Source organism: Triticum aestivum, chromosome 3A, assembly GCF_018294505.1.
Source record: "Triticum aestivum cultivar Chinese Spring chromosome 3A, IWGSC CS RefSeq v2.1, whole genome shotgun sequence".
Taxonomy (NCBI): Eukaryota; Viridiplantae; Streptophyta; class Magnoliopsida; order Poales; family Poaceae; genus Triticum; species Triticum aestivum.
The window spans coordinates 530,990,024-531,062,112 of record NC_057800.1 but is presented as its reverse complement, the minus strand read 5'-3'; positions in this window follow the sequence as shown (position 1 = coordinate 531,062,112).

The following is a 72,089-nucleotide window of genomic DNA, read 5'->3' as shown; positions in this document are numbered from 1 at the left end:
CTTGTCAAAGCAGAAATCATGTCCCCTTATTACGAGATTCTCATCAATACGGGCGTGGGTAACCCAACCGCACCATCAATTGCGGCGCTTGGGGGATAAGTGAGTTTCACCAGGCTAGTGGGGGCGCATAGTTACGTCCGCCCTTATAAAGGGATAACGTTTTACCTTTTTCTACCCACGCCTTCTTCCTCCTTTCTCACCCATTCTCGCGCACTCGAGATCCAACGCCCAAGTCCACATCCTTCTCCTCAACCTTCCCCAAACATGTCCGGAGCAGGAGGCAAGTGGATGGCTTCCTCCGTCACGGAGGGACACATCAAAAAGCTGCGCGAAGCCGGATACTTATCCGCGAATATCGCGCATCGGCTGCTCGCTGCGGGGCAGATCGTCCCTACCCGGAACCTCATGAGAGGGTAGTCTTCCTCCACCACTTCCTCCACGGACTGGGGTTTCCCCTCCATCCATTCGTCCGTGGTCTTATGTTCTACTACGGGCTGGACTTTCATGATCTGGCCCCGAACTTCATCCTCAACATTTCGGCGTTCATCGTCATGTGTGAGGCTTTCCTCCGCATCCGGCCCCACTTCGGCCTGTGGCTGAAAACCTTCAATATCAAGCCAAAGGTGGTGGGAGGCCAACAAGCGGAATGCAGCGGAGCCAGGGTGGGCAAGATGCCCAATGTTATATGGCTCGAAGGCTCCTTCGTGGAGACCATAAAGGGATGGCAATCGGCGTGGTTCTACATCACCGAGCCGCGCGACACCAACTGGGTGGTGGCCCCCCCGAGTTTCGATCCGGAATCCCCACGCGGCTCACCTCCTGGAAAGAGAAGGGCCTGTCCTAGGTTCATCGGTGGAGCTGGACGGACTCCAGAAATGTATCCGGAATATGGCAAGCAAGAGGCTCAAGCTTGTCAACATAGTCCAGGTCATGCTCATCCGCCGGATCCTCCCGTGTCAACAACGGGATTTTAATTTATGGGAGTTCGACCCGGCCCGGCACCAGACTCTAAGCGAGCTCTTCGACATGACGCACAAGGATGTCTGGAGGGTGCTGTTCAAGGGCGCCGAGGTCCCTGAGGGAGTCCTGGATTAGGGGGTGTCCGGGTAGCTGGACTATATCTTCGGCCGGACTCCTGGACTATGAAGATACAAGATTGAAGACTTCGTCCCATGTCCGGAAGGGACTTTCCTTGGCGTAGAAGGCAAGCTTGGCGATACGGATATGTAGATCTCCTACCATTGTAACCGACTCTGTGTAACCCTAGCTCTCTCCGGTGTCTATATAAACCGGAGGGTTTTAGTCCATAGGACGAACAACAATCATACCATAGGCTAGATTCTAGGGTTTAGCCTCTCTGATCTCGTGGTAGATCTGCTCTTGTACTACCCATATCCTCAATATTAATCAAGCAGGACGTAGGGTTTTACCTCCATCGAGAGGGCCCGAACCTGGGTAAAACATCGTGTCCCCTGCCTCCTATTACCATCCGGCCTAGACGCACAGTTCGGGACCCCCTACCCGAGATCCGCCGGTTTTGACACCGACATTGGTGCTTTCATTGAGAGTTCCTCTGTGCCGTCACCATCAGGAAGGATGCCTCATCCCGTCTTTAAAGACGGCACCGTTGCTAAGGGTGCTTTGGCTGTCGGCCAGACTCTCAGGCTAGGTGGTTTCCTTATGACCACCCGTTCGGCTGCTGCGCCAACGATGACCTCTCGGGTCATCGAAAGCAATCTTCACGTCAGCTCGCAATTCGCCGAGAAGCTAGATCCAATGGAGCTATCTTCCCTAAACGAGCTCTTGGATCGCTTCGCCGCCCTAGGAGTCACTACAGATTACGACCAGATTGGGTCTAAACCCGATCTGAGAGATTAACTCCCCCCAGGTCACCCATCACGTTGCCATGGTAGAGGGACAGTGCGGCGACCCTTCATCTATCTTAAGGACTAGATATGTCCGGATTCCCGATCCCTCCAAGTCGGATACCCACGGAGGGGAGGACATCACTCAAGACCTGAACTTAAAGTCAGGTAACGGGCTAGATTCATTGGACAACATCCAAGAATCCAAACTTCCGAGTTCGGAAACTCCTTGGCCCCTGGGTCTCAGATTGGGTGAGGTTTCGGATTTGATTCCACCCACCCACCCGTACATAAGCGATCTATCCCAAATTAGGCAAGAGCTCGAAGAAATAGTACATCATTACTGGGCCAGATTCCTCCTGGTTATGAACAGGATAAAGGACTGCCGCGAGGAAGACGCAATTTTATTCTTCTGCAATAATTGCACGGACAAGGGAATCCTCAACGCCATAAGTCGCCGTGATATTACATGCTTCGCTGACTTGGCGTCCATAGTACGAAAGTACTCTGTGATGGAAAGCGCCTGGAAAACCGAAACAAAATTTTGGGACAATCCGGCCTTGAATACAAACCCGGTCTGAAATAAAAGGGTGCATCATCGTCAGGCCCCCGGGTTCAATACCAAAAAGCAAAAGCCCTCTACAGGGCACGGAACCGTACTGGAAGGATGGCTTGACGGACCCTGTAAAATTCACAGTGTAGAGGGCGCCACACCAACTCACAGCCTTAGAGCATGTTGGATACTCCGGCAGGTGGCAAGAATTGGCGAATATCTTCTAATTCCAGAAGCCACAGAAAGCCACCCCAGAGAAACCAGTACAGTATTAACAGTCTTCGAGACTTTCGCATCAAATAGTATGTGAAAAGAAACACTCCGCGGCCTTGCCGAAGTCTACCAAGTAGCAACAATAAACCCATGGAGTGACACAGCTATTACTTTTAATGCCAGTGATGCACCTAAATTCCGAACAGCCCGAGCACCAGCCGCATTGGTCCTCAGTCCAATAGTGGACAGCTTTCGTCTTACCAAGGTACTCATGGATGGCGATAGCGGATTGAACCTCATTTATGAGGAAACCCTTCAAAAAATGGAAATAGACTGGAACCGCATTGAGCGAAGCAGCACAACTTTTAGAGGAATAATCCCCAGTCGGGAAGCGCGCTGTACAAGAAAAATCACACTAGATGTGGTGTTCGGCACGCCGGATAATTACAGGTCCGAAGAGGTCACATTCCAGGTGGCCCCGTTCAGTAGTGGATATCACGCTCTGCTAGGGCGGGAAGCGTTTACAGTCTTCCAAGCAATACCCCATTACGGGTACATGAAGCTCAAGATGCCCGGGCCTAATGGAATCATCACTCTCGTTAGTGACCCGGACATAGCACTCCGCGCCGAAAACAAGACAGCCGCACTGGCCCTCAAGGCGCTATCCGAAGCCCTACCGGCTGAGGAACTAACTGCGCTGCGCTCCATGGTGAATAGGGACGATGTGATACTCGATAAAAGATCCAAGTCCACCTCCTTTAAACCGGCGGACGAAATAGTCAAATTCCAGGTCCATCCAACGGACCCCAATAAAACAGCTTCCATCGGGGCACAGTTAAACCCTGATGTAGACGCCGCACTGCGAGAGTTCCTACGAGAGAACTGGGACATTTTCGCCTGGCACCCTTCAGACATGCCAGGAATCCCACGCAGGCTGGCCGAACACAGCTTAAATATCCTAAAAGGATTCAAGCCAGTCAAACAGGCTCTTCGGCGTTTTTCCGAACCTAAGAGACATGCCATGGGAGAGGAACTAGCCAAGCTATTGGAGGCCGGATTCATCAAAGATATAAAACATCCGGACTGGCTAGCAAACCTGGTGATGGTACCAAAGAAGGACAAATCCTGGCGCCTGTGCGTTGATTTCAAAGACCTTAACAAGGCTTGCCCAAAGGATCCCTTCCCTCTCCCCCGCATCGATCAAATTATCGACGCTACCGCAGGACACGATTCGTTGTGTTTCCTCGACGCATACTCCGGCTACCATCAAATAAAGATGGCAGAGTCAGACCAAGCCGCAACGACATTCATCACACCATACGGCCCATTCTGCTTCAACACAATGCCCTTCGGGCTCAAAAACGCCGGCGCAACATATCAGCGCATGATTCAGACATGTCTGGCCAAACCAGATCGGCAAAACAGTGGAGGCATACGTAGATGATGTGGTCGTTAAAACAAGACATGTCGAATCTCTAGTAGACGACTTGAGGCTAACATTCGATAACCTCCGAACATACGACATCAAGCTCAACCCGGAAAAATGCGTTTTCGGTGTTCCAGCCGGAAAGCTCTTGGGCTTCATTGTATCCGGTAGAGGAATTGAAGCAAATCCAGCCAAGATCCGAGCTCTGTCACAATTGGATATCCCGAAGGACCTCAAACAAATACAAAAATTAACCGGATGCGTGGCGGCTCTAAGCCGCTTTATCTCCCGCTTAGGAGAAAAGGCCCTACCCCTTTACCGCCTCCTTCGGCGCACCGAACACTTCGAGTGGACGGATGCAGCCACGGCCGGACTCGACGAAATAAAAGCCATCTTGGCAACAAACCCAGTCCTGGCCGCGCCAAACATTGGCGAACCAATGCTATTATACATTGCAGCAACCCATCAGGTCGTAAGCGCAGTGCTCGTCGTCGAACGAGAAACGGACGGACACAAATTCCCCCTTCAAAAGCCGGTCTATTATGTGTCCACTGTCCTTACTCCGTGCAAGTCACGGTACCCGCATTATCAAAAGATTGCGTACGCGGTATTTATGGCATCCCGGAAGCTGCGACACTACTTTCAAGAGTGTTCAATAACAGTAGCCTCGGAAGTGCCACTTAACGATATTATAAACAACCGCGACGCGACGGGCCGGATTGCAAAATGGGCCATTGAGCTCCTCCCGTTCGACATAACTTACAAGCCACGGCGAGCTATCAAGTCGCAAGTTTTGGCCGACTTCGTCGCAGAATGGACGGAGGCCGAACTCCCTAAAGAGTACGCACATATTCAAACTGGGTCATGCACTTCGACGGCTCCAAAATGTTGGCCGGTCTAGGGGCTGGCGTCATTTTGACGTCCCCCACAGGAGACACAGTTCAATATGTACTCCAGATAATGTACACAGACTCCAACAACGCAGCCGAATATGAGGCCCTTTTACATGGTCTCCGGATGGCAGTATCCATGGGCATTCAACGCCTAGAGGTGCGCGGGGACTCGAACCTCGCAATATCCCAAATAAATGGAGACTTTGATGCCAAGGATCCAAAAATGGCAGCTTATCGCAACGCCGTCCTAAAAATGTCAGCTCGGTTCGAAGGGCCTCGAATTTCACCATATAGCCCGGGAAAATAATCAGGCGGCAGATGTCCTGGCACGCATCGGCGCAAAACGCGATGTAGTCCCCCCCAACATCTTCTTGGAAAGGCTGTTCAAGCCGTCCGTAGTATGGGAAGGGGAACCTGGCAATAACAGCCCGGACCCAACCGCACTGCCCGACACCGAACACTCTGACATAATTGGAGGCTCTGCCAATGAAATAACACCTTCAGCCCACGTAATAATGGCCGTCATCACCCCGTGGACAAAAACATTCCTCGCCTACCTTACCAGGCAGGAACTCCCTGAGGACCAAAATGAGGCACGCTACATAGTGTGGCGATCTAAAGCCTATAAAGTCCATGAGGGAGAGCTTTATAAGAAAAGCACTACCGGAGTCCTTCAAAGGTGCATCTCCGAAGAGGAAGGGCGGAACCTCCTGGCTGAAATTCATGCCGGACTCGGTGGACATCACGCTGCAGCTCGGTCCCTTGTAAGCAAGGCCTTCCGTACAGGCTTTTATTGGCCGACGGCCCGGGCAGACGCCCAGGACTTAGTCCAACGATGCGTTGGTTGCCAGCTTTTTGCAAACCAAAGCCATATGCCACCCACCGCCCTCCAAACTATCCCCATCACCTGGCCCTTCGCGGTCTGGGGGCTTGACATGGTTGGACCCCTTAAAGGCGGAACCCACAAGAAAAAATACTTACTGGTCATGGTGGATAAGTTCACCAAATGGATAGAAGCCAAGCCTGTTAAGACGGCCGAATCCGGACCGGTGATAGACTTTATATCCGGGGTTGTACACCGTTACGGCGTCCCCCACAGCATCATCACTGATAACGGCACGAACTTTACGGCCGATGAGGTAAAACTCTGGTGCAAAAACATGGGCATCAAGCTCGATTATGCTTCCGTCTATCACCCACAAACCAACGGCCAGGTCGAACGTGCAAATGGTCTTATCATGAGCGGCATCAAACCCAGATTAGTGCGGTCCCTCAAGGAATCTAATACGCACTGGGTAGAGGAGCTCGACTCCGTACTCTGGGGGCTGCGGACCACGCCGAATCGCACCACCGGATACACACCATTCTTCATGGTGTACGGCGCAGAGGCAGTTTTGCCCTGCGACATAATTCATGACTCACCTCGAGTGCGCATGTACGAAGAAAGAGAAGCCGAGCTCGATCGGCAGGACAGTTTGGACGCCTTGGAGGAAGAGCGAGACGTGGCAAAAGCCCGTTCCGCATTCTATCAACAGCAGGCTCGAAGATACCAAAGCAGAGAAGTACGGGCCAAAAATTACAACGTTGGCGAATTAGTTCTACGCCTGCCGGACAAGAAAAAGGACAAACTCAAGCCCAAGTGGGAAGGTCCCTTCATAATTGACCAAGTCCTGACTGGTGGAGCGTACCGCCTGCGAGATGCATCGGATAACCGACTCGAGCCGAACCCATGGAACGCAGCCCGTCTCCGAAGATTCTATGCCTAGCGCCGGACTCTGTGTTCGTCTCCTTCCTCTGTCCATTTTTTACATACTTTCTGTCTTACATTTCTCTCCTTCTCCTCTCTCTCTTATAGCCTTTAAAGGCTCATAAAATGACGCGCTATCCGCGCTCATTAAACCTGGGGGCTTCTTTAAACAGAAGCTTATTTATACGGGCTTCATGCCCAACACATGTGTCACACTTCCGCATGTACCTTTTATTCGCCATGATATGCATCGATATGACTTAAGTTTTGGCCAAGCTGGGTTGCTTGGCTCCTGTGCTTACCCCTACGTTCCCGATTGTTCGGCTAGGTGGTAAAGGGAGCACCTCTGCGATTGTTACTGCCGGGTCAGCCGGATGTGTACCTCAGACTGGGTGAAGCCGAAAGCTAGCGTTCTTAAGGGAATATTCGGTCGGTGAACTAAAGATGATCTTTTTTTTTTATCTATACGCCCCCAGATGTTTTTCCTGCGCCTCTTTTCGCAGAATGGACATGCACTTTAGGGCATGCCTCCCAGGGAAAGGAACCCCTAACGGAACTATTCTCCCTGGAAGATGTTTCTTACTAACCATGTAATATAACATAACTAGTTGGGCACTTGTCTGTTCAAGCACTAATGACCCCTACGCCTGGTCTCCATGCATACCCCGGTTCTTATATAACCGCGAGGGTATTCGGACACACTCCGGGCCGTCAGGTCCCGAGGTTGAAGCGAAAAGGTCAGCCATGACAAACGATCTACAATCCTGCTAGAAGGCATTACACATGTCAATTAAAATTACATAATCAATCTGACTGATTGTATTCCTCTTCAATACCATCTAATAGGCTGTCTACTTTACAGTCCTATTGGGAATACTTTGCGGCCAACTCTACTTGGCCATATACTAAGCTCACAGGGATCTCCTTCCCATCGGGCCCTATGGGTCCGACCTCGGCCATGTGGTTTGGGTCAGCCTTCGTGTACCGCGTCTTCACCATGGCCCAGGCCTCCCTGGCGCCTTGACGGCAGGCCGACAACTTCCACAATCGGAAGCGCCGCCGCGCTCCCTTCAGCTTCTCTACAAGCTCTCCAAGGCCTTCGGGCATGGAGACGGATGGCCACAAAGCCTGGGCGATGCCTTGCATCACCAGCCGAACTAGCTCGTGCAGTTGTGAGAGCTCGGGAAGAAGGTCACCCGTAGAACGGGGCATTTCCTCTGCAGGACGACTTGTTAGCATACCTACAGACATTACTCTGTTAGTCGACTTCCTCGCTAAACTCTTTTTTCAAAGTTCGTTTAAGCACTTACTATATATGCCACGTCGAAGCCGCTGATTCTCCTTAACAGAGTCCAATAGCTGGGCACGAACATCCTTCAGTTCCACGCCCAGCTTGGTGTTGGCATCTTGGAGATCGTTCTTCTCCCGCCTCACCTTTGTCAGCACATTCTCACCAGCCTTCAGCTGGCGTAGGAGATGTTGCTTGTCCGAATTAAATCCGGCGTCATCTGCAATTCCATTTGTCAGATTTGCACCCATGCCGCACTTCGCAAAATACTTATTTTTCGAAGTGTATATTACCAGAGGGGGTCTCCTTAGGCTCCCCTGCTGCGGCCAATGCGGCCTCAAGTTGGGCTTTGCACTCTTCCAGCTCCTGGGACAGTAGGGTATTCTTTTCTGTAAGAACCTGCATAATAAATGATCCTTAAATCAGTTATTCTAACTGTTTCAAGTCTCGGGGGCTACTGGTATATATATAATTACCAAAATTTTCTTACCCGTATGTCTTTTACATATTGCTCCGTGGCTCTGGCTAGACCATTTTGAGCGGCACAGAGGTACGCATCTCCCGAATCGAAGGCATCCAATGCCTCTTGGGAGAAACAAGCGTCGCGAAGAATAGTCTGGCGACGCCTGTGGTTCATGGCACTCTCCACCTCGGAATTGGTGGCAGACAGCCTGTCCGCATCCTCTGTCGGAGGAGCGTCTGGTGCACACCTTGTGTTCGCCTCCGCTTCCGGACCAGGCTTTGGAGCCTGGCTGGTGGAGGCGCGATTGGAAACCTCTCCGGATATAGTCCGGTGAGGTCTCTTCGTCCTGAAGAAAGCACGAGCGTTAATATACCTTGAAGGAATAACACCAGGGAATAGGATGGCGCACTATACCTTTGCGCCGGCATCTCAGTCCGGACCGCACTTCTTTTCAGCCTGCGGGGCCTTGCCGCCCCTCGTTGGCTAGTCGCCGCAGGCTCGGCCTCCCGTCTCAAGGACCTCCCCTGCAAAACACGGTTGTCATACGGCAATCGAAAACACGCGAGGATAGATCCCTTTTCAAAGTGCTGGGACTTCGGTCTCAGTTACCTGTGAGGCTGGGAGTAGCCCTGGGTAATCGGCCGTAATGGCCACCAAGGCGTTGTCCTTGCTCAATTGATGAAACACCCCATCAATCAGCTCCACAGATAAGTCCGGATCCTCTTGAGAGGCCGGGTCGAGGGACCGTCCCGGATCCTCGGGTTGTGGAGGAGGGCTGTTTATTTCTTTAACAGCCTGGCGCAGTTCCTGCGTTGAAGTCGTTAGACTGAATATTTAACGATGGGAATATAAAACGGATGGGCAAGTAAAAGTGTCCACTTACCCAACTTGGGGGATTGTACATAGAAAATCCACCCTGTGGGTTGACGCGGAGAAATTCCTCCTCTTCTCCCTTGTACAAAGCGGACAAGATCTTTATTAGAGCGGCAGCCGAATCCGGCCCCTTACGGCCGTAGCGGGTGGCGTCGTCCTCCCCGTTGAAGTCCCACATGGGGTGGCCTCTATACTGAAGCGGCTGCACCCCTCGCATGATGCATGCGGCCATGACCCCGATCATGGTCAGTCCGGAATGAGCTAACAATCTTATCTGGCCCATCAGGTAAAGAATGTCCTTGTCGCTTTCCCTCTAAGGGCTCCATGGACGCCAGCTTAGGCGCTTTTTTAGGGGAGCACTGTCAAACTCAGGGAGGCCGATCCGGACAGGATCCGGCAGCTGGACGTCCTCTATATAAAACCATTCCGAAGGCCAGTCCTCGGACGCCTTCTTTGGGGTTCCGGATAGATATCCGGTCCCGGCGATGCGCCACACTTCGGCTCCGCCCACTTGATATATTGACCCCTTCTGAGAACGGGGCACAAGGCAGAATAGCCTTTTCCACAGCGCGAAATGAGCCTCACAGCCCAAAAACAGCTCGCAAAGGGCTACGAAGCCCGCGATATGCAATATGGAGGCAGGCGTGAGGTTGTGCAGCTGGAGGCCATAGAACTCCAGGAGCCCCCGGAGAAACGGATGAATTGGAAATCCGAGCCCTCTTATTAAGTAAGGGACAAGGCATACCCGCTCTCCTTTGGAGGGATTGGGGGCGCTCTCCGCTTGCTCTCCGCCATTATAGGTGGCAAGTCCGGCTCGAACCGGGACCATATAGGCCGGGGGGAGAAATCCCTTGGTCTGGAGCGTCACTAGATCGCTGTGCGGGATGGAGCATCTCTTCCAATCTCCAGGCTGAGGGCTGGAAGGGCGAGAGGAGGAGCTGCGGCGGCCGGCCATGATAGAATGGACCTCTGTCGGATACGCTCTGATGAATACTCGCGGAAGGGAGAAGGTGTGGTTTGGATCTAAATCCTCGTCCCCTTAAATAGGCGGCTCATTCACGCGGCTAGGGGTGTAAATATAAAAACACCCTGACTTTTCGTATTCGTTTGACACGTGGAAGACGGCCATTATTGGGCGTAGAAGCCAAGGAGCGCTACATTTACAAGAAACCGGACATTATTCAACAGGTACACGGAATTTGGAGGAGAACCCGCCTTGCAATGCCGAAGACAATTTGCGCGCCGGACTCGTCGTCATTGAAGCCTGGTTCGGGGGCTACTGAGGGAGTCCTGGATTAGGGGGTGTCCGGATAGCCGGACTATACCTTCGGCCGGACTCCTGGACTATGAAGATACAAGATTGAAGACTTCGTCCCATGTCCGGAAGGGACTTTCCTTGGCGTGGAAGGCAAGCTTGGCGATACGGATATGTAGATCTCCTACCATTGTAACCGACTCTGTGTAACCCTAGCCCTCTCCCTTGTCTATATAAACCGGAGGGTTTTAGTCCGTAGGACGAACAACAATCATACCATAGGCTAGCTTCTAGGTTTAGCCTCTCTGATCTCCGTGGTAGATCTACTCTTGTACTACCCATATCATCAATATAATCAAGCAGGACGTAGGGTTTTACCTCCATCAAGAGGGCCCGAACCTGGGTAAAACATCGTGTCCCCTGGCCTCCTGTTACCATCCGGCCTAGACGCAAGTTCGGGGACCCCCTACCCGAGATCCGCCGTTTTGACACCGACAGTTCATCCGGCCAGCACAAACTTGCAGGCTCTTGATATGACCAGAGGACGCCTGGAGGGTGTTGTTCAAGAGCGCAAGGTCCCTCCCCCCTATGAGGATGACGATTCAGCGCAGGCCATCCGTGGGTATGTTATTTCATGATATTTGCTTAACATGGCTGGATCTAAAGCTCCATGCCTTTAACAGGACTGGAGAGATAGGGCGGACTCGACTATCCGGCCCCTCTACCCGAAGACCTGCAGACGCTCTGACGAAGATGCTGACTCCGGCTCCTTACAAGGTGCCGGAGAAGACCAAGAAGGCAAGGGACCGAAAGAGTTCCCGGCCAGGTGGTATCGGACTCATCGTCGATGACTCCGCGACGCACTCCTCCCCCGAAGACGAGGAGAAAGATGAAGATGCTCCCCCTCCAGTCGGGGGAGACAAGAAAGGAAGGCCGCCCCCTGGGGGGCCGAAGGGTCCAAGAAGGGAAGGACTCTCCTTCCGGACTACTCCCCACCACCGCGCCGAAGGCGAAGACGAGTGCTGCTCAGGGCCAAGCCCTAGCGAAGTCGTAAGTTTTCGGATACCAGAGTAACTCATAGCATACCTTTGTCGCACTGCTTCTCCTAACACCGAATTATGATTATGTAGACCGCCCCGAGCCCGCATCGACGTATCCTCATCGGACGACTCCCTGGACTCGTCGGATATGGATAGCGATCCACTTCCGATCGCTACCTCCCCTTGCCCTACAGACAACGCCAAGGTGTTGTCTCAAGAGGCACCGGGTCGAGGGGAGACAGTCTCGGAGGCACCTCAAGGCGACCTTGCAGACTCCGGGAGCAGAGGGAGCAGGATCCCGAGGGCTCCGAGTTCGGCCCTCAGCCGAACACCGCGCCGGAACCTCCAGTGGTTCCGGACTCGGGCAGGCAGCCTCCTTCCAAAAGGGGCAAGACGCCTGTGCCGGTGACCTCTATCCATCCAGAGGCACCGGACAATCTGCTAGGAGCGCTTCGCAGCGCTTCCATCGACGAAGAACACCACACTATTATGAGTGCGGTGATCCAGAAGGTTCAGTCCGCCAAGAGCGGACTGACTGAAGCCTGTGCCATCCTTCTAACAGGCTTTGAGGTAAGTATTTGAAATATAGGAAAAATATTACCGCATAGACAGTAGCCCCTGATGCTCTGTTTGGTGTTCAAAAAGAAAAGCCGAATAAAGGATCAACTAATATCTGCAGGAGTCTAATATAAGTATGTCTATATGCATATGCAGGCTTCACTGCTGACCTCTGCCGCACTGACTGCGGAGGTCGCCGTTCTGAAGCAGGACTTTGAAGGGTCCAAGAGAGAGCTCAGCCTTGCCAAGAGGCAGCTCGAGGAGAACAGAGGTAAGTAATACCTAGTCTATAAATGTGTATATATACAAAAAGGATGCGATTGCAAAATGATAGGATCATCTTTAATTTGCCAGGGGCCACGACCGAAGTGGCAACCCTGAAGCAAGCGCTATCCGAGGCCGTAAACAAAGCGGCCCAGGAGTGCACCAAGCGGGAAAAACAAGAGGCACGGGTGGGCGAGGTGCAGCAAGAGCTCCACGCTCTCGTGACGAAGCATGAGGCGTTGGAGCTTGACTTGAAGACGCGAGAGTCCGAGCTTGTCGCGGCCCTTGAGAGTGCAAAGAGTGCCAAGGCCAAAGCCCAAAAGGCCCTCCAGGAGATTGATGCGATGAAGAAGATAGAGGCGGGTAAGGCATTCTATATGCAAAGCAAGCATGTGAGAGTAAATTACTTGTTACTTACCCGAATCCGGAGCTCTCCAGGAGCATTCGCAGATTTGCCCCGCGGCGTGTCGGATGCCGCACAGTTTTACCAGGCCAAGGAGGGAAGCTCAACGGAGAAGCTGTTCTGGTCTCAGTATACTGGGACCGAACACCCGATGCCTCTGAGCGACCAGCTGAAGCAACTGGTCGAGCTGCACAAGGCGGCCGAACATGCCATGAAGGGCTTTATAGTCCGGATGTGGCCTGGCGATGCCCTTCCCAATAGCTACTTCGTCCTGGTGAGGCGGCTTGTGAATGCCTGCCCCCGGCTGGAAGTCATTAAGCGGTCCGTCTGTATCGAAGGTGCACATCGGGCTTTCGCCCGTGTCAAGGTGCAATGGGCCAAGACGGACGCCGTGAAGCTGGTGAAGGAAGGGCCGCCGGCGGGCAAGGAGCATCGCCACCCCGAGATGTACTATGAGGGTATCCTGAAGGGTGCCCGTTTCGTAGCGGACGAGTGTACGAAAGATGTAATATCTGAGTAAACTTGCTCGTGCAATCCTGTATTATGAAAACTTGTTCATATGCGCTATGCAACGCTTGTTTGAATTTAAAATATTACCTTCTGTTCGACTGTTTATCAAATCTGAGAGATGGCTAGTCGTTGGCTTCTGCCCCCATGCCACGAGTGCTGGGGTGTTCGGGATAAACCTGAACACTCTTGTTCCCATTTTTGGGTCCTTCGAGGGAGGTGCTCAGCACAACGAACCAGGCAATCGGACTATAATGCGTTATCACTCTCACTTAGCCATAGAATTCTATAATTTTAAATTTCGGCGAAGCCCCTAGTATTCGGAAGGCCGAATTCGGGGCGCTATACACGCCTTAAACCGGACAGGGCCGACTCCTCGCTCTAAGCGGCATAAGTCTTTACGGACTTGAAACCTCTCGAACAGCGACCAGTCTCTCGCCTTATCATGACAGTCAGTTTTAGCTTTCTCTACTGAGGTGCTTAGCCCAGCAGAACCGGGGCACAATCGCAGTTGTTCTCCCAGTGCTACCTTAGCCGATATAGCGGAATGTAAGGTACCAAAACATGGGAGCCGGGCAAACCCAACTATTGACCCAAGACATGATTCGGAGATGATGCATATAATGCTATAAGTTCGGGGTGCTGCACTGTTGAAAGTGTTCGGACTTCTCATGCCGTATTATGGGGTATGCTTAAGCCCCTAGCGTATTGGCCGTACCAGAGTGTACAAGTGCTGGATGCCATGAATGAACATATATATATATATATAATTATAAAAGAATAATGCAACAATAGTCTTAATGCTATGCATTGTTTATTCAAAAAGGTGCGTTAAAGCAGAATGATACAGGTAGTGCGATAAGCAAAAAGTAGGACTATGTCCCCTCCAAGGGCAAGCTGAGGAATAGTATTAAAGCAAGTATTTCACTCATTATCGTAATCCACCAGAGAGTTCCGTGGTGTGACGTAGCTTTCTGCCTCCTTGGTTACTGCATCATGTGTTCGGCAATCATGTCGCCGGACAGGCTTTCCAGAGATTAACATCCTGAAAGAGAAAAATAACAAAGTGGGAAGCCCCTAGTGCGGTTGAGCCGCGTCTTGGAGCGTGTCATAGTCGTGCCCCCTCCCTACTTGTGCCCATGGTATTTTAATGCGTAATTATGTACGCGTGGCATGGATTTCACCGTTTGACTTGGGCCGGGGTGGGGGCCGCATTGCTATGCGAGCTCGAAATGTGCCAAGTGGTCCTGTTGCCGATTACTCCGGGCGCGCTTGAAGGTGTTCGGGTCCTTAATCACCGAACTAGTGGATTGCCTTAAGAGGCTGCTTTGCGCTTCTGCTGCGAGGGCCGCAGTGTGCTCCTCCATTCGGAGAGAGCGCTCTGTGTTCCCATTAACTGTAATGACCCCCCGAGGTCCTGGCATCTTGAGACTGAGTTATGCGTAATGCGGTACCGCATTGAATCTCACAAATGTGGTTCGCCCGAGCAGTGCATGATAGCCACTGCGGAACGGGACTATATCGAAGATTAACTCTTCGCTTTGGAAGTTATATGGGGATCCGAAGACCACTTCCAGTGTGACTGAGCCTGTGCAATGGGCCTCTACACATGGTATGACGCCTTTAAAGGTCGTTTTTGTGGGTTTGATCCTTGAGGGGTCTATACCCATTTTGCGCACTATGTCCTGATAAAGCAGGTTCAGGCTGCTGCCGCCATCCATGAGGACTCGAGTGAGGTGAAATCTGTCAATGATTGGGTCTAGGACCAGTGCGGCGAATCCGCCATGACGAATACTAGTTGGGTGGTCCCTGCGATCGAAGGTGATCGGACAGGAGGCCCATGGGTTGAACTTTGGGGCGACTAGCTCCAACGCATATACGTCCCTGAGCGCACGCTTCCGCTCCCTCTTGGGGATGTGGGTTGCGTATATCATGTTCACCGTCCGCACTTGTGGGGGGAACCTCTTCTGTCCTCCGGTGTTCGGCTACCGGGGCTCCTCCTCGTCATCGCTATGTGTCCCCTTATCTTTGTTTTCGGCATTTAACTTGCCGGCCTGCTTGAACACCCAACAATCCCTGTTGGTGTGGTTGGCTGGCTTGTCGGGGGTGCCGTGTATTTGACATGAGCGATCGAGTATACGGTCCAAACTGGACGGGCCCGGAGTGCTTCTTTTGAATGGCTTTTTCCGCTGACCGGGCTTAGAGCCTTTGAATCTGACATTAACTGCCGTATCCTCGGTATTGTCGCTGTTAATGCGGCGCTTATGTTTGTTGTGACGTGACCTGCCGTTGCCGTCCTTGGTATCCGAAGTACCATGTTTCTTTGATATGTTATTGCTGCGAGCCAACCAGCTGTCCTCTCCCGCACAAAAGCGGGTCATGAGTGTTGTGAGGGCTGCCATAGATTTCGGCTTTTCCTGGCCAAGGTGCCGGGCGAGCCATTTGTCATGGTTGTTGTGCTTAAAAGCTGCTAGGGCCTCTGCATCCGGACAGTCGATGATTTTATTTTCCTTTGTTAGGAACCGTGTCCAGAATTGCCTGGACGATTCCTCTGGCTGCTGAATTATATGGCTCAAGTCATCGGCATCTGGTGGTCGCACATAAGTGCCCTGAAAGTTGTCGAGGAATGCAGCTTCCAGATCTTCCCAACAGCTAATGGACTCTGCTGGCAAGCTGTTGAGCAATGCCGAGCAAGTCCTTTGAGTTTGAGTGGGAGGTATTTGATTGCGTCTAGGTCATCACCGCGGGCCATGTGGATGTGCAGGAGGAAGTCCTCGATCCATACCGCAGGATCTGTTGTGCCGTCGTATGATTCTATATTTACGGGTTTGAAACCCTCTGGGATTTGATGATCCATTACTTCATCTGTGAAGCATAAGGGGTGTGCGGCGCCTCTGTATTGGGCTTATGTCGCGACGCAACTCGAATGGGTCTTGCCCGCTGTGTTCGGCCCGGCCGGATTTACTTTACTGTATCCGGCGTGACAATTATCGTCTCGCATAATGGCGCACCCTCGTGACCCGTAGATCGATCTTGCATGTTTTGCTTTATCCTCCAATACGTCTCGTAGGTCTGGCGTATTTCCCCATGCCTTTTTATTTGAATGGCGTCGGGGTGCGGGCTGAGCTTTTGGCTGGAATGCTTCTCTGTCGCGGCCACGAGGTGGCCGGTCAGCCGCGTCACACGCCGGAGATGTAGGTTTTGGTGCTTCCTCCTCCAGTCGGGGTAATAACCTGCACTTTGGGTAACTCTTGGAGGGGCGTTCGAGTTTATATTCCTCGGCCGCGAGGACTTTACTCCATCTATCAGCTAGCAAATCTTGATCAGCTTGAAACTGCTGTTGCTTTTTCTTAAGGCTATTTGCCGTGGCTAAGCCGACGCTTAAAGCGCTCTTGTTCGACGAGATCCTCACGCACGAAGAATTCGTCATCGTCGAGGCTTGCCTCGTCTTCGGAGGGAGGCATGTAATTATCATCCTCCGTCTCTCCGTCTGTCGCTCTCTCTGGAGGGCTGGCTTCTCCATCCTCCTGCCCTAAATCGTGCTAGAGGGGATTGTTGCTGTCTTCGGCACTGTCCGGAGTGCTATTATCTCCTGTGCCGGTATCACCACTTTTGCCTTGGCGGGACTTAGAGTGGCACCGCTGACATCGGCGCTTGGGTTGCTTCTTGGAGGGGTCATCCTCCGTTGTCTCGTCGCCATTGCCTTCTTTGGGTGTGTCCACCATGTATATATCGTATGATGAGGTGGCTGTCCAGTGCCCTATGGGCAGTGGTTCCACTTCGTCTCCCGCATCGTTGTCCATACCATCGATGTCTTCGGAGTCGAAGTCGAGCATGTCGGTTAAGTCGTCGACAGTGGCTACTAAGTGGGTGGTGGGTGGGCGGCGAATTTCTTCGTCATCCGCATCCCAATCCTACCGGACATAGTTCAACCAGGATCCTCCTGACAAGGAGAGAGACCTTAATGAGTTCAGTATGTCGCCGAAGGGCGAGTGCTGTAAAATATCCGCGGAGGTAAACTCCATGATCGGCGCCCAATCGGATTCGATGGGAACAGGCGCAGGCAGTTCGGAGCGCGTGGCCGGAGAAGGATCCGGCAGTTTGACAACACGGCTCTCATGAAGGGTAAGGTCGATATTCGGCTCGATCGCCGCTGAGGATACGGCCTCCATGACGGGGTCTATCCACCCGTCCATGGATGGCGCAACTGGCTCCGAATTGAGGCTCGGAGCGGCTGCCAGGGCGATCTCCTGAATACGTTCCGATGGTAGAGCTAAATCGTACTCATCGTGACCGCGTGGCGCACAAGGCAGGGTCTCGAATCTGTCGAAGATCAAGTCCCCGCGAATATCGGCCATGTAGTTTAAGCTTCCAAACCTGGCCTGGTGGCCAGGGGCATAACTTTCGATCTGCTCCAGATGGCCAATCGAGTTGGCCCGCAGTGCGAAGCCGCCGAACACAAAGATCTGTCCGGGGAGAAAAGTATCACCCTGGACTGCATCGCTATCGATGATAGTAGGAGCCATCAAGCCTAACGGCGACGACACAGAGGAACTCTCAATGAAAGCACCAATGTCGGTGTCAAAACCGGCGGATCTCGGGTAGGGGGTCCCGAACTGTGCGTCTAAGGCGGATGGTAACAGGAGGTAGGGGACACTATGTTTTACCCAGGTTCAGGCCCTCTTGATGGAGGTAAAACCCTAGGTCCTGCTTTATTTATTCTTGATTATATGGGTATTACAAGAGTTGATCTACCACGATATCGGAGAGGCTAAACCCTATAAGCTAGCCTATGGTATGATTGTATGTTGTCCTATGGACTAAAACCCTCCGGTTTATATAGACACGGGAGGGGGTTAGGGTTACACAAGGTCAGTTACAAAGGAGGAGATATCCATATCCGTACTGCCTAGCTTGCCTTCCACGCCAAGTAGAGTCCCATCCGGACATGAGACGAAGTCTTCAATCTTGTATCTTCATAGTCCAACAGTCCGGCCAAAGGATATAGTCTGGCTGTCCGGAGACCCCCTAATCCAGGACTCCCTCACTCTCTCTATGAATGAAGAGTGGGTTGAGGGGTATTTATAGCCTCCACACAAAATCTAACCTTTACACATAATTTACCAAACTCGGTGGGACCGAATCATGAAACTCGGTCAGACCGATTCAGTTCAAAATGTGAACATTAGGATTTTCGGTGGGATTGACATGTCAACTCGGTGGGACCGATTTCATTAGGGTTAGGGCATAACGTAATCTCGGTGAGACTGATCACATAAACTCGGTAAGACCAATTTCTGTAATAGGCAAACAAAGAGTTGGTCAGGCAAACTCGGTGGGACCAAAAATCGCTCATTTTGGTGAGACCGAAACGTTAGAAAGGGAAACAGAGAGTTTGCATTACGAACTCGGTGGGACCGATCGCTCATCTCGGTTTGACTGAAACATTACAAAGGGAAACATAGAGTTTGCAATCCCATATCGGTGAGACCGAGACCCCTATCGGTGAGACGGAACTGATTAGGGTTTCTGGCAGTGGCTATGTCAAATGAACTCGGTGGCGCCGGATAAATCAAATCGGTGGGGCCAAGTTTGACTTTTGGTTTGGGACATATGTGGAAATGAGAAAGTGGTTGAGGGCTTTTGGATCATATCACTAAGCATTTTGAGCAAGCAAGCCATTAAGCAACACCTCATCCCCTTTTAATAGTATTGGCTTTTCCTATGGACTCAATGTGATCTTGGATCACTAAAATGAAAATGTAGAGTCTTGAGCTTGAGCCAATGTGTCTCCTTAGCATATTGAGGGGTCCACATTCCTAGTCCATGCCATGCCAATCATTGAACTTTCTGAAATGATCATCGTGAAAGAGGATTAGTTCAATGAGCTATATGTTGTTAGGAATTACCTTACAAACCATCAAGCAAATGTAAACATCCTAAAGGCAAACCTTGGCACATTATTTTTATAATACAATGGAATTGTACAAGGGGATAATTATTTTTGTTGAAAGGTTTCTGTAATTAAGATTCACAAAGTTCCCATGGGCATGAACAAAGTTCAAGGACGTTCCCCACTTTCACAATGTTCGTCTCTCTCACTTTCACTTTTCTTTTTGAAAAAGTTTTGGGTTCCCCTCTTTATTTTTGTTTATTTTAAACTATATGAAAGCACTCAACAGAAATAAATGACTCTCTAAAACTTCCAGGTTGTCTCCCTGGCAGCGCTTTCTTTAAAGCCATTAAGCTTGGCGTATAGTGCTCAAGTAATGAATCCACCCGGATCCCAAGGTATATCAAAGCCAATTTTAATTAACAATGATTTATAATTTAGTGGTGAGCACCAGGTAACATATATAAAGCAATGACGAAGTCTAACTCTCTTCCTATGCATCGGCATGTCATAAAAGAACAATTCATGCACACAAAGTAAAGGCCAATGCATAGTATAAACAGTTTCTTGCAATTTTATCATATTGGAAACATAGAGAGGTGGAGATATAGTTCCTCTCTCATAATAATTGCAAGTAGGAGCAGCAAGCACATGCATATTATATTCATCAAGATCATCATGTGCAACGGTAAAAGGCAACCCATCAATATAATCCTTAATAAGTGCAAACTTCTCCGATATAGTGTAATCGGGAGAATTCAAAAAGATAATAGGACTATCATGCGTGGGTGCAATAGAAACAATTTCATGTTTAACATAAGGAACTATAGCAAGTTCATCTCCATAAGCATAATTCATATTGGCATCTTGGCCACAAGCATAGCAAGCATCATCAAAAAGGGATATTTCAAAAGAATCGACGGGATCATAGCAATTATCATAGCATTCATCCTTCGGTAAGCACGAAGGGAAATTTAACAATGTATGAGTTGAAGAGTTACTCTCATTAGAAGGTGGGCACGGGTGATCAATCCGCTCTTCCTCCTTTTGTTCTTTGCTCTTCTCCTCATCTTTCTCATCCAATGAGCTCACAGTTTCATCAATTTCTTCTTCCATAGACTCCTGCAAAATATTAATCTCTTCTTGGACAGCGGAGACTTTCTTAATAAGCGCATTAATTTCGTAATTGTATTCATAATTCTCATAACAATATTTCAGGATAGCTAAATTTTCAGGTCTATAAACAGCATCGTCAAAATCTTCAAACTCTTTAAACATAGATTCAATTTCATAAGCACCCATAAAAGCAACAAATTCTTATATTTGTTCCACATCATAGTAATCATATATACCATTAGCATAAGAAGCTAAGGTTTCATTATCATTAAATTCACATGAAAAGGGAAGGTGTGGAGCCTTCACCTTAGAGCAACAAGTATAATCATATCTCAAGCATAGTTGCCTAGCATACCAATTCAATATATGAATTTGATCCCATAATAGTTTCCCTTTTTGTGTCAAGCGGTAATCCCTAAAGTATTCACGTTGATCCAATGTTACTCCCATTACATAATTGAATGGGGTTTTCTCAGGATTATTAAAGTAGTACATAATATTTTTCACATAACCAACATCGAGGGTTTTAGGAGGTTCCCCATCTCCATGAGCGGAAAGTACACCTAATTTTTTGGTATTTCGTGTTCCATATCCATAAATAAAGATAAAGAACAACTAAGAACAGCAAATAAAAATTACTTAGTGATAAAGCAAACAAGCACACACGAGAATATTCACCCCACGCTATTGCTACCTAGCAACGGCGCCAGAAAAAAGTCTTGATAACCCACAAGTATAGGGGATCAATTGTAGCCTCTTTCGATAAGTAAGAGTGTCGAACCCAACGAGGAGCTAAAGGTAGAACAAATATTCCCTCAAGTTCTATCGACCACCGATACAACGCTTGACGTTCGCTTTATCGGAAACAAGTATGAAACTAGAAGTACTTTGTAAGTGTTTTTGGGTAAGCTTGCAAGAAAGTAAAGAACACAAAAATAAAAGCTAGGGGCTGTTTAGATAAAGACACAACTAAATTAGTTTTAGTAGAGAGCTTTTGTCAACAAGAAAGTTATTTGTCCCTAGGCAATCGATAACTAGACCGGTAATCATTATTACAATTTTATTTGAGGGAGAGGCATAAGCTAACATACTTTCTCTACTTGGATCATATGCACTTATGATTGGAACTCTAGCAAGCATCCGCAAGTACTAAAGATTCATTAAGGTAAAACCCAACCATAGCATTAAAGCATCAAGTCCCCTTTATCCCATACGCAAACAACCTACTTACTCGGGTCTGTGCTTCTGTCACTCACGCCACCCACCATAAGCAAATCATAAGCATATTGCAAACCCTACAGTGGGAATCCCTCATGCTTGCGCAACACGGAGAGCACCATAGGATAGCACCAATAAGAAAACATACAACTCAAACCAATCACGATCATCAAATAGCCATTAGGACAAAACAGATCTACTCAAACATCATAGGATAGCCATACATCATTGGGAAATAATATATAGCGTTGAGCACCATGTTTAAGTAGAGATTACAGCGGGTAAGAGAGAGGTTACACCACTGCATAGAGGGGGGAAGAGTTGGTGGTGAAGGCGGTGAAGTTGTTGGTGAAGATGGCGGTGATGATGATGGCCCCCGGCGGCACTCTGGCGCCACCGGAAGCAAGGGGGAGAGGGCCCCCCCTTCTTCTTCTTCTTCTTCCATGACCTCCTCCCTAGATGGGAGAAGGGTTTCCCCTCTGGTCCTTGGCTCCCATGGCGTGGGAGGGGCGAGAGCCCCTCCGAGATTGGATCTATCTCTCTTTGTTTTGGCGTTCTCTCCTGGCTCTGTTTCACCGTTTCATGTATATATGGAGATCCGTAACTCCAATTGGCCTGAAACCTTCGCCGTGATTTTTTTCCTGAATATTAGCTTTCTTGCGGCAAAAGAAGAGCGTCAACCGCCTTACGGTGGGCTCACGAGGGTAGGGGCACGCCCAGGGGGGGGGGCGCCCCCCTGCCTCGTGACCACCTCGGGCACTGGTTCGAGTTGATGTTCCTTCCAAATTTTCCATATTTTCCAAAAATAAGCTCCGTCCGTTTTTATCCTGTTTGGACTCCGTTTGATATGGATATTCTGCGAAACCAAAAACATGCAACAGACAGGAACTAGCACTGGGCACTGCATCAATATGTTAGTCCCAAAAATAGTATAAAAAGTTGCCAAAAAGTATATGGAAGTTGAATAATATTGGCATGGAACAATCAAAAATTATAGATACGACGGAGATGTATCAGTCTCGACTGTTAGGCACTTCCTTGCCTGCGAAGATGTAGCTGGTGGGTCCCAGCAGTCAGGGGGCGAATCATTTTTTTGCCCGGACGCACTTCCTTGCGTGCGAAGATGTAGCTGGTGGGTCCCAGCAGTCAGGGGAAAGGTTTTTTTTGCGAAATACGGTGGCCCGTCCAGTGGGTCCCGCTGTCAGGTGGAGGAATAATTATTTTGCACGTAATAAGGAGGCACTTCCTTGCTGTGGCCGTGGACCCAACTGTCAGCCTCTCCACGTACAGTCCACGTTCGATGGAAGCCGTTCCTTGACCACGTTGACCATGCCGCGCCGAGAGCACCAGGGCGGTGGATGACGGCGAGGCCTAGGAAGGGGATGGCGCGGAGCCGGGGAAGACGCGACAGTGGATGCCCACGCGTAGAGGAGTACGAGGGTTCACTGGGTCGCTGCGGTGTGAGGCTGCCATCGCCGCAGCATAACAGGGGGTGTGGATGAGTAGAGGGATGGCCTGGCCAGCGGTGGGAATAGTAGGGGGCGGTGAGGCCTCCGCCGCATCGCAGCCGGCCACGGGAGGCAGGAGCACAAGGCACGACCGGCGCTGGTTTGGGCGGCTGGAGCAAGAAGACCAGAGGTTGAAGAAGCACTACGGCCGTTGGATGGACATCATACGGTCACTGGAGCTAGAATCGTGCATATTGACTAAGTTGACAAAGCCCTCAGTCCCCATCAACTTAGTAGGCCAACAAGTCAGCCTACCACTATACTGGGTCCCAGCTAACAGGGGGAGCATTCATTTTTTTTGTGCGTAATAAGGAGGCACTTCCTTGCGTGCGAAGATATAGCTGGTGGGTCCGAGCTGTCAGCGGCGGTAACGTTTTTTCGTGAAATACAAAGGCCCTTTCGGTGGGTCCCTGATGCTAGGTGGAGGAATCATTATTTTGCGCGTAATAAGGAGGAATTTCCTTGCGTGCGGCCGTGGACCTAGATGTCGGCCTCTCCACGTAAAGTCCACTTCAGATGCATGTCGGTCGTTGACCACATTGACCAAGCCGCGCCGAGAGCACCAGGGCGGTGGACGACGGTGAGGCCTAGGAAGGGAACGACATGGAGGCATGGAAGACTCGGCAGTTGTTTCCCACGCGGAGGGGAGTATGACTGTACGGGGGTTTACTGGTTCGTCTGCCATCGCCGAAGAATAACAGCAGGTGTGCATGAGTAGAGGGATGGCTAGGCCAGCGATGGGAGTATGGTGGGGCGGTGAGGCCTGCGCGGCAGCAGAGCCGGCCGCGGGAAGGAGGGAGCATGCAGTCCCACCAACGCCTGTTTGAACGGCTGGAGCAGGAAGAGCAGACATTAAAGAAGCACGACGGCCGTTGGATGGCCATCCAACAGTCACTGCTTGTGCGTCAACCTTTTTTTTAGGAAAGCCTCAAATCTTTGGAAAACAGCATACAACCCATTTGCTAATTCTTAAGGTTTTTTTGGAGCCCATATTCTTTTTTGTTAGCATTACAGCCCATATTGTGGCCACGGTTAAAAAATTATACAAAATTTTGCATATTTCGGTGCGGTCCGAACTGTTTTTAATCCCGAAATTTTGACTCACATTCAAACTGATTTTAAAAATAAATGTATATCAATATAAAATCCAACAAATTCTCCACACACAAAAATTAATGTAATTTAAAATCTCGAAATAAAAAAAGATATTTGAAACTAATTGCCGGTTTGATGTGTTTTAAAAATGTATAGCCCATTTCTCCTTACTGATGGGCCATTTTCTCGGCCAGCCGAATGAAAGCTCTCCTCGTCTTGAAAGATTTGCAGCCCAACAGGCCTGACAAAGCAACTTACTTGGCAAATCACAAAAAAACTGGGCTGTGGCCGTGGACCCAGCTGCCAGTCCATTTGTTTTTTAGTCCATTTGGTGGGTTGGGTGAAACAATGATGTAGCACCTATGCAGCCCATTTAAATCCCATTTGCATTTTTCTCGAAAGCCGCGGACTTGCTGGGCTGGGTGAAAATATCATGTTGGGCTAGACGGAGAAATGTTATAAAAACATAAACACATGATTGCACGTCAGTAAAATCTTTGCAAGCTTATGTACGCAATCACTAGCAGTTAACTTGCCAAGTTATATATAAACAATTATTATTATTATTATTTTGTAAGAACTTTCAACTTACGAAATAAAATATCATTTTAATTTGATGAGTTAATAGTACGTGGGGTATTATTATTTTTTAGGCTAGACGTGGGACAGTTGAGTTGGTTCTAGGGGAAAGTACTGGGAGAAAACTCAGTTTACATCGAAAAAGAAAGTGGGAGAAAATTCAGAGACCTGCTGGGTCCACCTGAGGAGGGGAATATGTTGGGAGGAAGGAGATTCAAAGCACGACAGCCGAGTGAACTAGTTTTTTTACAGACAAGTGAACTAGTTTACATACATAAGCAAATTGCCACTAAAAAAAGCAATCAGGTTAATGGGTTCTTAAAAGAAATATTTCGGACAAATCAAATAATTAATTACGACACATAGGCTAATGCATGAAACACTCACATGATAAAGGTGCTTATAAACAGATAAAGTACGACATCTAGACCTTCCTGGCACGCTTGATCATGATGCTGCGGCTGTGCGTGTACTCGTCGGTTACGGGAAGCAGACATGCCCTCATGTCCAAGATCTGCATGTACATGTCGTAGGATGCGTATGCGCCCTTGGCCGCGTAGGTTATGTAGGCTAGATTCAGAGGTACCTCCCACGTGTTCAGGTCGTCTTCTTTCATGTTGGTGTATCAGGGGTCGATGATGGTCTCAGCGAGGTTAACCACGGAGTCCTTCTCTTGCCCCTTGCTGATCTTCTTGTATTGCTTCTGGATGTCGACAAGCTTGTTGCACCAGATGGCCGAATCATCGCGTTCTTCCTTCTCTCCACCGCAGCGAAGGTGCAGTCGGCGCTGCCGATGAAATGGGCGAATGCTCCAGAACCTGGTGCACCATAGGACTGAGGCGAGGCAGAGCTTCACCGAGTCCGTATCGTTGGTGTACATCACATTCAACTTGGTGCAGCCATAGGACTGAATGACGAACTCAAAGGGGAACTCCTTGCTGAAGTCCATATCCAGCAGGCTCACCCCTCGGATCGCCATTGGAGTCTCTTCGAGTGAACGAGTGTGTAGGCGGCGGCAGCAGTTCATTTTTCATCTCTTGGGGAACTGGATCCAACAGTAAGCTAAGTGTGTATAGGCGACAACAGTTACTACCCCTCCCTCGTCCGCTGCACGCCCGGCAGAAGATGCACCCTCGGCCACACATCGGTTCATGAGCGGGTCTGTATTGGTACTGTAATAACAGGAGTTAGTGGTCACTTTACTTAAATTTAATTAGCTTTAATAGAAATTTGTACTTAAAACAAGCAATGCATTCGCTCGTTCTATCAGTGCCACGGGATCAACATGCACAACAATTAGAATTATTATTCTCAGGACGCACACGATCATCACATTTGTCGCACTTTCACAAAAGATAATACTACCAAGTTTGAACTGTTTGTTATGGTTGTTGTCCTCTGCATCATCATGCCGTGTTTCCCAGCTTGCAAGATTCAGAACCAACAAATAAGATCTAAATAATAAGTACAACAAAGATGCCTACACATCTCATTGATTCCCAGCTTGCAAGAGTCAGAACCAACAAATAAGATCCAAATAATAAGTACAACAAAGATGCCTACACATCTCACTGATTCCCAGCTTGCAAGATTCAGAACCAACCCATTAGAGCCTTTTGATAAAGTGAATATCGGGATTAAATCCATCTTGGCTAGCCATGTCATACAATCGAAGAACTTGGCGAATGCTCTTGACCGTCACAACATCTGTAGTTGAGTATTCCTGTTTGCACAACATGTTTGCACAGCACAAACAAGGAGACAGGAGAGCATGATTTCGCTTTAATAGCGGCCTCCTTGAACTCAACCTCCAGCTCTACTTGGATGAGGTCTGCCTGGAGTTCCATGATTCAATTCATGCGCCTTTTTCTGCAGTTCACCTGAAATGAAGCAAAGATTGCATCATTCAGCTAGCAAGAAGTACTTGCTCTTGTGAGCTGGCAGGTTCTTCTTTAGTAGTTGCACTAAAATTGAGGAACATTAAGGTTGGCTGTCCGGCTCATGTAAGGTGCAACTATAATTTTCTTATCCTTTTGTGTAGTTCCACTAAAATAAAGTGCCATTGTGGTGACAGTGATGGCTCCATCTTGCAAAGGCTAATAAAATGTTGCACGAGATTACCAGCAGAACTTGACGGAGATTTTGGAAACTCCAATCACCATTTTGTGCAGTTCCACCAAAATTGAGAGATGTTGCCCACGTGACATTTTAGTTGAACTGCACAAGACACTCATTCCAAAAAAAGTGTTTTCTGCAGTTCACCAAAAGGTCACAATAGCAACAAGGTGAAATGGATATCCCTATCTGCACAAAAAGATAGAAAGTAAACAGTTGCTGGTCAATAAGAATATACGAAACATATACAAAATGAAAAGAAGCATCTTAATTATGTTCATGGCAATCACGCAAGGACAATAGAAATTTTAAAACGTCAGCGATGCTTCATGTTACCAGAAGCATTACGATCAACAATGAGATTCCTCAAATATGGGATTACTTTAATGGTGGCATTGCTTGTTTACCAGACGCAGTAAATCAACAACAGCTAAAGAGTTGGTTTAAGGGCATGGGACCGTGGGGACACCAGGACACTCAGCAGCGTAAAGGAGCAACTTACTTATCATACTGGGGAAAACAGCAGGAGTGCCATTGTACTATGTGAGGGCAACAAATCTAATCCTGGAGACCTTTTACTATGTGAGGGCAGCAAATCTAATCCTGGAGACCTTTTACTATGTGAGGGCAGCAAATCTAATCCTGAGACCTTTTACTATGTGAGGGCAGCAAATCTAATCCTGGAGACCTTTTACTATGTGATGGCAGAAAATCTAATCATGGACATACTCTATTGACTTGTCCACCAGCCGCCACTTTCTATCTTTTTTTCAACCAATAATAGATCTGTTCCTTATCCAGTTTGTACTGCGTTTTCCCATTATTTCCCTTTTCAACCAAGAGACCGGTTGGGTATCCGGTCTCTACTACTTTCACCATATTATTTCCTCTTTGAATCAAGTCCTAGATTCATGCTACAACTTTCCCCCCTTTCTTTGTTGTTTGAACAAAGCCCTAGATTCGAATGCATGAAGTAGCTTTACCTCTAATAATACTAAAAATTTAGGTGGCTTTGGAAGAGCTGATGGGAATAGAAAAAGATGCACATGCAGACACGTGGGGAGCTGGGGCAGTAGAGCAAGGCTGCTTTCGAAGAACTTATACCTGAGGGTCGCCGGGATGTCGGCGGCGGCAGGTCGGATCTGCGGACAATACGGCAGGGAGGAAGAAGGGTCGGAGGACCTCCCGAGCCAGCCATGTGTCAGAGAGAACGGCACGGGCAGAGGATCGAGCCCCTCCGGCAGCTGTGGGTTTCCTCCCTCGGCGGCGATGAATGCATGAACGATGCACCTTTTAGTCCTCTACACACACACCGGCCGAAGGGATCCGACCGGATCTGTGACCAGCGGTGAGCAGAGAGAAAATGTCGCTACTGCTGTCTTGTTTATATCTGGAGAGGATGAGAGAATGAAGAGAGCAACCCTAGTAAAGCAAGCGCTCAGGCCCCTGCGTCCATATATAGTGGAGTGATTATCTTTTTTCTCTCCATAACAAGCGTTTCAATTTGTGTACGTGGCATTAAAGAAAAGAAACTCTCTATTTAAGGTGACTAATGTACGACTCCTACTTACTACTAGTAGTACTACAGTATTGTTCACTTATGCTCCCCGCCCCTCCATTCATTGAACAACCCCACGGGTGAATAGACATACAGTAAGTATTGTATTTATATAGAACTAACAAGCTTGAACTGTTTTCGCGTAGTTAAAAGTTGAGGGCGGGGCTTTTCCCGGGCAGTACGCGCGGCAGTTTTCGGGTAGGGCCAGAAGACTATTTTAATTTTTTTTAAAAACTTCGAGACGACCACATAGCATGGAGCCGACCCCAACGATTTTAGGCTTACATGCACGGTACACGCTATCCTAGACTACTATACACATGAAACTGCCACACGAGCGTCCGGGTTGCGCTTGGCTCTTCGCCTCTTCATGAAGTCAAACAATGATGGAATACTATTGCACTGGACGAGTACTACAGTATTCTTCTGGCCATCTGACACTGATTGAACTGCTGCATGTCCACTGCGTGCGGGAGGGAGAGCGTGTAGAGAAAGCTTCTCCTAGTCTTGCCAGCCACCACGCTCATGGGCGAGGGAGGGACGCTCCTGCCTTTGCGTGTATGATAGGTGGGCCCTACAGGTGTGTGGCCAACCTGTCATACAGCTAAAGGCATGTGCAGTTAAGTCTGCGAGGGAGAGGATAATCAAACTTCTCATTGATGTACGAGTTGACGTGACACATCAAAGCACTGCACTTGATATATTTCAATAATTTGCGTGTGTGACTCCCAGATGCAGAGGCCGGGGGTCATCATCCTCCTTTTCGAGAAAAAATAGACGCATGTGTGAGAGGACGAGTGCATGCGTGCACCTCTTCTCTTCCTGTATAACGTACTACTAAACTCAGAATACAAGTTTTTGTGGGTGGCACGATGGTGCGTGCGAGAAGTCCCGAGAGATAGGTTTAATGCATTAATTGCAATGCATGCATGCATAAAGTACATGCATTGGTCAATTTTCTCTTAATACTTGCATGCAATGATTTAATGCACCTTGGAATCTGAACATGTGTTGGGGACAACCAAATTGAGCCTTATAAAATGGAAAAACTAAAATTTTGAGATAAGCCCTATAAAACCGGAAAGGAGGGAGTAGAAAAAGAAGTACTCCATCTGGGAATAGTGCCGCACTTCGAAACTAGAACCGTCAATAAATTTTGAGCTTGCGTCTCGTCACATTCCAAATTACTCCACGCTATATTGAATTGCAAACCTGTTCCCACCGATCACAACCTAAACGGTTTCCCACTTAGGAGCGTATTAGTACTCGGTTATAAATACTAGTATGCCAAGATGACTGCACATTCCTCATCAACTCCTCATCCACAAAAATAAACAAGTCATTCAGCATCCTTCCCTTGCGTCTGCCATGGCCAGCGTGAGTTCTGGGTCGAGAGATTGCCACCAGGGAGAGGCGAGCATGGAAGCGGAAGCACGAGAGATGTCCCGCCTCGCTGCGAGAGCAGCCGACATGTCCCGACGCGCGGAAGTAGCAGCATAGAGGTCCCGTCGTGCCGCTGAAGCAGCACGGAGGTCCCGCTGCGCCGTCGATGTAGCAAACTGGTCCGGCCGTGCCGCGGAAGCAGCAGAGATGTCCCGCCGCACCACGAATGCAGTAGAGATGTCCCGCCGCGCCGTGGCGGCCTGGGAAAATTTCTCGCGGGCACGCGACGACTGTTACAGGCGCATGCATGCGATCGTCCATAGCCAGACGGATCAGATCTCCCGCTCGGCGAGGTTGCAGGACGACATGATAGCCGCGTTTGAACAGGCTACCGGCGTCATCCGGCAACTAAGGGAGGGCAATGAGAGGCTCCGGGCCGAGCGCGACCTGCTGAGGGAGAAGATCGTCCGAAGTGCAGACCTGCAGGAGGAGACTAGTGCCTTGTTGAAGAAACTTATGGACGAGAATGACATGCTCCGCAACGAGCGCCAAAGGCTGGTGGAGGAATCCGTGGATGTTCTCAAGCAGCGTCTTGAGGACACGAAAGAGCTCATTGCCGCTCGCCGCGGAGACTAGTTTCCTGGTTTCTTTTGATGTAATAATCGGTTTAGGATGTGGATTGTGTCGTCGGTTGTGAAATGTTGGGTTCTAGCGCGGATGTTTGGCCTTTGTTGGCCTCTTGGGATGTTGCGATTTCAATCTGGTAGCTTTTAGTCCTTCGTGTTAGGCTGGAGTTGTGCTGAACTTCTTGTGAATTGTGGTGGTTTTCAGTAATGAAAATCGGAAGGGGCAAGCCCTTCTTTGATCAAAAAAATTTAATCGTCCTTATATATTCATCAGTCTTGCTATAAGTCGCAGTAGATGCTATATAGGTCCGTCGGATCTTACATCAAGATCCGTGCTTTCAGATTTTCTTTTTTCTCTCTTAAATCTCAGTCGAGTGAGACATAGCCACGCCATTAAACAGAGGCTCGGGCGCCATTAATGGAGACCTTGGGAGAGAGGTGGACGGCAGATGGAGGTCAAAGGGCTCTCCTCCCGATAAGCACGCGCAGGGGTCTGATCGCACGCCTCTCGTACTCAAATAGCTACCCTGCACGTCGCCTCCTAGCTAATAAAAAAGGGGACGCGTGGCGGCACGTAAATGGTACTAGTAAGTAGAACGCCCACGGTTTCAATAATACTTGTGTTTCCGATTGTAACGTGACAGCACTTCTTCCAAAATGACTTTGTTGATTGTTAATGTGTGCGCCTTCGCAAATCGGACTGCAAATTTACCACAGCATGTTGGTGCCATGTCATGGCACCAAGCCAAGTTTCATTATTTTCATGCGTGTTTTGGATTTACAGGAATTAAAAAACTAAGTTTCTCAATGTTTCCAACCCAGCCACGACGCCCAGAATTTTGAATTTCATTCCCATTTCTTGCATGGAACCTAGAAATTTACCCGAGGACACACATGTGATTTTTCAACCAACTTTGGTGCACTGGAACATGTGCTTGTATTTCAAATTTGAATTATGCACACAAAGGTGACACGTTCCCTCCCAGAACCACGAGCCTTCTTGAGAGAAGCTCCGATTTGCAAGAAGCTTATACCAAAATTTGTTCCTATTCGGCCAATTTTTTTACCACGGCATGGTACTACCATGACATGACACCATGCCAAGTTTCATGATTTTAAAACCAAGTTTCTCAATGTTATCGACCGAGCCACGATGCCCAGATGTTTGAATTTTATTCTCATTTTTTGCATGGGACCTACTCCCTCCTTCCATCTATATAGGGCCTAATGTGTTTTTCAAGACAGCCTTTGACTATTGACAAGATTAATAGCACATGAGATGTATACTATGCAAATTATATTATTGGAAGCTCCTTTGACATACAAAATTGAAGGTATGCTTTGTGTAAGTTGCATGTCATATATTATTGCTCTAACGTTTGGTCAAAGTTAGCCTCGAAAAACGCATTAGGACCTATATGCATGAGAGGAGTCGACTTCGAGAGAACGTGTTTGTTCGAGAGACACCGAGGAAGACTACTATATATCGATGGTGCATGTAGGCGGGAATTAAACTAAGGGATGGTCTTATTGGTTTCGGGGATATAGGGGAAGAGTGAGAGGCGGGGGGGGGTAGCTAGAAGGAGATTGTTAAGTGTGAGTGTGTGTTTTACCCATCTAGGCGGAAGTTATGTGCACAAAAGAGGAGAACGATTCGATGTGGCGTTAGGATTGAGGGTAATTAACTACGTATGGAGACATAGAGACCTTGAACGTGCATGTGTGAGAGGTATACATGTATACGTGGGATGTGTGTGTGCGCGCGCGCATGATCGAGATAAAAGAAAGAAGACATAAGTCATAAGATCAACGACATGGGAGAGACGGATCGGTATGACAATATGCATGCATGTGAGAATGCATGGAAGAAGTCCCGACAATTGAGCATGTGTTTTTGTCTTTAAGAGATAGTGGCGTGGGCTGGAGCATGCATCTATGGCGAGCAGAGGGAGTGAGGCGCAACGATTGTGCAAAAGAGACCAACCTATAAATGCATATGTATGGAGAGACATATATAGTGTGGGTGATAGGAAGCAAGACTCCGTGCGAGAAAGAAATGTTGACGGAGAAACTACAGATAGATACAGAGATGGAGATGCTAGCTAGAGGGACATCCGCTAGTTTGGGTGTTGGAGATGACCGTCGGGTGGTTCAAAGGGTGAAGTTATATATGTGTGTGAGAGGGCACTTGACTGCATGTAGAGAGAAACATATGTAGTGTGCGTGATAGGAATCAAGAGTGAGGGCGAGAAAGAAGGTTGATGGAGAAACAGATAAATAGAAAGATAAAGATGCTAGCTAGTGTGCGTTAGAGATAGGAGTCGAGTGGATCAGAAGGCTGGGTTATGTGTGTGGGTGTGAGAGAGATAGAGAGAGGGTGCGTGTGAGTCACATACAAACAGATATCAGAGAGAAATGAGATCCAGAGAGACGGAGTTTTGTGTCTGCGAGAGAGAAAGATATTTCACAACGAGAGTGATAGCTAGAGAGACATACGAGGGAACGCAAGATATCTCTAGGGAGAGAGGGTGTGTGTGAGCGACATACAAGAGAACAATGGAGAAATATGAGACCCTGGGAGACAGAGTTTGTGTTTGTGTGTGAGAAAGAGATATTGATGAGGAAGAGTCGTAGGTTCTCATATCTAAGGAGCGAAAGACATCTCTGTATGAGGGGTGTGCGAGTGGCACACATGGGAATAGTAGAGAGAAATGAGACCCCGGGAGACAAAGTTTTGTGTTTGTGTGAGAGAAAGAGATTCCACATGGAGAATCATAGTTAGAGACACATAGCAGGGAGCGAGATATACTTAGAGAGAGATAGAGTGATGAAGGTCGAGGGAGAGAGTACCGTCAGTGTGTTACGAAGATAAAAGATCATTGTCGACATACAGGTAGCACGAGAGATACCTGAGAGACGATGAACGCGTATAGGTCCAGAGAGATAGTCCTATATAAGCATGAGTGATAGCTATATGAGACGAATATCTGGATTAAAGGGGATTCAAATATTTAAACTGGAGATCACGACATCGATAATATCATAACGCAAATTGGTGTATCAAACATGCATATTCATTTGAATTTGGGCACACGTGTAATGTTATATAGTTTATCAATATTGGTGATCCATAGATTCTTCAATTACAAACAATGCATGGTTTATATGCAATTAATGTCTAAACGGGATTACACTATATGTTGCGTGTGTGAAACACATTATACATGTTTGAGAAGTAAAAAAACCCGCATGAAACACACATTAATTGGAGACAGTTAGCGAGGAATGCATACATTGGATTTCAACATAAAGTGGTTTCAAATATTTGAAAATCCAAATTGATGGATACAACCTTATGAATCTGAGATCATGCCATTTGTAAACCATATTTATGTATAAATGGTGTTGTGCTTTTGAAAGTATATATAAAAAATGATGTATATAGAATGTAATTCCAATTGAAAATGGATCCCGCCCGAAAAAAATAGAATACAAACGGGATTCGAATTGAGTTGGCACGGTAAACGTGCACTCTGCAAAATTTGAACGAAGCGGGGAAAGTCGCAGTAACCGCCCGGAACCAAAATCTGCGAGATGGAAATCACTGCTGCCTATCCCTGCCACGCAAAGCCTATATGCTGGATTTCTATAGGTTTCGATAGGGGTAGGTTTGTAATTTCACCCAAACGTGACGTAACCGCCTCTCACCCGGATTCATACACGGTGGGCGCCAAAACACAGTGTGTCCTCGGCCGAAATCGACTCCCTCCCCGATTCATATTCATACACGGTGGGCGCCAAAAACAAACTCTCGTCGGCAAATATTCGGTGTATGCGAGATTACCGTCCTATCCCCAACCGACTAGTGTTGCTGTGATGTAGTAGAAATTTGAAACGGGGGCTAAGTTTGTAAATTTCCTCGCATTTGAGACAAGCGCGCCCTGAATACATGGTTCCCCCTTCCTCTCTACCTCCCTTTTCCCCATTCGTACTCCGTGGGCGCCAAAACACCCTCTCCACCCCACCCTCCTCCGTCCGCCGCCGTCCGCCACCCCATCCACCGCCGTCCTCCTCCACCATGCCGGAGCTGATACCCCGACGCCGCCGTCCATTACAAGAGATCGACCTCTCTCATCCACGGCTTCGGACCGGGATCCTTGCATCCCGTCCTCTCGCTTCATCCCCGCCGTCGTCCACCTTGCCGGCGCCGCTCCTACGACCGTCTCGTCCACCGCGCCCCGCCGCCACCGTCTACCCTCCTAGATCTGCTTCCACGCATGCCGACAGCCATCGCTACCGCAGCACCGTCAAATTCTCAGCAGATGCGTACACGGCGCCGCACCAGAGGCGGTACTCTTTCGTATCTGCTCAACTTATTTATCGCAGCAAGAAAATAGATCGCCACTGCTTTACTCTGATTTCTTGTCTTGGTTGCGAAGTTGCCTTTGTCCGGTTTGCACCTTCAGATCCGCCATGGCACGCTCAACACCATACTCGCAATGCTTATGGTTTTCCCCTTTTATATTCCACACTAGTTAAATCACAGTAGACTAAATTTCAAAATTGGGTCAGTCGATTTTTCAGAGCTCGCCGGAGTTCGCCGGTGCGATCGAAGGGGCTCGGGTGGTTGTGGGGCCTCGCCGAACGAAGAAAACTCGACGCGGGTGGGGTTGGGGTGGGGTGGGGTGGCGGAGGAACACAGGCGGTGGGGGCCGGTGGTCCGGCCGGCGGCCCGTGCGGTGTTCTGTATGGGAAGAATCAGAGACGAGGAAGAAGAAGGGTTAGGAGACGTAGGATCTTCATCCAACCGCCTGAAATGGTCGAGAGACAGCTAGGAGTTGCATTCTTAATGCGCTCTGGTTCATCATGTGTGGGCACTGCGCAACCAACATTTTATTATCCAAAATCTGCTTGCTCTTCTTTACCATGTTCCTCTTCCGTTCTTCTTTAATATGTACTCTCTCCGTTCCTAAATACAAGTCTTTGTATAGATTCCACCATGGACTACATATGGAGCAAAATGAGTGAATCTACACTCTAAAATGTACCTGGATACATCTGTATGTGATCCATAGTGGAAATCTCTACCAAGACTTATATTTTGGAACGGAGGGAGTATGATAGTAGTACAGTATGTTCCTTGTACTGAAGATGAGCAGGGACATTTGCAGTGTAGAGGTCTATACGGTCGGTTGTGATGGACACTTTGAGCCTCTTTGATTCGTAGGATCTTGTAAACATAGGAATAGGATTTGTAGTGGCCTGCCCACTTGAATCCTATAAGAATAGCAAGGAAATGCGGGGAGCTGTGTCGCCTTTGAGAGTTACATTGATATTAACAGTACCGCACCTTCACTTGAAGAGAGCTGGTATCCGAAGCCTTTCTAGCCGTACCGGCAATACTAGCACATATATTCCAGCAAGTTCCACTTTGCTGATTTTACTCTGATGCTTAAGGTTTTCCCGTTATATCTACACTATGATCTGTGTAGCTGCTTTGTGTCGCACTAGCAGCAGTCCACTCTTGAAGCTAAACACTGCAATGACTTACAAAATTGGCACCAAGGCATTGAGTGCCATTCTGGATGCAATGAAACTCATACGCTCCCCACCTGTTGATTCTTGTTCAGAATATCATCCTAATGACTATTCTAACCTCGAGGAGTCAAAGGCAGATGGCCTGTCCTGTTCACCCATCAAGGTGCCTGTTCTAATTTGGCAATGTTTTATTGATTGCGGGTATCTTGCATATGTTGTCTTGCATTTCTTCTACTTTGTTGCACCGCCATCTGCTTAGTTTACTCATCATATATGTCGAGATGCCATGCCCATCCATTATCAATACATATTCCATCTGTCATCATACCATGTTTTTCCACTCAAATGTTGTTCTTGTGCATCAGACATCAAAAAGGAAGAGGGTGATTGCCGAACCTGAAGGAGCACCAGCAAAGTCCTTGAAAAACGTGGTGGTGCCGGAGAAATCAGACAGCACCCCACTTATATTGGTTGTACAACCAGTGACACAAAACGTAGGACCGACTCCAGCAGACTGTACCCATACTTCACTGGCCACACCACTAGCCCCACCACACAGGACCTGCACTCCAGCAAAAGGTATACCGATTTCATTTGCCATAGCACTAGCTGTACCATAGAAAAATCCCACTCCAGCAAAAAGTACAGCAAGTCCACTGGCCGAAGACCTATCCCAACTGCAGAGACGGCCAATTCCTGCAGATTGGAACCCCATTCCATTTATTCCCAGTTTAAAAGACAATGCTTTCAATGTTGTTAGGGACTACGTGCATATATTCCCATCATGGGAAGATTATTGTGAAGACAAACACCATTTTCACATCTTCCTGTCCAACTTACGTGTAAGTGCTATTATTCATGGTTATTATTTTCCTGTTTTCTGCTGATTGAACACATGAATGATTTACATTACATTGTTGTAACTAGGCGAGGGTCAATCTGGATAGTCATGACGAGCAAAGCTTGCTTGTGCTTTTCAAGGAAGCATTGCAGCAGTATCGGTGTTACCTGAGGAAATCACACTTTGATGGCAAGTCTATAAACGAATTTCCGGTGAAGTCTCCTGTGCTAAATTTAGAAGACATTGAATGGAAAAACCTTTTTATGCACTGGTCTCGTTCCCAGGATGAGGTACTGTCTATGAAATCACATGACAATTTGAACTTCTACTTTTCCGCATGTGCCTTACGGATCTTTTTTGCAGGAAATCTGCTCGAAGAAGAATTCCGGTTTGACAAGAACGACAGGATATCGCAAATATGCTGCCCGCTGCTTTGCTCTTGTTAGTACCTGTTGTCCTGTATCACTGTACTTGCATACATACCTGGTTCATTATGTGACAGCAGTATGCATGATAGCTTGCTTATCAATTGTTCGCTCCAAATTATCTGATCTGTATGAATGGTTACATTAGTGTAGAATATATCCAATGCCAATGTTTTTTAGCTCTGCATTGTTCTTGTAAGTACATGCTGTCCTTTATCAGTGTACTTATAATGACAGGTAGTTGTTCATGTACCATCACTCTGCAGCTTATTTTCCTTTGCCCTCCATTTTCTACACATCAGATCTATATTTACTCTTACCATAAGGTTGGTACTGAAGAAGTTTAGCTGTGCATTGCTCTTGGCTGTACCTTTTGCCTGTATCGCTGCACTTACATTTATAGCTACTTGGTTATGTAGCATCACTCTTCATCTTATCTTAAATATTCTCCATTTTTCGTATATTATCACATCTATATTTACTCTTAACAAAATGTAGAATAAAGGCAATGCTTTTGAAGAAGATTCTGTGGTAAACTTCTTGAATTGCCCCCCCCATCAGCATGGACAAGGCCTTTATAGAGCCTGTCTTCACCAATAATGTAAGTTTGTCCATCTCAAGCCTTCAAACTTTGTTGTATATATTTGGTTAGGCATGACTGCAACAGCTGTTTATTTTTGGTGTTTGCATCAAATTGCTTGTTTAAAGTTTATTATGTAGTTCATAAACAAAAGTTTGTCCTTTCTCAATTTAAGTTTTCAGTTGTACAACCAACTTCCTTCTTCATACCATGTAAATTAAACTATACAGAGCAAGTGATCTTCTTTTGCACTGCATGTATGCTTCTGTTCTTCATCTGTAATCCAGTGGTGTGGTGAACCTACCCACTACAGCACAATGTCATATTCTGCAATGTCTTAACTATGAACAATGTCATATCATTCTACTATTATTTAAACCGTCTCTTTATTTGCCAATCTGAAATGGTATAAATTGACAGCACACTAACCATTGATACTTATGAGTTCTTGATCTGTAATCCAGTGGTGTCGTGAAGCTGCCAACTCCTTCACAATGTCATTTCCTGCCATGTCTTGACCTGAACAATACCATATTGTGTTAATGCAAATTTAAACTGTGTCACTTTATTCGTCAGTAAGAAATGTGATGAATTGTCAGCACTGATACTTTTATGTGCAAAACCTGTCATCTGTCTGCTTGTTTATCTTTCAGAGTGAGGAAGATATAAGTGTTGAACAAGCGCAGTCTCATCATCTTGCTCAGCTGCTTGCGCTGCAGCTCCCCAGCAGGGCTAACCTTTCTTGAACTCTATTGAAGTGCTGTCGGTTTTGTATATTATTTTGTCGGCGTGTTTATTTGCACTGGTGGCGATCTTTGATGCCCAGTGTATGTAATCTGCTGTCTGCTTGTGCTTTATTATCATAGTGGCGAACTTTGATGCCCAGTGGATGTAATATGCCGTAATTTCTTTATTGTATAGTATAGGTTTTTTCTTATTCACGATGCTGCAGTTATTTTACTGTATATATATCCTGTCTTCGCAGTAAACCGGCCAAACCGTAAAATTACGGTACATAATCGGGCCGTCATGCAATCACGATGTAGGTTGGGCCTGAAACGTGCCGATCAGCTCACGGGCCGGCAGCAGCCCGAAATGAACCCCGGCCCATGATTGTGCGAATCAAATCACGGGCTTTTAACAGGCCGAAAAATTGTCTCGGTCCTTGTTTGGCCCAATCAGATATCGGCTGCGAGCAGGCCGGATGCAAACCGGGCCGTAGTTAGGCCCAACTATATGACGGGCTTTTAACAGGCTGAAATTAATATAGGGCCGAAATGTTAAACGGGCCCTTAACAGGCCAAAACTAATATCAGGCCGAATTACTAAGTGGGCCTTTAGCAAGTGGGCCCAAAAGCATAGTGTCCAGTTGACGGGCCGAATCTGATATGGGCCATAATTAGGCCCAAAACCTCTTAAAGGGCCGGACCTGATCTGGGCCGTAATTTGGCCCAGAACGTGGTAGGCTTTTAACGGGCCGGATCTCATATGGGCCACTATTAGGCCCGGAGCGTGGCAGGCCATTAATAGACCGGATCAAATATGGGCCGACATTTGGCCCAAAACATGGCAGCCAGTTAACGGGCCGGCCTACTAGGGTCCTCAAAATCTTGTGGGCCTACAGCTGGGCCGGCCCATTAATGTCGGCGAAATCTCGTGGGCCTTTAGCTGGGCCGGCCCATTATGATCCGCAAGAATTTTGTGGGCCTTTACCTGGGCCGGCCTATTATGGCACACGAAAATCTTGTGGGCCTTTACCTGGGCCGGCCCATTATGGCCCGCGAAATCTTGTGGGCCTTTAGCTGGGCCAGCCCATTATGGTCCGCAAAATCTCGTGGGCCTTTAGCTGGGCCGGCCCATTATGGTCCGCAAAATCTTGTGGGCCTTTAGTTGGGCCGGCCCATTTAAACTTGTTGGGCCGTGCCACGTGTCGACGTATCATAGGCGCATTCTGTCCAGTGAGTGGATGACATCTGTCCCGATGATGAGCCGACACGTGTTTCCTCTAGCCAATGATGATTTTACACGTGGAAAATCCCCATTGGTCGGGGCTGTTAATAGGTTATCGGATCCAAAACCCGACCCGATAGCTTAACGGTGTTCCGTTACGGTGGATGCCACGTGTCGGTCACCCTTGACGAAAGCACTTCTGTGACGCGCGATTTATCGTCATGGAAGTGGACACTTCCATGATGATAATTTTGGTAATGTCATGGAACACTTCTACAACAACACAGGTATGACTATCTTGATTCTGTCATAAATTTGTCATGGATGTACATGCATGACAAAAAAGCGACCTACTGTGACAAACATGTATCATCATGGAAGTGTATTTTTTTTGTAGTGTTAAGAGTGTTTAGTTCTTTAGTTAGACGCTCAATCTCCTTCTTATCATCATCATCATCATTCGTTTTATCTTGATTAGCATAATTAATAGCAAGTTCATCATAGTTTTCATCACTAGAGTTGTCAATAAGTAAATCATCATCACCTAGGAAATCATCTTCATCACTATTGAAATCAACATATTCGGGGTGTGATACCTTTGGGCCTTTAGCCATGAAGTATCTTCCAATTCCTTCATTTGGTGAGTCAAATATGTCGTAGGAGTTGGTTGACACAAGTTGATGTAGGGTAGAACCCTAGTGGCCCGATATTTCATGAAAGAGAGGATCCCATGAAGGACGCGAAGAACACGAGGAGGGAAACGAGGGGAAAAACACGAGGGGAACACAAGAGAACACTCAAACCAACAAGTATGATCACACATGTGCTAGATCCTCGAAACACAAAGAGAGATACAAGATGCAAAGTCAACAACGGACGATACAAGAGGTAACCGGTTCTTCTCCATGAGGAGGTCTTGAATCCACAAGGGGATCTTCCCATGAGGGGTCTTGAATCCAAGGTGGATCTTCTCCGTAGAGGGGCCGCGGTTTCTCTCGTGGAGTAGACCCGATATGGATGAGCGAAGCTCTATCTCACAAATGAGCTAACACAACGCTAACCCTAAAACGTAGGTGGAGGGGGAGTATATATAGTCTAAGGGGCGAAGGGGTACATGGGCCACGGCCCAGATGCGCTGCACGCAGCAGGGGGGCCAGATGTTCAGGCGGCGGGCCGGATGTCCGGGCCTTCCCAAGACGCGGGATGTCCGGGTGCTGGGGCCGGATGTCCGGGCTGGAAGGGTCCAACCTTGTTGCTCTCTGGAATGGCGATGTCCATAGGATGCTCCTCATCATCTCCCCTCCCTTTGAAAAGATCCGACCTCGGATCGAAATCCAAATCACCATGGGAAAGAGATGGCGTCGCCGTGTAGGAGTGGTCGATCACCAAGTTCTCGTCATCTTGAAGCTCGAAATGGGCACTCTCCAATGTCGCACCATCTTGGGATTCCTTCAGAAGTAGCAAAGACAACAAACACTTGGAAAAACAAATGTGGTTAGCGTTAGTGCAAAACCAAGCATTCAAGAGGTGATTCACCAAACAAGTGTCGTCATCATGCAAAGCATATGGTGTGACAAAGGATTGTGACATGAGATGTAAGCATATCAATCGAGCACAAGCAAAGAAATCGTGGGGACAATCATGTGAATGTGAGGTAGTGATGCACATATGTCTGACAAGAGAAGAAGCATCTACCTCAAGTTCATAGTAAGCATGGGAAAATTGCTCAATGAAAGGTCTATGGTAGGCATAAGAAGCATTCACAACACCAAATAAAATGAAGTGTCTAAACACATGGGTCAAGTGCAAGACAATCCAAGCATAATGTGCATTGGGTGTAGTGAATATCGTGTGGCACTCAACACAATGGAAAGAGCAATTGTTCATCATGTGTGAGGCAATCAAGGCAAGCATGTAACAATCTATGGGACATGGCATATGTGAAGTGATGACATTGTTGCAACCAAACATATGAGAGGAGCAAGTAATCCAAGAATTGGATCCAACACACAAGGCATATATATCATGATGCATGGAACTGTGAGAATGACAAGTGGAAGCAAGATCTCTAACATGTGTGCAATCAAGTGGTCCAATATGAACAAGAAGTCTCATGGTGAAAGCAACACAAGTAGTATGATCCGTCATATCCATGATCAAGAAAGATGTCACCTTGAAGGTGTGTCCTTGTGCGTCCTTCACAATGCCGAAGTACAAGCAAGTGCGATGTAGAACCATCATGGTAGAAGGTAGTTCGCTCTCAAGAGCTCGGATTGTCAACTCACGTGACGTGGAAGTTGACACGAAGTTCAAGTATCCTACACATGCACACAACATAAGAAAGAACATATGCGCATGGTAGATAAACACATCATCCATAATGATGGTTCTCTTCTCTTGCACATAACCATTAGAAGCGCAAGTGCATGAATAATATGATGCAACAATGGCAATATTCATGGCACTAGGTATATGGTGCAAAGAAGGAAGGCAAGCATGCTTCACAAGAAATATGTCAAAATCTCCAAATATATGCGAGAATACTATGGGGCAATCTCATTAGCAAGACTAAAATCATTGGTGCACTCAATACATGGGAAATCATCTAGCATGAGAGAGGCAACATATGGAGAGATATGACAAGAAGCAATAACAATCATGTCGTGCAAACTAGTGGAGCGAAGATGCAACACACTAGAGGAAATCATGGCAATGATGTCATGTGAGTAAATAATAGGCATAGGTAATGCACATGACATATCGCAAGCACGAACACAAAGCAAGATCATAGTATAATCATTGGCATGGGGCACAAAGCAAACATGGCAATAATAAGTGATATCTCCACCAAGCTTGCAAATACACATAGAAGTACTAGAATCAATCATCATGTGTAATGCAAAGCATGGGTCACAAATGCATGGCAAAGACATAGGAATGAGCATATCATGCAAAGTGAACATGGCAAGATGGGCATATAATATGTAATGGACAATAACCATAGCCAAGTGAGGGCCAAGTAGAAGAAATGCACGAAGTATTTGCGCGAAGAGAGTGGTGGGGAAGGCAATCCATGGGATTCCAAGTCATCATTGCTCTCTAGAGCTCATTTTGTCAACTCGTGGGATTGCGAGGTTGACAAGTATTCAAGGGTACCTACACAAATGAAAGAAATTGTGCGTGTGGTAAATGTACACATCATCCATCATGATGTGTATGTGAACGTGAAAATTAGCACAAGATAATCATTTCTCAATGAAATTTGATGCATGGTATAAGAACATGTCATCCATCATGAAAGAATAGTTATTGTGTATAACACGATGGGGATGCAAATTGAGCATACAAATATATGGCACATCAATATCATGTGTATTCATGGGGAGCATATTGTGCACATAAGTATTGGGATCATGCAATGAATGGGATGAATCAAAATCTCCTAAAATGTATGAGGAAATTATGGGGGTCTCCTCATGAGCAATATTGGAAACATCATATGGAGAAAATGGACAACATCCAAAACAATGCATATCCAAAGCTAGGTGGTCATGGCATGGCATATGAGATAAATGATGCAAAGGGAGCATATCAATATCATCACAAGAAAAACAAATGCCAATAACCATAGGCTTGTCATCTATGCCATATGTGCAAATTGGGTTAATTTTAATGGCATATGCATAGTCACTATGAAGAGATTGCAAATATGACATATGATTGATCTCATGCATAGCATATGACAAGTCAAGCAGATTGGCAAACATGATGTGACCGAGAGAATTAGCACAAGAAATCCTATGTAACATGGCATCACAACTAATAGACTCCACATGGCAATCATCATACTCATCATAAATGGGTAAATCATCGCATGAGGAAGTCACACTAGCATGAAGCATGGAAATAGGTTGATCAACATCATGCAAGCAATCAATGTCAAGAATGTCCACTAGTGGGACTAGAGCATCACCTTCACCTATGTTACCTTTGTCATTCCACTCATGTGGTGTAGGTGAGGTGGGAAAGACCAAATGGTGGTCATCTTCATCTTGATGGAACCATGTGGAGGGTGCATCACATCCCACCATGGCCATCGTCTTGTCCAAAGGTAGGATGAAGTCGTCGAGAATCGGCGCATCATCATATAAGGGACCTAGCACCAAATGAGAAGACACAATAGAGGTAGTGGTCAAGTCGTTAGTGTTGAAAGTGGCCTCACATGACCTATCTACTATCTCACTCTCTCTATGTGGTGGTTCACTCACTCCCTCAAAATAGGTGCACTCAAACTCACATATGGTGGAGTCACTATCATCTCACTCAAGTGGTGGGGGTTGTGGCTCTCCTCACATGTGAATTGTGGCAACACATATATGGGGCTATTGGTGAAGTCACTCTTACTCTCAATATGGTGGCATAAGTCACTCAAGTCATCATACATCGCCGTGGTCGAAGGGAAAATCCCATGCTCAACCATCTCGTTGTTGTCGCCGTGGATGAAGGCCGAAGATGGCACATCATCACTCTCGCCTCCTAAGATGGAAACATCATCCTTGCTCGCCACCTTGTCGCTCGCCTCCAAAGCTTGGTCCTTGAGGTTCTCCGTAGTCGTACTTGTCGCCGCACCATCTTAAAAAAGAGTCGAAGTAGACTCGGCATCATCAATGCCACAAAGAGGGATGGCGGTGAAGTCGGACTTGGGAGCATCATCTTGGAGCTCGTCGGGCTTGGACATCTTGGTGGTACTAGCCTCATGCTCGTTCTCATGGAGCTTGGTCATCGCGAAGTGAGCTTGGAGTGGAGAAACTTTGGCCTTCATGAGTTCTTGTTCCGCCTTGAGAGCACCAATGTAGTTGTTGTCGAGGGACTTGTAGTTCTCGAGGAAGATTGTCTTGGAGATGTCGTTGTGTAATCCCATCATGAAGTGGAACTTCATCGAAATGGGGCCGTCCACGCCGGCTCATCGCAAGGCTTTCTTCATCTCCTTGAAGTACTCGTCGATGGACTTGGATCCTTGGATGGTGTTCTCCAACTGGCGTTGAAGTTGTTCCGTGTAGGTTGGGGGCACAAACTCTCGCCGCAAAGCTCTCTTTGTCTTGGGCCAGCTCATGTAGTAGGTCTCTGAAGGTGCGTGAAGCCACCATGTCGACACGTAGTCGTGGAAGTTTCTTGTGGCGCACTTCACTTGATCTTCGGGAGGAACTTGATGTAGCCTGAGGTAGTCGTCCATCAAACGCTCCCACTCGAGATACTCCTCGGGTTCTAGAGTCCCATAGAAAGGAATCTCATGGTCGATGTCGAGGTCGTAGTAGATCATGGAAGTCGTGGACTTGAGCTTGGGGAGCTTCTCTTGAAGTGCTTGTGGGCGAAGATGCCGTCTGTCCGTAGGCAAAGATGCCTTGAAGTCACTTGGCGAAGATGCCAAGGGAGATGGTGAAGTCGTTGAGCGGTTGTTGGTGTTGAGCTCTTGACCTTCATGTCCTTGTTGGTGATGGTGTCGATGCCGATTTGATTTTGCCGGAGATGGTAGCTCAGAGACATGTGTTCTTGAGCGTCTTCTCGAAGATGAGGAAGACCGCTTGTAGGAGTTGATGAGGGCTTTGATCTCCTCCATTTGAGTTTGCATCTTGGCGTCATTGGAGTTGTTTGTGGCATCGAACTCGTCATTGTTGTTGTAGACCGAAGATGAAATGCCTTGTGTCGGTGTCAAAACTGGCGGATCTCGGGTAGGGGGTCCCAAACTGTGCGTCTAAGGCGGATGGTAACAGGAGGCAGGGGACACGATGTTTTACCTAGGTTCGGGCCCTCTTGATGGAGGTAAAACCCTACGTCCTACTTGATTAATATTGATGATATGGGTAGTACAAGAGTAGATCTACCACGAGATCGAAGAGGCTAAACCCTAGAAGCTAGCCTATGGTATGATTGTATGTTGTCCTACGGACTAAAACCCTCCGATTTATATAGACACCGGAAAGGGCTAGGGTTACACAAGGTCGGTTACAAAGGAGGAGATATACATATCCGTATTGCCTAGCTTGCCTTCCACGCCAAGTAGAGTCCCATCCGGACACGAGACAAAGTCTTCAATCTTGTATCTTCATAGTCCAACAGTCCGACCAAAGGATATAGTCCGGCTGTCCGGAGACCCCCTAATCTAGGACTCCCTCAGTAGCCCCTGAACCAGGCTTCAATGACGATGAGTCTGGCGCGCAGTATTGTCTTCGGCACTGCAAGGCGGGTTCCTCCTCCGAATACACCACGGAAGAATTTGAATACAAGGATAGTGTTCGACCCTGCAAAATAAGTTCCACATACCAGCATGGAGAGAATAATATTTCCACAAATCTAATTTGCTAACTTGTTTTGGCAACATGACATTATGCCATGGCCCGATAATTATTCAAACTGTTCCTTTAACTAGCCCCGCACATAACGCGAGGCAGTTTCTTGACATGTCTTGTCAAAGGAGAGATTGTGTTCCCCTTATTACGGGATTCTCATCAATACGGGTGTGGGTAACCCAACCGCGCCATCGATTATGACGCTTGGGGATAAGCGAGTTTTACCAGGCTAGTGGGGGCCCATAGTTTCGGCCGCCCATATAAAGGGACAAGGATTCACCCTTTCATCCATGCCTTCTTCCTCTTTTGCTCATCCATTTTCGCACACTCGAGCTCCAGCGCCCAAGTCCGCATTTTCCACCTCAAGCTTCTCCAACCATGTCCGGAGCGGGAGGCAGGTGGATGGTCTCCTCCATCACGGAGGGACACATCAAGAAGCTGAGGAGAGCCGAATACCTGCCCGACGACATCACGCACCGGCTCCCAGATAAGGGGTAGCTCATCCCCACCCCAGGCCCCATGAGAGGGTAGTGTTCCTTACCCATTTCCTCCGCGGACTGGGATTCCCTCTACACCCATTTGTCCGGGGGCTCATGTTCTACTACGGCCTGGATTTCCACGATATGGCCCCGAACTTGATCCTCAACATCTCGGCGTTTATCGTCGTGTGCGAGGCCTTCCTCCGCATGAAGCCCCACTTCGGCTTATGGCTGAAGACCTTCAATGTCAAGCTGAAGGTAGTGAGCGGCCGCCAGGCGGAGTGCGGAGGCGCCATGGTGGGCAAGATGCCCAACGTCACATGGCTCGAGGGCTCCTTCGTGGAGACCATAAAGGGGTGGCAATCGGGGTGGTTCTACATCGCCGAGCTGCGTGACCCTAAATGGGCAGCGGCACCCGAGTTCCGATCTGGCATCCCCACACGGCTCACCTCCTGGCAAGAGAAGGGCCTGTCTTGGGGTAGTTCGGGAGAGCTAACCGGAATCCAAACATGTATTCAAAACATGGTGAACAAAAAGCTCAAACTCGTCAACGTAGTCCAGGTCATGCTCATCCGCCGGATCCTCCCATGCCAACAACGGGCTTTCAACTTGTGGGAGTTCGACTCGGCCCAGCACCGAACTCTGAATAGGCTCTTCGACACAACACATGAGGATGCCTAGAAGGTGCTATTCAAGGGTGCCGAGGTTCCACCTCCCACTACCGAGGATTGCGGATTCAGCGCGAAGCGCCAAGCCAGCGTGGTAAGCTGTTTTACCTCTTACAAGATACTAATTTTTCATAGTTTGACTCTATGCGAAATCTAAGCTCCCATACCTTTGACAGGACTGTTAGGAGATGACCGGACAGATCGACTGTCCGGCTCCTTTGCCCGAAGGCCCAGCAGACGCTCTTCTGACGAAGATGCTGACTCCCGCTCCTTACAAGGTGCCGGAGAAGACCAAGAAGGCCAAGGGAACCTGAAAGAGTTCCCGGCGCCATGGGGTATCGGACTCATCGTCCGAAAACTCCGTGACGCATCCCCACCGAAGACGAGGAGGATGATGAAGATGCTCCCCCTCCAGTCGGGGGAGACAAGAAAAGGAAGGCTGCCCCAACTGGGGAGGCCGAAGGGTCCAAGAAGGGAAGGACTCTCCTTCCGGACTACTCCACCACCGCCGCCGAAGGCGAAAACGAGTGGCTGCTCAGGGACAAGCCCCTGGCGAAGTCGAAAGTATTCGGATGCGAGAATAACTCATAGCATACCTTTGTCGCACCGCTTCCCCTAACACCGAATTATGACTATGCAGACCGCCATGAGCCCGTATCAACGTATCGTCGGACAGCTCACTGGGCTCGTCGGATATGGATAGCGATCCACTTCCGACCGCCACCTCCCCCAGCCCTACAGACAATGCCGAGGTATTGTCTCAAGAGGCACCGAGTCGAGGGGAGACAATCCCGGAGGCGCCTCAAGGTGACCTTCCGGACTCCGGGAGCAGAAGGAGCAAAGCCCCCGAGGGCTCCGAGTTCGGCCCTCAGCCGAACACCGCGCTGGAACCTCCAGTGGTTCCGGACTTGAGCAGGCGGCCTCCTTCCAAGAGGGGCAAGACGCCTATGCCGGTGACCTCTTTCCATCCAGAGGCACCGGAAAATCTGCTGGGAGTGCTTCGCAGCGCTTCCATCGACGAAGAGCACCGCACTATTATGAGTGCGGTGATCGAGAAGGTTCAGTCCGCCAAAAGCGGACTGACTAAAGCCTGTGCCAGCCTTCTAACAGGCTTTGAGGTGAGTATTTAAAATATACGAAAAATATTACCACATAGACAGTAGCCCCTGATGCTTTGTTCGATGTTCACAAAGAAAAGCCAAACAGAGGATCAAACAATATCGCAGGAGTCTAATGTAAGTATGTCTATATGCGTATGCAGGCTTCGTTGCTGGCCTCTGCCGCATTGACTGCGGAGGTCGCTGTACTAAAGTAGGACCTAAAAGGGTCCAAGGAAGAGCTCGGCCTTGCCAAGAGGCAGCTCGAGGAGAACAAAGGTAAGTAGTACCTAGTCTATGGATATGTATAAGAAGAGTGTGATTGCAAAATGAAAGGATCATCGTAAATTTGCCAGGGGCCATGAACAAGGTGGCGACCCTGAAGCAAGCGCTATCCAAGGCCGAAGACAAAGCGGCTAAGGAGCGCACCGAGCGGGAAAGGCATGAGGCACGGGTGGGCGAGGTGCAACAAGAGCTCCAAGCTCTTGTGACGAAGCACGAGGTGTTGGAGCTTGACTCGAAGACTTGAGAGTCCGAGCTTGCAGCGGCCCTTGAGAGTGCAAAGAATGCCAAGGCCAAAGCCCAAAAGGCCCTCCAGGAGATTGATGCGATGAAGAAGATAGCGGCAGGTAAGGCATTCTATATGCAAAGCAAGCATGTGAAAGTAAATTACCTGTTACTTACCCGGATCCGGAGCTCTCCAGGAGCATTCGCAGATTTGCCCCGCAGCGTGTCGGATGCCGCACAATTTTACCAGGCCGAGGAGGGAAGCTCAACAGGGAAGCTATTCTGGTCTCAGTATACTGGGACCGAACACCCGATGCGTCTGAGCGACCAACTAAAGCAGCTGGTCGAGCTACACAAGGCGGCCGAACAGGCCGTGAAGGGCTTTATAGTCCGGTTGTTTGCCTGGCGACGCCCTTCCGAACAGCTACTTCACCCTGGTGAGGCGGCTTGTGGATGCCTGCGCACGGCTGGAAGTCATCAAGCGGTCCGTTTGCATCGAAGGTGCACGCCGGGCTTTCGCCCGTGTGAAGGTGCAATGGGCTAAGCTAGATGCCGTGAAGCTGATCAAGGAAGGGCCGCCGGAGGGCAAGGAGCATCGCCAACCCGAGATGTACTATGAGGGTGTCTTGAAGGGTGCTCGTCTCATAGCGGACGAGTGTTCGAAAGATATAATATTCGAGTAAATTCGCTCGTGTAATCCTATATTTATGAAAACTTGTTCATATGCGCTATGCAACGCTTGTTTGAATTTAAAATATTACCTTCTGTTTAGCTGTTTATCCAATCTGAGAGATGGCTAGTCCTCGGCTTCTGCCCCCATGCCACGAGTGCTGGGGTGTTCGGGATAAACCTGAGCACTCTTGTTCCCATTTTTGGGTCCTTCGAGGGAGGTGCTCAGCACAGCGAACAAGGCAACCGGACTAATAGTGCTTTATCACTCTCACTTAGCCATAGAATTCTACAATTTTAAATTTCGGCGAAGCCCCTGGTATTCGGAAGGCCGAATTCAGGGCGCGACACATGCCTTTAAGCCGGACAGGACCGACTCCTCGCTCTAAGCGGCATAAGTCTTTAGGGACTCGAAACCTCGCCAAACAGCGACCAGTCTCTCGCCTTATCATGACAGTCAGTTTTAGCTTTCTCTACTGAGGTGCTTAGCCCAGTAGAATCGGGGCACAACCACAGTAGTTCTCCTAGTGCTACCTTAGCTGATAGAGCAGAACGTAAGGTACCAAAACATAGGAGCCGGGCAAACCCAACATTCGACCAAACACATGATTCGAAGCTGATGCATATAATGCTATAAGTTCGGGGTGCCGCACTTGTGAAAGTGTTCAGACTTCTCACACCATATTGTGGGGTACTTAAGCCCCTGGTGTATTGGCCGTACCAGAATGTACGGTTGCAAGGCGTCATTAATGAACACATATATAAAAAAAGAAGAATGTAATAATAGTCTTAATGCTATGCATTGTTTTATTCAAAAAGGTGCGTTAAAGCAGAATGATACAGATAGTGCGATAAGTAAAAAGTAGGACTATGTCCCTTCCAAGGGCAAGTCGAGGAATAGTATTAAAGCAAATATTTCACTCGTTATCGTAATCCACCTGGGATTTCCGTGGTATGACGTAGCTTTCTGCCTCCTTGGTTGTTGCATCATGTGTTCGGCAATCATGCTGCCGGACGGGGTTTTCGGAGATTAAAGTCCTGAAAAGAGAAATATAACAAAGCGGGAAGCCCCTAGTGCGGTTTAAGCCGCGTCTTGGGGCGTGCCGTAGTTGTGCCCCCTCCCCACCTGTGCCCATGGTATTTTTAATGCGTAATTAGGTACGCGTGGCACGGATTTCGTAGATTGGCTGGGACTGGGGTGGGGGCCGCATTGCTACCCGAGCTCAGATTGTGCCAGGCGGTCTAGTTGCCGATTACTCCGAGCACGCTTGAAGGTGTCCGGGTCTTGAAATGCCGAACTGGTGGATTGCCTTGAGAGGCTGCTTTGTGCTTCTGCTACGAGGGCCACAGTGTGCTCCTCCGTGCGGAGAGAGCGCTCTATGTTTCCATTAACTGTGATGACCCCCCGAGGTCCTGGCATTTTGAGCTTGAGGTATGCATAATGCGGTACCACATTGAATCTCGCAAATGCGGTTCGCCCGAGCAGTGCATGATAGCCGCTGCCGAACGGGACTATATCGAAGATTAATTCTTCGCTTCGGAAGTTATCCGGGGATCCGAAGACCACTTCCAGTGTGATTGAGCCTGTACAATGGGCCTCTACACCTGGTATGACGCCTTTAAAGGTCGTTTTTGAGGGTTTGATCCTTGAGGGGTCTATACCCATTTTGCACACTGTGTCCTGGTAAAGCAGGTTCAGGCTGCTGCCGCCATCCATAAGGACTTGAGTGAGGTGAAATCCGTCAATGATTGGGTCTAGGACCAGTGCGGCAAATCCACCATGACGGATACTAGTGGGGTGGTCCCTGCGATCGAAGGTGATTGGACAGGAGGACCATGGGTTGAACTTTGGGGCGACTTGCTCCCATGCATATACGTCCCTGAGCGCATGCTTCCGCTCCCTCTTGGGGATGTGGGTTGCATATATCATGTTCACCGTCCGCACTTGTGGGGGGAACCTCTTCTGTCCTCCGGTATTCGGCTGACGGGGCTCCTCCTCGTCATCGCTATGTGGCCCCTTATTTTTGTTTTCGGCAATTAACTTGCCGGCCTGCTTGAACACCCAACAATCCCTGTTGGTGTGGTTGGCTGGCTTGTCTGGGGTGCTGTGTATTTGAAACGAGCGATCGAGTATACGGTCCAAACTGGACAGGCCTGGAGTGCTTTGTTTGAATGGCTTTTTTTGCTGACCGGGTTTAGAGCCTTTGAATCCGGCATTGACTGCCGTATCCTCCGTATTATCGCTGTTAATGCGGCGCTTATGTTTGTTGCGACGTGACCTGCTATTGCCGTCCTTGGTATCCGAAGTACCATGGTTCTTTGATATGGTATTACTGCGAGCCAGCCAGCTGTCTTCTCCCGCACAAAAGCGGGTCATGAGTGTCGTGAGGGCTGCCATAGATTTCGGCTTTTCCTGACCCAGGTGCCGGGCTAGCCACTCGTCGCGGATGTTGTGCTTGAAGGCTGCTAGGGCCTCTACATCCGGACAGTCGACGACTTGATTTTTCTTTGTTAGGAACCGTGTCCAAAATTGCCTGGCCGATTCCTCTGGCTGCTGAATTATGTGGCTCAAGTCATCGGCATCTGGTGGTCGCACATAAGTTCCCTGAAAGTTGTCGAGGAATGCGGCTTCTAGATCTTCCCAACAGCCGATGGACTCTGCTGGCAAGCTATTGAGACAATGCCGAGCTGGTCCCTTGAGTTTGAGTGGGAGGTATTTAATGGCGTGTAGATCATCACCGCGTGCCATGTGGATATGCAGGAGGAAATCTTCGATCCATACCGCAGGATCTGTTGTGACATCGTATGATTCTATATTTACGGGTTTGAAACCCTCTGGGATTTGATGATCCATTACTTCGTCTGTAAAGCATAAGGGGTTTGCGGCGCCTCTGTATTGGGCTATATCGCGACGCAGCTCCAATGAGTCCTACCCGCTGTCCTCGGCCCGTCCGGATTTACTTTTACTGTATCCGGCGTGACGATTATCGTCTCGCATAGTGGCGCGCCCTCATGATCCATAGATCGATCTTGCGTGTTTTGCTTTGTCTTCCAATACGTCTCGCAGGTCTGGCGTATTTCCCCATGCCTTTGTATTTGAATGGCGTCGAGGTGCGGGCTGAGCTTTTGGTTAGAATGCCTCTCTGTCGCGGCCACGGGGTGGCCGATCAGCCGCATCATATGCTTCTTCCTCCAGTCGGGGTAGCAACCTGCATTTTGGGTAACTCTTGGAGAGGCGTTCGAGTTTATATTCCTCGGCCGCCAGGACTTCAGTCCATCTGTCAGCTAGCAGATCTTGATCAGCTTGAAGCTGTTGCTGCTTTTTCTTGACGCTATTTGCCGTGGCTATAAGACGACACCTGAAGCGCTCTCGTTCGACGGGATCCTCTCGCACGATGAATTCGTCATCGTCGAGGCTTGCCTCGTCTTCAGAGGGAGGTATGTAATTATCATCCTCCTCATCTGCCGCTCTCTTAGGAGGGCTGGCCTCTCCATCCTCCTGCCCTAAATCGAGCTGGAGGGGATTATTGCCATCTTCGGCACTATCCGGAGTACTATTATCTCTTGTGCCAGTATCACCACTTTTGCTTTGAAGGGACAGAGCGGCGCCGCTGACGTCGGCGCTTGGGTTGCTTCTTGGAGGGATCATCCTCCATTGTCTCGTCGCCATTGCCTTCTTTGGGTGTGTCCACCATGTATATTGAAGGAAATATGCCCTAGAGGCAATGATAAAGTTATTATTTATTTCCTCATATCATGATAAATGTTTATTATTCATGCTAGAATTGTATTAACCGGAAACATGATACATGTGTGAATACATAGACAAACATATAGTCACTAGTATGCCTCTACTTGACTAGCTCATTAATCAAAGATGGTTATGTTTCCTAACCATTGACATGTGTTGTCATTCGATTAATGGGATCACATCATTAGGAGAATGAGGTGATTGACATGACCCATCCCGTTAGCTTAGCACTTGATCGTTTAGTATTCTGTTATTGCTTCCTTCATGACTTATACATGTTCCTATAACTATGAGAATTGTGTAACTCCCGTTTACCGAAGGAACACTTTGGGTACTACCAAACGTCACAACGTAACTGGGTGATTATAAAGGAGTACTACAGGTGTCTCCGAAGGTACATGTTGAGTTAGCATAATTCGAGATTAGGTTTTGTCACTCCGATTGTCGGAGAGGTATCTCTGGGCCCTCTCGGCAATACTCATCACCTAAGCCTTGCAAGCATGTAACTAATGAGTTAGTTATAAGATGAAGTATTACAGAACGAGTAAAGAGACTTGTCGATAACGAGATTGAACTAGGTATTGGATACCGACGATCGAATCTCGGACAAGTAACATACCGATGACAAAGGGAACAACGTATGTTGTTATGCGGTTTGACCGATAAAGATCTTCGTAGAATATGTGGGAACCAATATGGGCATCCAGGTCCCGCTATTGGTTATTGACCAGAGATGTGTCTCAGTCATGTCTACATCGTTCTCGAACCGTAGGGTCCGCACGCTTAAGGTTTCGATGACAGTTATATTATGAGTTTATGTATTTTGATGTACCGAAGGTTGTTCGGAGTCCCGGATATGATTACGGACATGACGAGGAGTCTCGAAATGGTCGAGACATAAAGATTGATATATTGGACGGATATATTTGGACACCGGAAAGGTTCCGGAGAAGTTTGGAGCCCCGGAGGTTACCGGAACCCCCCGGGAGGTATATGGGCCTTATTGGGCCCATGTAGGAGGAAGAGAGAAGGAGCAAGGGAGGGGGCGCGCCCCCCCAAGCCCAATCCGAATTGGGGAGGGGGGCCGGCCCCCCCTTTCCTTTCTCCTTCCCCCTCTTCCTATTACTACTACTAGTACTACTTCCTAATACTAGTACTCTTTCCTTCCCCATCCAAATAAGATAAGGAAAAGAGAGGGAAACCTACTTGGAGTAGGTTTCCCCCTCCTCATGGCGCGCCCCCCTAGGGCCGGCCACCTCCTCCCTCCCTCCTTTATATACGGGGGTAGGGGGGCACCCTAGAACACACAAGTTGATCATTGATCGTTCCTTAGCCGTGTGCGGTGCCCCCCTCCACGATATTACACCTCGGTCATATTGTAGCGGTGCTTAGGCGAAGCCCTGCAACAGGAGAACATCAAGATCGTCACCACGCCGTCGTGCTGACGGAACTCCCCCTCGGCGCCTCTGCTGGATCGGAGATCGAGGGTGCGTCATCGAGCTGTACGCGTGTCAAGAACTCGGAGGTGCCGGAGTAACGGTACTTGGATCGGTTGAACCGGAGGACGTACGACTACTTCCTCTACGTTGCGTCAACGCTTCCGCTTCGGTCTACAAGGGTACGTAGACAACACTCTCCCCTCGTTGCTATATCATCACCATGATCTTGCGTGTGCGTAGGAATTTTTTGAAATTACTACGTTCCCCAACAGTGGCATCCGAGCCTAGGTTTTATGCGTTGATGTTATATGCACGAGTAGAACACAAGTGAGTTGTGGACGATATAAGTCATACTGCCTACCAGCATGTCATACTTTGGTTCAGCGGTATTGTGAGATGAAGCGGCCCGGACCGACATTACGCGTACGCTTACGCGAGACTGGTTTCACCGTTACGAGCACTCGTGCTTAAAGGTGGCTGGCGGGTGTCTGTCTCTCTCACTTTAGTTGAACCGAGTGTGGCTACGCCCGGTCCTTGTGAAGGTTAAAACGGAGTCTATTTGACAAACTATCGTTGTGGTTTTGATGCGTAGGTGAGATTGGTTCTTGCTTAAGCCCGTAGCAGCCACGTAAAATTTGCAACAACAAAGTAGAGGACGTCTAACTTGTTTTTGCAGGGCATGTTGTGATGTGATATGGCCAAGACATGATGCTATATTTTATTGTATGAGATGATCATGTTTTGTAACCGAAGTTATCGGCAACTGGCAGGAGCCATATGGTTGTCGCTTTATTGTATGAAATGCAAACGCCCTGTAATTGCTTTACTTTATCACTAAGCGGTAGCGATAGTCGTAGAAGCAATAGATGGCGTAACGACAACGATGCTACGATGGAGATCAAGGTGTCGCGCCGGTGACGATGGTGATCACGACGGTGCTTCGAAGATGGAGATCACAAGCACAAGATGATGATGGCCATATCATATCACTTATATTGATTGCATGTGATGTTTATCCTTTATGCATCTTATCTTGCTTTGATTGACGGTAGCATTTTAAGATGATCTCTCACTAATTATCAAGAAGTGTTCTCCCTGAGTATGCACCGTTGCGAAAGTTCTTCGTGCTGAGACACCACGTGATGATCGGGTGTGATAGGCTCTACGTTCAAATACAACGGGTGCAAAACAGTTGCACACGCGGAATACTCAGGTTATACTTGACGAGCCTAGCATATACAGATATGGCCTCGGAACACGGGGACCGAAAGGTCGAGCGTGAATCATATAGTAGATATGATCAACATAGAGATGTTCACCATTGAAACTACTCCATCTCACGTGATGATCGGACATGGTTTAGTTGATTTGGATCACGTAATCACTTAGATGACTAGAGAGATGTCTGTCTAAGTGGGAGTTCTTTAGTAATATGATTAATTGAACTTAAATTTATCATGAACTTAGTACCTGATAGTATTTTGCTTGTCTATGTTTGTTTGTAGATAGATGGCTCGTGCTGTTGTTCCGTTGAATTTTAATGCGTTCCTTGAGAAAACAAAATTGAAAGATGATGGTAGCAATTACACGGACTGGGTCCGTAACCTGAGGATTATCCTCATTGCTGCACAGAAGAGTTACGTCCTGGAAGCACCGCTGGGTGCCAGGCCTGCTGCTGATGCAACTGACGACGTTAAGAACGTCTGGCAGAGCAAAGCTGATGACTACTCTATAGTTCAGTGTGCCATGCTTTACGGCTTAGAACCGGGTCTTCAACGACGTTTTGAACGTCATGGGGCATATGAGATGTTCCAGGAGTTGAAGTTAATATTTCAAGCAAATGCCCGGATTGAGAGATATGAAGTCTCCAATAAGTTCTACAGCTGCAAGATGGAGGAGAACAGTTCTGTCAGTGAGCATATACTCAAAATGTCTGGGTATAATAATCACTTGATTCAACTGGGAGTTAATCTTCCGGATGATAGCGTCATTGACAGAATTCTCCAATCACTGCCACCAAGCTACAAGAGCTTTGTGATGAACTATAATATGCAAGGGATGAACAAGACTATTCCCGAGCTCTTCGCGATGCTGAAAGCCGCGGAGGTAGAAATCAAAAAGGAGCATCAAGTGTTGATGGTCAACAAGACCACTGGTTTCAAGAAAAGGGGCAAAGGGAAGAAGAAGGGGAACTTCAAAAGGAACGGCAAACAAGTTGCTGCTCAAGTGAAGAAACCCAAGTCTGGACCTAAGCCTGAAACTGAGTGCTTCTACTGCAAGCAGACTGGACACTGGAAGCGGAACTGCCCCAAGTATTTGGCGGATAAGAAGGATGGCAAAGTGAACAAAGGTATATGTGATATACATGTTATTGATGTGTACCTTACTAATGCTCGCAGTAGCACCTGGGTATTTGATACTGGTTCTGTTGCTAACATTTGCAACTCGAAACAGGGACTACGGATTAAGCGAAGATTAGCTAAGGACGAGGTGACGATGCGCGTGGGAAATGGTTCCAAAGTCGATGTGATCGCGGTCGGCACGCTACCTCTACATCTACCATCGGGATTAGTTTTAGACCTGAATAATTGTTATTTGGTGCCTGCGTTGAGCATGAACATTATATCTGGATCTTGTTTGATGCGAGACGGTTATTCATTTAAATCAGAGAATAATGGTTGTTCTATTTATATGAGTAATATCTTTTATGGTCATGCACCCTTGAAGAGTGGTCTATTTTTATTAAATCTCGATAGTAGTGATACACATATTCATAATGTTGAAGCCAAAAGATGCAGAGTTGATAATGATAGTGCAACATATTTGTGGCACTGCCGTTTAGGTCATATCGGTGTAAAACGCATGAAGAAACTCCATACTGATGGACTTCTGGAATCACTTGATTATGAATCACTTGGTACTTGCGAACCGTGCCTCATGGGCAAGATGACCAAAACACCGTTCTCCGGATCTATGGAGAGAGCAACAGATTTGTTGGAAATCATACATACAGATGTATGTGGTCCGATGAATGTTGAGGCTCGTGGCGGATATCGTTATTTCCTCACCTTCACAGATGATTTGAGCAGATATGGGTATATCTACTTGATGAAGCACAAGTCTGAAACATTTGAAAAGTTCAAAGAATTTCAGAGTGAAGTAGAAAATCATCGTAACAAGAAAATAAAGTTTCTACGATCTGATCGTGGAGGAGAATATTTGAGTTACGAGTTTGGTTTACATTTGAAACAATGTGGAATAGTTTCGCAACTCACGCCACCTGGAACACCACAGCGAAATGGTGTGTCCGAACGTCGTAATCGTACTTTACTTGATATGGTGCGATCTATGATGTCTCTTACCGATTTACCGCTATCGTTTTGGGGTTATGCTTTAGAGACGGCCGCATTCACGTTAAATAGGGCACCATCAAAATCCGTTGAGACGACGCCTTATGAACTGTGGTTTGGCAAGAAACCAAAGTTGTCGTTTCTCAAAGTTTGGGGCTGCGATGCTTATGTGAAGAAACTTCAACCAGATAAGCTCGAACCCAAATCGGAGAAATGTGTCTTCATAGGATACCCAAAGGAGACAATTGGGTACACCTTCTATCACAGATCTGAAGGCAAGATTTTCGTTGCTAAAATCGGATCCTTTCTAGAGAAGGAGTTTCTCTCGAAAGAAGTGAGTGGGAGGAAAGTAGAACTTGATGAGATAACTGTATCTACTCCCTTATTGGAAAGTAGTTCATCACAAGAACCGGTTCCTGTGACAACTACACCAATTAGTGAGGAAGCTAATGATATTGATCATGAAACTTCAGATCAAGTTTCTACTGAACCTCGTAGGTCTACCAGAGTAAGATCCGCACCAGAGTGGTACGGAAATCCTATTCTGGAAGTCATGTTACTAGACCATGATGAACCTACGAACTATGAGGAAGCGATGATGAGCCCAGATTCCGCAAAATGGCTAGAGGCCATGAAATCTGAGATAGGATCCATGTATGAAAACAAAGTATGGACTTTGGTTGACTTGCCCGATGATCGGCAAGCCATTGAGAATAAATGGATCTTTAAGAAGAAGACTGACGCTGATGGTAATGTTACTGTCTACAAAGCTCGACTTGTTGCAAAAGGTTTTCGACAAGTTCAAGGGGTTGACTACGATGAGACTTTCTCACCCGTAGCGATGCTTAAGTCTGTCCGAATCATGTTGGCTATTGCTGCATTTCATGATTATGAAATTTGGCAAATGGATGTCAAGACTGCATTCTTGAATGGATTTCTAGAAGAAGAGTTGTATATGATGCAACCTGAAGGTTTTGTTGATCCAAAAGGTGCTGACAAAGTGTGCAAGCTCCAACGTTCCATTTATGGACTGGTGCAAGCATCTCGGAGTTGGAATAAACGTTTTGATAGTGTGATCAAAGCATATGGTTTTATACAGACTTTTGGAGAAGCCTGTATTTACAAGAAAGTGAGTGGGAGCTCTGTAGCATTTCTAGTTTTATATGTTGATGACATATTATTAATTGGAAATGATATAGAATTTCTGGATAGCATAAAGGGATACTTGAATAAAAGTTTTTCTATGAAAGACCTCGGTGAAGCTGCTTACATATTGGGCATCAAGATCTATAGAGATAGATCAAGACGCTTAATAGGACTTTCACAAAGTACATACCTTGACAAAATTTTGAAAAAGTTCAAAATGGATCAGGCAAAGAAAGGATTCTTGCCTGTGCTACAAGGTGTGAAGTTGAGTCAAACTCAATGCCCGACCACAGCAGAAGATAGAGAGAAAATGAAAGATGTTCCCTATGCTTCAGCCATAGGCTCTATCATGTATGCAATGCTGTGTACCAGACCTGACGTATGCTTAGCAATAAGCTTGGCAGGTAGGTACCAAAGTAATCCAGGAGTGGATCACTGGACAGCGGTCAAGAACATCCTGAAATACCTGAAAAGGACTAAGGATATGTTTCTCGTATATGGAGGTGACAAAGAGCTAGTCGTAAATGGTTACGTCGATGCAAGCTTTGACACTGATCCGGACGATTCTAAATCGCAGACCGGATACGTGTTTTTATTAAACGGTGGAGCTGTAAGTTGGTGCAGTTCTAAACAAAGCGTCGTGGCAGGATCTACATGTGAAGCGGAGTACATAGCTGCTTCTGAAGCAGCAAATGAAGGAGTCTGGATGAAGGAGTTCATTTCCGATCTAGGTGTCATACCTAGTGCATCGGGACCAATGAAGATCTTCTGTGACAATACTGGTGCAATTGCCTTGGCAAAGGAATCCAGATTTCACAAGAGGACCAAGCACATCAAGAGACGCTTCAATTCCATTCGGGACCAAGTCCAAGTGGGAGACATAGAGATTTGCAAGATACATACGGATCTGAATGTTGCAGACCCGTTGACTAAGCCTCTCTCACGAGCAAAACATGATCAGCACCAAGACTCCATGGGTGTTAGAATCATTACTATGTAATCTAGATTATTGACTCTAGTGCAAGTGGGAGACTGAAGGAAATATGCCCTAGAGGCAATAATAAAGTTATTATTTATTTCCTCATATCATGATAAATGTTTATTATTCATGCTAGAATTGTATTAACCGGAAACATGATACATGTGTGAATACATAGACAAACATATAGTCACTAGTATGCCTCTACTTGACTAGCTCATTAATCAAAGATGGTTATGTTTCCTAACCATTGACATGTGTTGTCATTTGATTAATGGGATCACATCATTAGGAGAATGAGGTGATTGACATGACCCATCCCGTTAGCTTAGCACTTGATCGTTTAGTATTCTGCTATTGCTTCCTTCATGACTTATACATGTTCCTGTAACTATGAGAATTGTGTAACTCCCGTTTACCGGAGGAACACTTTGGGTACTACCAAACGTCACAACGTAACTGGGTGATTATAAAGGAGTACTACAGGTGTCTCCGAAGGTACATGTTGAGTTAGCATAATTCGAGATTAGGTTTTGTCACTCCGATTGTCGGAGAGGTATCTCTGGGCCCTCTCGGCAATACTCATCACCTAAGCCTTGCAAGCATGTAACTAATGAGTTAGTTATAAGATGAAGTATTACAGAACGAGTAAAGAGACTTGTCGATAACGAGATTGAACTAGGTATTGGATACCGACGATCGAATCTCGGACAAGTAACATACCGATGACAAAGGGAACAACGTATGTTGTTATGCGGTTTGACCGATAAAGATCTTCGTAGAATATGTGGGAACCAATATGGGCATCCAGGTCCCGCTATTGGTTATTGACCAGAGATGTGTCTCAGTCATGTCTACATCGTTCTCGAACCGTAGGGTCCGCACGCTTAAGGTTTCGATGACAGTTATATTATGAGTTTATGTATTTTGATGTACCGAAGGTTGTTCGGAGTCCCGGATATGATTACGGACATGACGAGGAGTCTCGAAATGGTCGAGACATAAAGATTGATATATTGGACGGATATATTTGGACACCGGAAAGGTTCCGGAGAAGTTTGGAGCCCCGGGAGGTTACCGGAACCCCCCGGGAGGTATATGGGCCTTATTGGGCCCATGTAGGAGGAAGAGAGAAGGAGCAAGGGAGGGGGGCGCGCCCCCCCAAGCCCAATCCGAATTGGGGAGGGGGGCCGGCCCCCCCTTTCCTTTCTCCTTCCCCCTCTTCCTATTACTACTACTAGTACTACTTCCTAATACTAGTACTCTTTCCTTCCCCATCCAAATAAGATAAGGAAAAGAGAGGGAAACCTACTTGGAGTAGGTTTCCCCCTCCTCATGGAGCGCCCCCCCTAGGGCCGGCCACCTCCTCCCTCCCTCCTTTATATACGGGGGTAGGGGGGCACCCTAGAACACACAAGTTGATCATTGATCGTTCCTTAGCCGTGTGCGGTGCCCCCCTCCACGATATTACACCTCGGTCATATTGTAGCGGTGCTTAGGCGAAGCCCTGCAACAGGAGAACATCAAGATCGTCACCACGCCGTCGTGCTGACGGAATTCCCCCTCGGCGCCTCTGCTGGATCGGAGATCGAGGGTGCGTCATCGAGCTGTACGCGTGTCAAGAACTTGGAGGTGCCGGAGTAACGGTACTTGGATCGGTTGAACCGGAGGACGTACGACTACTTCCTCTACGTTGCGTCAACGCTTCCGCTTCGGTCTACAAGGGTACGAAGACAACACTCTCCCCTCGTTGCTATATCATCACCATGATCTTGCGTGTGCGTAGGAAATTTTTTGAAATTACTACGTTCCCCAACATATATATCGTATGATGAGGTGGCTGTCCAGTGCCCTGTGGGTAGTGGTTCCTCTTCGTCTCCCGCATCATCGTCCATACCGTCGATGTCTTCGGAGTCGAAGTCGAGCATGTCAGTTAAGTCGTCGACAATGGCTACTAAGTGGGTGGTGGGTGGGCGTCGAATTTCTTCGTCGTCCGCATCCCAATCCTGCCGGTCATAGTTCGGCCAGGATCCTCCTGACAAGTAGAGAGACCTTAATGAGTTCAGTATGTCGCCAAAGGGTGAGTGCTGAAAAATATCCATGGAGGTAAACTCCATGATCGGCGCCCAATTGGATTCGCTAGGAACGGGCGCAGGTGGTTCGGAGTCCGTGGCCGGAGAAGGATCCGGCAGTTTGACAACACGGCTCTCGTGCGGGGTAAGGTCGATGTTCGGCTCGATCGCCGCTAAGGATAAGGCCTCCGTGGCGGGGTCCATCCACCCGTCCATGGATGGCGCAACTAGCTCCGAATTGAGGGTCGGAGCGGCTGCTGGTGCGACCTCCTGAACACTGTCCGATGGTAGAGCTAAATCGTACTCATCGTGACCGTGTGACACACAAGGCAGGGGCTCGAATCCGTCGAAGATCAAGTCTCCGCAGATATCGGCCGTGTAGTTTAAGCTTCCAAACCTGACCTGGTGGCCAGGGGCGTAACTTTCGATCTGCTCCAGATGGACAAGCGAATTGGCCCGCAATGCAAAGCCGCCGAATACAAAAATCTGTCTAGGGAGAAAAGTCTCACCCTGGACTGCATCGCCATCGATGATCGTAGGAGCCATCAAGCCTAACGGCGACGACACGGAGGAACTCTCAATGAAAGCACAAATGTCGGTGTCAAAACCGGCGGATCTCGGGTAGGGGGTCCCGAACTATGCGTCCAAGGCGGATGGTAACAAGAGGTAGGGGACACGATGTTTTACCCCGGTTCGGGCCCTCTTGATGGAGGTAAAACCCTACGTCCTGCTTGATTAATATTAATGATATGGGTAGTACAAGAGTAGATCTACCACGAGATCGAAGAGGCTAAACCCTAGAAGCTAGCCTATGGTATGATTGTATGTTGTCCTACGGACTAAAACCCTTCGGTTTATATAGACACCGGAAAGGGCTAGGGTTACACAAGGTCGGTTACAAAGGAGGAGATATACATATCCGTATTGCCTAGCTTGCCTTCCACGCCAAGTAGAGTCCTATCCGGACACGAGACAAAGTCTTCAATCTTGTATCTTCATAGTCCAACAGTCCGGCCAAAGGATATAGTCCGGCTGTCCGGAGACCCCCTAATCCAGGACTCCCTCACCTCGCCTATCCATCACTCCAAGAGAAAAATGTGAGTGGTAGAAAGAGAAGAACGAATACCAAATGTACCTTGACCAAAGTTGAATGTGGATCAATGATCACTCCAATGTGGACAAGGAAATAGCATAATTGGTACCAATTCTTGTCGATTTCTCACAACTACACAATTAAGGCTTATGGTGGAGCTCGGTGAGGATAGTGGCACAAAAATTTGATGCGAAATGTTAGCAAGAGTCAATAATGTTGAAAGAGATTCACAAATTCGCAAGTGTAACAAGTAGACCAATAGCAATATGTGGCACACGGAAACACACACATGGATAGATAAATGGGGTCATGCAACCAAGGAATGAGCTCAAAATGTGGAATCCACGAAAAATGCTCTTGTTGCACAACTCTAGAGAGACGCTAGCACGATTGCTCAATAGGCGGATACGGCACTTGTGCACAACCTATAGGAGACAAAAATGCAACGACTTCTATCCCAAGTATGCTATGTATATGATGTTCCGGTGGTATGATCCAAGATGATCAGATATGACAATCTTATGCAATGTGGTATGATGCTATGGCACTTGCTTACAAGCTCTTTGTTCACTCTTTTTCTTTGCTTAAAAGCTTATTCTTTTTTGTATGGCCACTTTGCGAAATGCACAAACCAAGATAGCTATTGTGTATATGCGAGAACAAACTTGAGGCACAAGGGATGATATGATACCGATATGATATGGTATGTATGCAATGTATGGTGTAGATCACTAATGTGCACAAGTAACGTTGTCGGCAATACTCAAATGGCTAGTCTCAATAGGAAAGTAACGCAAAATGGGCTAGGGGTTAACAATGCAATGTCATGGGAATATACAATGGAGGGATTCCATGATATCGAGATGATATGGAGGTTACCGTCCTTGGCAATGATGAGTGGCGGTGATCTTGATGGAGATACCAAGATGTTGGTGACTCGTCCCTAAGTAGCCGAAACACCTTAGGAAACGGAAAAACCACGAACTCAAAATCTCAAATGTCAAATGGTGGTAGCGAGAATGCGGTGATGGTTTTGTGGAAGTGCAATGATGGGTTATACGAGTAGGCAATGCGGAAGTGGAGGGTAAGGTGGTGGATTATACACGGGGTCGGAGTTGGAAGCACGGTCCCTAAGTAGCCGAAACACCTTAGGAGACACGACTCACAACATGAACAAAATCGGGTTAAGTTGGGGTGGCGGAAGTGTATAGTGGTCAAGCCTATGCGGAAGTTATGGTGGTGGTTGATGAAGAAGCAACCGTCCCTAAGTAGCCTAAACACCTTAGGAGACTCGAATCACAACTCAAACAACCTCAAATGCTATAAGGAACAAAAATGGTTAGGTTGCAGAAGTCGGTGGTGGAGTAGCGGAGGATGTGGTGGAAGCCCTAGGCAAAGATACCAAAGTTCCAAAAATTTGATGGAGTCAAAATATGTTGGTGGCATTTTTGTGGGAAGGGGGATGTCAAGAGCTTTTCAACGAGCTAAAGAACACGAAAATCGGACTGCAGATGAATTAGTTATGGACAAAATGGTGAAACGGGAAAGCTGAAATGTACAGGGGCCAGACATCCGGGCTCAGGGCCGGAAATCCGGGACCTGATGTCCAGAACCACGCGTGAATTGCGCTCCAGGAGCCGGATGTCCGGCTTGGGGCCCAGATGTCCGGCCAGGTGGCCCGGATGTCCGGCCTGAGGCCCGGATGTCCGGCCCGACGATTCCAGATCGGGATTTGGACTTCGAAACTCGATTTGGAGGCAGAAATAGATGATTTTAGGGTCAAAATTGATGGGATTTCGTGGATGGAAAGTGGGGACACTTGGGGATATGCTAGGTCCACTCGAAACCAAGCAAATCCATGGATCAAAATCAACAAAACCTCATTAAACCAACAAATCACAAAAAAAATTGGGGCTATTTTTGGTGGGGATTTTTGAAATTGGGGAAGAACACAACAAAATTAGGCTAGAAAACACAACAGGGAGGCTCCGAAATCATGATCAACGTGGCTCATGATACCAAGATGATATCATGACACAAGATGGCTATGATACCAAGATGATGTAGGGTAGAACCCTAGTGGCCCGATCTTTCACGAAATGAGTGGATCCCACGAAGGACGCGAAGAACACGAGGATGGAAATGGGGGGAAAATCACGAGGGGAACACAAGAGAATACTCAAACCAACAAGTATGATCACACATGTGCTAGATCCTCGAAACACAAAGAGAGATACAAGATCCAAAGTCAACAACGGACGATACAAGAGTTAACCGGTTCTTCTCTGTGAGGAGGTCTTGAATCCACAAGGGGATCTTCCCGTGAGGGGTCTTGAATCCAAGGTGGATCTTCTCCGTAGAGGGGTCGCGGTCTCTCTTGTGGAGTAGATCTGATATGGATGCGTGAAGCTCTATCTCACAAATGAGCTAACACAACGTTAACCCTAAAATGTAGGTGGAGGGGGAGTATATATAGTCTAAGGGGCGAAGGGGTACATGGGCCACGACCCAGATGTGCTGCACGCAGGCAGGGGGGACGGATGTCCGGGCGCTGGGGCCGGATGTCCGGGCTGGCAGGGTCCAACCTTGTTGCTCTTTGGAATGGCGGGGTCTGGATTTCCGGGCTGGAGGCCAGATGTCCGGGGGCTCGGGACGCGCCGGATGTCCGGGCTGGTCGCCGGATGTCCGGGCCCTGTAGACTTGGCCTCTGGCTCCTTGCTGCTGGTGACACGTCCAGGGGCCGGATGTCCGGGCCAGGGCCGGATGTCCGGGTCCTGGAAGCTGTCTCCGTCTTCTTCCGTCGTCGCTTCCATGCTTCCCTCGAGCATGGTGTAGTTGTTCCTTGGCGCTTGCACTCCTCCTCCTCGTCTGTAGTGTTCCGACAATACCTATGCATGCACACGAGAGGGTGTCAAGTAGTATACCATCCTCGAAGGGGTCAAGTGAGCACGTGTAAAGGAGATGATTCACCTTTATGTATGTGAAGTAGATGTCGCACGTGTCACTTGCCAAACAGACTCTTGACATGGTGATGTCCATAGGATGCTCCGTATCACAAGTGCTAGACCACCAACACCTTCATCTTGAGTATATTCGGAGTTGGAGTGATAACTTCTCTCGGAGTGATTGTCAGAGTCGGAATCGGATACCCATTCACCAAAATGAGTTTGATGTCTTCGTTTTGTGTAGCTCCTTGTTGACTTGTCCTTCCTTTCCAAATCCTTGCTTCTCTGAGATGTTCTTCGTTCATAATGATCATCTCTACTCCTCTCTCTTGGAGGTGATTCTTCTCTTCTTTTGTAGGGGGCTGTACACTCATTTGAGTAGTGTCTGGGTCTTCCAAAATTGTAACAATTACGCTCACGACTCGAAGATCTTTTGTCATTGTAGGACCTTGACTTGGAACTTCTTTCTTTGCTTCTACTCTTGTAGAACTTGTTGAAATTCTTCACCATTAGGATCAACTCCTCATTGAAGGTTTGTTTCTCACTTGATGATGTAGGAGCGTCACATGAGGCTTTGTAAGCACCAATTGACTTGTTGTGAAGCTCTTCCTTATCCCCGAGTGACATCTCATGAGCAAAAATTCTTCCAATGACTTCCATTAGCTTGAGATTTTTGTAATTGGGCATCATTAGGATCAATGTGCACATGGTATCATATTTTCCATCCAAGGTCTTAGGATCTTCTTGATGATGAATCTATCGATCATCTCTTCACTTCCTAAGCCGACAATCTCATTTGTGGTGAGAGCAAGCCTAGAGTACATTTCAGCGACACCTTCACCATCCTTCATTTTGAACTTGTCAAGTTGACTTTGAAGCACATCCAATTTGGATTCCTTGATGGAGTCGGTACCCTCATGCATATCAATCAAAGTATCCAAATTTCCTTTGCATTCTCAATACAGCTGATTTTGTTGAATTCTCAAGGGCACAATCCGTTGAAGAGGATATCACAAGCTTGAGCATTATATTGTAGCATCTTCAACTCTTCCACGGTAGCTTCATGGTTCTGTTCTCTCCCATCAAAGAATTCACCTTGCAAGCCAATACACCCAATAGCCCAAACAGTGGGGTTATGTCCAAGAATATGCATTTTCATCTTATGCTTCCAACTAGCAAAATTAGTACTAGCAAAGTAAGGACCTCTATGGCGGTAATTTCCCTTGCTAGACGCCATACTCTCCTAGGTTGTGAAACCAAGGCTATGATCACCAAAAGCTATGGAAATCAAGGAAAATAGAGACCAAAGCTCTGATACCACTTGTAGGATCGAAAGTATGTCTAGAGGGGGGTGGGTGATTAGACTACTTGACCAAATAAAAATCTAGCCTTTTCCCAATTTTAAGTCTTGGCAGATTTTAGCAACTTAGAACAAGTCAAGCAATCAACCTTCACATCAAAATCTAAGAGTATAGTAGAGAAATGTAAATAATTGCACATGAATGTAAAGGGAGGAGTTTACAGGGATCAAATGCAATGTAGGCACGGCAATTTTTCACGTGGTTCCGATAGGTGGTACTATTATACATCCATGTTGATGGAGACTTCAACCCACGAACGGTAACGGTTGCGTGAGTCCATGGAGGCTCCACCCATGAAGGTTCCACGAAGACACAACCTTGTCTATCCCACCGTGGCCATCGCCAACGAAGGACTTGCCTCACTTGGGTAGATCTTCACGAAGTAGGCGATCTCCTTGCCCTTACAAACTCCTTGGTTCAACTCCACAATCTTGGCAGAGGCTCCCAAGTGACACCTAACCAATCTAGGAGACACCACTCTCCAAAAGGTTATAGATGGTGTGTTGATGATGAACTCCTTGCTCTTGAGATTCAAATGATAGTCTCCCCAGCACTCAACTCTCTCTCACAGATTTGGATTTGGTGGAAAGATGATTTGAGTGGAAAGCAACTTGGGGAAGGCCAGAGATCAAGATTCTTGTGGTTGGAATGGAACATCTTGGTCTCAACACATGAGTAGGTGGTTCTCTCTGAGAAAATGAATGTTGGAAGTGTAGGCACGTTCTGATGGCTCTCTCTACGAAAGAAGAGTGGGTGTAGGGGTATTTATAGCCTCCATATAAAATCTAACCGTTACACACAATTTACCAAACTCGATGGGACCAAATCATGAAACTCGGTCAGACCGATTCAATTCAAAATGTGAACGTTAGGATTTTTGGTGGGACCGACATGTCAACTCAGTGGGACCGATTTGATTAGGGTTAGGGCATAACGTAATATTGGTGAGACCGATCACATAAACTCAGTAAGACCAATTTCTGTAATAGGCAAACAGAGAGTTGGTCAGGCAAACTCGGTGGGACTGAATCGCTCATTTCGGTGAGACCGAAATGTTATGAAAGGGAAACAGAGAGTTTACATTGCGAACTCGGTGGGACCAATCGCTCATCTCGGTTAGACCGAAATGTTATGAAGGGAAACATAGAGTTTGCAATCCCATCTTATTGAGACCGAGATCCCTATTGGTGAGACCAAACTGATTAGGGTTTCTGGCAGTGGCTATGTCAAATGAACTCGATGGCGCCGGATAAATCAAATTGGTGGGGCCGAGTTTGACTTTTGGTTTGGGACATATGTGGAAATGAGAAAGCGGTTGAGGGCTTTTGGAGCATATCACTAAGAATTTTGAGCAAGCAAGTCATTAAGCAACACCTCATCCCCTTTTAATAGTATTGGCTTTTCCTATGGACTCAGTGTGATCTTGGATCACTAAAATGAAAATGTAGAGTCTTGAGCTTGAGCTAACGTGTGTCCTTAGCATTTTGAGGGGTCCACATTCCTAGTCCATGCCATGCCAATCATTGAACTTTCTGAAATGATCATCTTGAAAGAGCATTAGTTCAATGAGCTATTGATACGTCTCCAAAGTATCTATAATTTTTATTGTTCCATGCTGTTTTATTATCAATCTTGGATGTTTTTATAGTCATTTTATATAATTTTTGGTACTAAACTATTGACATAGTGCCCAATGCCAGTTCCTGTTTTTTCCATGTTTTTTACATCGGAGGAAATCAATATCAAATGGAGTCCAAATGGAACGAAACTTTACGATGATTTTTTATGGGCCAAAAGGAAGCAGATGGGCCCTGGTTGCACTTGGGGGTGCCCCGAAGGGGGCACAACCCACCAGGGCATGCCAGGAGGCCCTGGCTCGCCCCGGTGGGTTGTGCCCACCTCGGGTGCCGCCGGACCACCTCTTTGCTCTATAAATACCCAAATATTCCCAAAACCCTAGGGGATTCGACGAAATGTTCATCCAGTCACCGCAGAGTCCAGAATCACCAGATCCAATCTAAACACCATCAAGGAGGGGTTCACCACTTCCATTGGTGCCTCTCCGATGATGTGTGAATAGTTCTTTGTAGACCTTCGGGTCCGTAGTTAGTAGCTAGATGGCTTCATCTCTCTCTCTCTTGATCCTCAATACAATGGTCTCTTGGAGAACTATATGATGTAACACTTTTGCGGTGTGTTTGTTGGTATCGATGAACTTCGAGTTTAAGATCAGATCTATATTTTTATATCCGTGAAAGTATTTTAGTTTGTTTGATCTCTTTTATGCGTCATCTCTCATAGCCTCGTATTTCTTCTCCGATATTTGGGTTTTGTCTAGCCAACTCGATCTATTTATCTTGCAATGGGAAGAGGTGCCCGGTAGTGGGTTCGATCTTACGGTGCTTGATCCCAGTGACAGAAAGGGAACCGACACGTATGTATCGTTGCTACTAAGGATAAAAATACGAGATCCATATCTACCGCCATATAGATAAACGGATCTTGTCTACATCATGTCATCGTTCTTATTGCATTACTCTGTTTTTCCATGAACTTAATACACTAGATGCATGCTGGATATCGGTTGATGTGTGGAGTAATAGTAGTAGATATAGGCAGGAGTCGGTCTACTAATCTTGGACGTGATGCCTATGTAATGATCATTGCCTGGATATCGTCATAATTATTTGAGGTTCTATCAATTGCCCAACAGTAATTTGTTACCCACCGTTTGCAATTTTTCTTGAGAGAAGACACTAGTGAAACATACGGCCCCCGGGTCTTATTTGTCATACATTTGCCTTTGCGATCCACTTTTTCCTTGTTTTAATTTTCAGATCTATTAAACCAAAAATAAAAAAAATACTTTGCTGCACTTTATTTTATTTGCAATCTATTTATCCAATCTATTACCACCTTTCTCCCTTCAACTTGCCAATTTCTGGCGCCGTTACCCGAAAGGGATTGACAACCCCTTTAACACGCCGGGTTGCGAGGTGTTGTTATTTGTGTGCATGTGTTGTTTACATTGTGTTGCTTGGTTCTCCTACTGGTTGGATAACTTGGTTTCATAACTGAGGGAAATACTCTGCCGTCGATGTGCTACATCATCCCTCCCTCTCCGAGGAAATACCGACGTAGTTCCAGCTGCCATCAAGGAGAATTTATGGCGTCGTTGCCGGGGAAAATCAAGTCAAGTATATAGATGCATTAATTAAAATAAGAAATAATGTGATATCCTAACATATCCATGTTCCAACACGGAACAAACCTCAACTTCACCTGCAACTAACAACACTACAAAAGGGGCCTCGCAAGATGGGTTAGAGGCTTGACATGGCAATATGGGAGGCATAATATAACAAGTGGTAGGTAGTGCAACATAGCGAAAGAACGAACAACTAGAAAGCAAAGATAGAAGTGATATCGAGGGTATGGTCATCTTGCCTGAAATCCTGCAAGGAAGAAGAACGAGTCCATGAAGAAGACAAACAAACGTAGTCGAATGAATCCTCACAACTTTGGAACAGAACCGAAGCTAGTGAGAGAAGCAAACCGGAAAAAAGCAAGCAGCGTGGTAAACACACAAGCATAAACATGGCATGATGCACAACCAAGGATGATGCATGTCCGGTTTAAATATGCATGGCATGGCAAAGATCACAAACAAAACTACAAGTTAAGTGGAGCTCAACATGTAACAAGATGCATGTTGACGAAACACCACATTCGAGTATTTAGTTCACTCCCGGTTAGGTACTCAACAATATTAAATGTTTGTTAACATGACAAGAGGTGAGGCATAAGTAAACTAACTATTTAGGCAAGTTTAAATGAGGCCGGAACTACAAACAACAAATCCTGAAAATACCCATATGCATATTATGAATTTGGTACTGTTCTGCCCTAAACCATATTTTAGAGTTGTGAAACATGCAAGACGAGTGCACAAAGTTAAACTAGGCAGTTTTCTACCCCATTTACATGTAAGTTTATTTAAATCTGAGCTACGGTTAATTAGATATGAATTAAATCATTTTAACATGGCAATAAGAAAATTATACGCAAACATCATTTTAAACATTTTTGACATGTATGAAAGTTGCATATTGTGAAACTAGACAAAATTCTAAGCATTTTACATATATAAAATATTTTAATATGATGCACGGTCGTGGAGATATGATATGCATGAACATGGAGGGGTTTTCTGCAAAACTGCTGTCTTAGGATCATTAGCAAAATTCACTGGAGTGAAAAAAACACGATCGGGCGGAAACAAGCTGGCCCAACAGGAGGAAATCAGAGGAGGGGCGCAGGGGTGTGCTCTCACCATGGGCCAAGGCCCAGTCGGTGTTGCCGGTTGGGGAGGTTGGCTTGGGCTTGGTGGTGATGGTTTTGGAGCTGGGCCGA